This window comes from Diadema setosum, chromosome 16 (genome assembly GCF_964275005.1).
Source record: "Diadema setosum chromosome 16, eeDiaSeto1, whole genome shotgun sequence".
Classification (NCBI taxonomy): domain Eukaryota; kingdom Metazoa; phylum Echinodermata; class Echinoidea; order Diadematoida; family Diadematidae; genus Diadema; species Diadema setosum.
Genome location: NC_092700.1, coordinates 5,016,681 through 5,088,769, shown reverse-complemented (window position 1 = coordinate 5,088,769; position 72,089 = coordinate 5,016,681). Strand labels below are relative to the sequence as shown.

At 38.8% G+C, this 72,089-nt stretch overlaps 1 protein-coding gene across 1 annotated transcript; it reads right to left on the bottom strand.

Annotated features, from left to right (window-relative positions):
• Positions 1-44,496: 44,496 nt before the first annotated feature.
• Positions 44,497-69,539, bottom strand: LOC140240066 (dihydrolipoyllysine-residue acetyltransferase component of pyruvate dehydrogenase complex-like). Its single transcript, XM_072319874.1, has 13 exons — positions 69,375-69,539; positions 68,166-68,245; positions 67,556-67,638; positions 66,666-66,806; positions 65,278-65,391; positions 64,116-64,337; positions 62,450-62,587; positions 61,468-61,553; positions 59,730-59,867; positions 58,333-58,414; positions 56,206-56,277; positions 47,759-47,898; positions 44,497-46,149 (listed from the first exon to the last, which is right to left on the bottom strand). The coding sequence occupies exons 1-13, from the start codon at positions 69,497-69,499 to the stop codon at positions 46,020-46,022; spliced, it is 1,551 nt and encodes a 516-aa protein (XP_072175975.1). The 5' UTR covers positions 69,500-69,539; the 3' UTR covers positions 44,497-46,019.
• Positions 69,540-72,089: the final 2,550 nt, after the last annotated feature.

Here is a 72,089-nt window from a genome sequence, read left to right as displayed (position 1 = left end):
GAGACATTAGCTGAGATGTAGGTTCCACTGTTTATTTGACAAGAGAGGCCACTTGGTTCCACCTTTCGAGTTTGTGATACTTGCCCACCCCCCCCCCTTCACTTTTCCTCAGTATCGATTAGAAGCAAATGGGTCGTGACGATCGATTAGTGGACGAATGACAATTTATACGGAGTAGACACTGTACTGTGTGTTAACTTGAACAGGCCTATAGCGTCCAGAACCATCGTTTCACGTTGGTATGAAGGACAGTTTGGGTATGTGAAGCAATTTGTTTGTTTTAAGAGAGTATTATGCTATCATCAAACATATATAATTATCTCTTTTTTATCCTTCTCTTGCTTCACTTTCCCTCTTTCTCTCTCCCCATTCTGTGTGGAACATTTCAACTATCATACCTCCCTCTCTTGTTCGTCTTGTCTTTATCTTTCTCTCTCTCTCTCTCATTTTTCTACCTATGTGTATATTTCACTCATGTTACCACAATCTCTCACCCTCTCTCTCTCTCTCTCTCGCTCTCTCTCTCTCTTTACCTCTTACATTTTCATTTGATACCCGATCCAAGTTTCGTACGGTATACTCCAATTATAATGTTCAAACATGGAGCGTCTATTTGGTGTATATGGAGTATTTATTATGGATATCTTTAAATCTACCTCATCAGGTATTCATGAAAGCAACATTATGCTGGGTGTCGAAGACTCTCAGGATAGTGAAATGTCTGTTTTACATGAACCCCCATGTCTTGACTTTTGGTTATGACTGAAGGCCCGCCGACTATGACGTAATAATATAGCGTTGTGAGAATGGTGTAATTAGTAGTTAGCGACTCGTCTCAGTCTCCTGAAGAGTTCACATGGAGGTCAAATAACCATAACATTCCCACTGGTGGCGTGCTTCATAAATTGTTGAGGTTAGTCAACAATGGTGTACTTATAGGATCCCGGCGCCCGCGTTGCGGCAACTCTTACACGTACCTCGTCAAACTGCCATTCCCTATTCATTAATCCGATAGTTTTTACCTCGCGGCTGAATCACTCATACTGATGTAATGACAACACAGTGAGGTTGCAAAAGTCAACAGAGAACAAATCATTCCTCTCGCTCCACCGACATTAACATAAAAATCAATTAGTATGCCCTCTGTGGAACATTGCTGTGAGACATTTACAAGCGGCACGCGGTACTGTAATAGATATGAAAGGGTATGTTGATCAGTTTATGGCTCCCCATAAGACGCCGCCTAGAGTAATAAAAAGAATAACAAATAAGGCTGCGTTTATCTAACTTGAGAGAGAGAGAATCACGTTTCAAAACGCGTTTGGAACGGTGTTTGCGAACGTGGTTTGAAACGCGATTCTCGGGGTGCAACGTTTCTAACCATCATTCGATCGCGATTCGAGTGTTGTTACTGCGCAGATTTGCGCCGTTCAACCAAGGAAGTAAAGGTCAACTTCATACCACCATACATTTCTCATTGTTCACACACAAATAGTGGGTAGAAAGCACAACCGAAAACAGCTGGGAGTTGACCTTGAGATATAAACGCGTTTCAAAACGGCATTGCGTACTCGCAGAAAGGCGATCGTGGTCTCAAGCGCGTTTCAAAACGCCCTTTGAATGGCGTTTCAGAACGGCGTTTCTAAACGCATTTGAAAACATGGTTGCGAATCTAACCCCGGAAATGCATCAAACGCGTTTAGGACGGTGATTCTCCCTCAGAAAAGTTTTAGGTAAACGGTTTCGGCCACTTGCTTCAGAGACCTAGAGCCTGCATGGGCTGTGTAACGAATCGATCAATAAGTCGATCCGTAGATGGATTATCTACACGATTTTTTTTTCCAAGATTTCCTTGATGTGAACAAAAGAGTTGGAATGTTGTACTCGCCCCAGCCACATCCGACGGACTGGCTCTGAAAGAGGATATGCATGAAAGGAAACTGGAAGAAAGTAAAGTTTGTATTCTCTCTACACATCAGTACAGTCATTCTCTCTTCACACAGTCGGTTTGAAAGAGCATTCATTGTAAAATATAGTCCTTGGTTACAATTTATCATCTAGCACTTACAATTTGAAAGAGCATTCATTCTAAAATAATTTAGTCCTCAATTATAATTTATCATTCTATGATCAAATTCCACAAAATCCTTGTTCACATCTAATAGCATTTCTTTGAAATCTATCTACCAACTTCAACTTTAAAGAAACTTATTGAATAAGATTACAAAATATATACTCTAGTACTTTTCAGCAAAGCTTTGAAAAACTTCTCTTTTTACTCTTGATTATAATCATTTCATTTGCTTAAATCAACTTGAACATGAAGCGAGATTTCTTTTAAAAGTATGCTTCGTGTCTGTATCTCAAATCCTATTTAAAAGTCAAAGGAATTATTTTTACATGAAATATTCTATAATCAGCTCTTACCAACTTCATGAGGATTCGGTCGCGTCTCTTTCCAGTGTTAGGAAAAGACGGTGAGGGGGGATGAGCACAGAATAATTGCAGAGTGCATCGACCTTCCTGAACCCTACAGGGATATACTTGTTAAGACACACATTCACACACTGCGACTGATCGAACGTATGGTTTAAGAGCTAGGTGCCGGCACCAACTTTTACAGGGAAGTGTCGCCAGATCAAGCGGCGCATTATACCACGAACAAAAGGGCACCGAGACGCTTTGAGAATGATGCCAGCTTCCACAATCGATTGCGCACACAGTGAAGCCACGAGCGGCCGTCTGATCATCCGTCACATTGTGATGGGCCCGTCACGCATCGTTGGCGCGAAACAAACGGCTGCTCAGATACCAGTGCTGCTGTTGTTGTCGCCATCATCAAGGAGTTGTTGTTGTCGTCGTTATGCATGCCATGGTAGCTTCACACATTGATACATTAAAGGTTAATGGTGTACAAATTCGATGAGTGTCCTCGATTGTCTCCACAAAGTCAAATGAATGATTATACCAATGAAATAGAAAATATTGTAATCACATATGGGTGTGTGGAATTATTTGCACATACCACTGTTATATAGGGATGTTGATAACCTATACGAAGTATAATAGTATAGTACAAGGGGGGGGGGTGTTTCATCAAGTTAGTCAGCGCTGACAAGTTGTCAGTCTCTGACAATTACCATAGTAACAGTCAGTGACCAGAGCATCTCAGCCAATCAAAACCAAGGATTTTACTGAAATTGTCAAAGACTAACAACTTGTCAGCGCTGACTAAATTGATGAAACACCCAAGATGAGTTTTATGGTAGGTCCTATGCTATATTTAGTATTTGTAAATGAACTTGCCATCGAGCTTGTAATGCACGTTAATGATATTAATTAAACAAATTTCATCAATTCTTTAAATTATCTCAAGATCTTCAGGACTTCATATTTCGTGAAATTTCACATACCGTGAAATTGAAATGTGCAATTAAAAGAGTGTCAGGAAAAAAAAAAAACTGTTCTGTTTCTTTTATCTGTGTTATTCTTCGGGAAACTTTCCCTGTTCATATCATATTATACGTATAGTTTCAAAGACTAAAAACAGTTCACAAAGGCATCATGACTGAACAATTATCGAGCACAAGATCTTATTCACGTATAGTAAAAGTTAAAAACGAAAAGAAAACCCTCTGCAACTATACTCTCTCCGCAAAACCAATGACTTCATTCTAGGAAAAAAAAAAGGTTTGATTAGACAAAATGGCTGCATTTTGTCATACAAAGACGAATTTTCTATTTCACAACTAATGACAAGTAACTCCAGTTGGGGCCATCTTCCTCGTCAAGCTTAGCTTATGATGATGGTCCCCTGCATTTCATTTTTATCATTTCCTATTGCTTCCTTTCATATATGATATTCGTTCTTGAAAAAAAAAATGTATGTAAGATCCAAACGTTACGAATATTAGCTGTGTAAATGACTATGTAAGTATTTTGTTGATTTGTGGATTTGTATTGATTTTGAAATGCAGAAATAAAAACTGAACTGAACTGAACTGAACTGAACCCGAGTTCCGTCTCACCTGAACGGTAAGTGTTACCTGATATCTTTTCCATTAAAAAATGCCTTCTATTTAAAACAAATGCATGCAAGAAAAAAAATATACAAAAAGAAATGAGTTGGTAGAATGGGGTCAAACCGATGTTGTCAAACTAAACTTTAATGAACCTTGAACACAATGAGGCGAAAAACACGATAGAAGTGATCAATATCAGTCTTTTTCTTTCTTTCTTTTTTGACTGGATGTGGATGAACGGTAGGACAGACAATCAATACACATTACGGGTCAGATCTTTTGTCGCTCATGTTTGAAGCTTGTATACAAGGTAGAGACCTAGAAATGAATCGATTTGATAATTAAATTCATTCGACCATCGACTTGAAGTCAAATTTACCTACAGAACCTGCCGCCAAGCAGGGCAATATATATCAGCGCCCTTTATTCGCGAAAATGAATACAGAATTGTTAATGGAAGGGCTCATTGATAACAATGAGGGATTCAAACTAGATTGCTTACAGAATATACATCAAACACAATAACACGGCCTTCTAATGCCAGTCGGATCCCATATTGATGTTTGGTTTTGTGTGTTGTTGTTTTTTTTTTTTGTCACATTAATTTGTCTTTCTGACATCTCACCAAACATCGACTTCTGTCAATGCAAATGTCTTGTCGGGACTTCCCTTCGACGCGATGCTACGAAGAACTGTCTCCTCATTATATTCAGGGGAACAAACGATATTGACATTACAGCGTGTATAGTGATTATCAACAAAATTAAAGCCTAACTGCTTTGACACACATCCATAAGTGTATGTGTCGAAATAATATATCACGTATGTTGACAAGGAAAGTTAAGGGTGTGTTAAAAGTTATCTCTAGGAAGATTTAGGGTAGTTTTGACAATTTATTTCATAATCAGGAGTGTATGAATGGTTACAGTTCGTTATTCCGAAGGTTCGTTATTCCGAAGGTTTTTTAGTCCGAAGGTTCGTTCGTTATTCCGAAGGTTCGTTATTCCGAAGATTCGTTACTCCAAAGGTTCATCAATCCGAAAATGAAATAAGGTTCGTATTCCGAAGGTTCGTTAATCCGAAAGTGAAACAAACTCGTTATTCCGAAGGTTCGTTACGGACCCTATTTCATTGTCGGATCAACGAACCTTCGGAATAACGAACCCTATTTCAATTTTGAATTAACGAACCTTCGGAATAACGAACCCTATTTCATTTTCGGATAAACGAGCCTTCGGAATAGCGAACCCCATTTCATTTTCGGATTAACGAACCTTAGGAATAACGACACAAATGTTCTGATTAACGAACCCTTTTTCATTTTCGGATTAACGAATCTCTAGGTATAGGGAATTTGTATGTTTCAGATTATCGAACCTTCGGAATAACGAACCTTCGGAATAACGAACAGCATCCGTATGAATGGGGTGATAGCTATATGAATTGAAAGACGTTTATTTCAAGACAAATGAATCCCTTTGAAAGATTGAGCACACTGGAGAAAGGAGCTATAATCCAAGAGCCTTGAAGAGTGAGGTATAAAGAAACACTTTTTTCACGTGTCAATCTTGAAAATTACACATTCTCCACTGAAGCAAATATATGGGGCGATGAACATTATTCATTTAGAAGGATATCTGGAATATAAATGAATTCATTCGAGTACAGAAATTTAGCTTTTCGATTTTGATTGAAGCAATTAAGGCCACCACGACCTCTCAACATTATTATACCTCATCTCTCTCAATCTCTCTTTCCCCGCCCCTCCCCCCCCCCCCCCTCTTTCTTTCTCTCTCTCATTATATTCATCTATCTGTCTCTCCTAGCTTGGCCAGTTGTGTGGTATATTAATTATCATCTCTCGGATCCCGCGAGCGGCTCTCGAGTGCGTTGGCTTAGGAAGGAGGCTAGGGAAGACGGGATGTTGACGGACTAGTCCAAGTCAAATACCCCGGAGCTCCGGCAGCACTCTCACTGAGATCCCAGTTTGCGATCTACAAAAACAAATCGGAGAATGAAGTTGGAGACAGAGAGGTGAGACAGAGAAGAGAAAAAACAAAGAAGAAAGAGAGAAGAAGACAAAAACGAAATTAGAACAGATTCTGCTCGAAGCTTTACACAAGTGTGACCCCCGACCAGTTGAAAGAATCATAGATAATCCAGCGTTATAACGCCAATCTCGGAGTCAGAGAAACAAGCTAACCACCTTCTCCCCGTTAAAGGGTTGACTCTGCTACGTTAACAGTGCATGTTTGGGTTTAGCGAATGAAGAAACAGATAGAGAGAAAAAAATGCAACCAGGTATACATAATTATTCTGCATATGGAACACTTCTCTGGACCTTGCTTAAGTTTCTATCTCGAAATAATCATTTCCATATGAACTATGGATGTGAAATAAGGTCACTTGAATTGAATTATTTGATTTGATAAGCTCCGCATTACTAAGTCTACTTTTCAGGAGACAACTCTTTTCCATCGCTATACTATTTGCAACTAATAAAAAGGACGAATTGTTTTTCTTATCATAAAAAAAGAATTGAGCTTATGACTTGTATATCTTAAAATGTTAATATGAATCATCAAATCTAAGCTTTGCGTCTTGTATTACCTTTTGTTGGATGGAAATAAAGTATAATAATTGATAAGCTCATCTCATTCCCGTCTTACAAGATAGAGTATCTTATCCATAAAACAGTCATGTTCACGATGCTTTATTATGAACTCCTTGGTTTAAACTGCACTTCAGAAGATGCGTACTCATATATTCAAGTTAAACATGTTTTCTTTAAAAGAAATACATCAGTTGTAACAACTTAATATTGATGCAAAGTATAGCAGAGATTATGATATCTCGAACTCCCCACATTCCCATTGGTTTGAGCATAGAATTATTACAAAGTAATCGTTGGTTTGAGTTTATTTTATAAATGGAAACCAATGTTTATTTCAACTTTGTGTAGAACGCGAAATGTGTATGATGTCTATGTATGTAAGCATGTGTGTACATGTGTGAGTGTGTGTGTGTGTGTGTGTGGGTGTGGGTGTGTTTGTGTGTGTGTGTGTGTGTGTGTGTGTGTGAGTGTGTGTGTGTTTGACCACATAATGGAAGACGGTACATCATACTTGTATATCACGTGAGATGTGGGGCACACAATATTCTTACACTCACAAGACGTGTTGTTTTGGCCCTATCAAAACTCGCATAAAGTTTAAAGGTGAAAGTCGCTGCTTAAGGTGCAAAATATCCATTAGATGGGTCCAAGGTTATGACAAAGCACTTAATATACTCTTCTTCATCATCATCTTGCAGTAAGGCGGTAACTTGTTAATCGTATGCACCATTATATGCAAAAGGCTCTCCAGTTTCCCCTCGATCCATACTAGAATGTGTTACTGCGGGGTTGTGAGACTGTGCTCCCATTTCCAATAATTGGATAATGCATGACTTCTCCGCTATGTACCATCACGTGTCGCCAGTCTGCCTTCATACAGGCACGAACAAGCATGACGAACCCGAATTTTGTTTTCGCTCCACGGCAAGTAGGCGGTCAAAAACCACTTTCGGCGAGTGTGACACGGCATTAATCTGATTTGTAGACCGACTTCAGAGATGAAGGGTCCGTCGTGCGAGGCGAGGCAGGAATCGTCAGACGCGTACGAGGACATGTGAAGTTTATTTTAATATTTCTTGCCATAATTCAATTGGCCTTCGACGCTGCATGGTGAGTGTGTGTGTATGTGTGAGAGTGGCATCCTTGTTGCGCTCCGAGCTGCGAGTTCGTTTCTCTCCGACTGACTAAGGTTCCCTTATATACTTTCTATGTGTGTGTGTATGTCTTGTTTGTTTGTTTGTTTTTTTCTCCTACTCCTCGATTTCTTTCTTTCATGCAGTCAAGTCTGTCACCCTGGAGACCTGTCATGATCATGATGACTGTTTGACGGTTGTGAATCTGTGACTCAGAGGGACAACGAAAAAAACAACGCTTCGGACTAAGGAAGCAGACGATGCATCGATCAAGCAAGACAAACTGCGCAACAGCGTTGGCTCATGCTGTATAACTTGGGGAAAATTTGTTTGATTACAATTCGCCCCGTGCGGGCGATTTAGAAAGGCCAGGGGGAGGGCCAGAGGGAACGGTTGATGACTTACCAATCGCACAAGAATGCAGACACAACGTTTGACCGGTCACCGATCTATAATCACGTCATCAAATTGCCAGAAAATCACCGCGCCATTTCTTCTAGAGCAGTTTATAGCTCACGCACTGCCTGGAAAAGGTCTTGCTAGCTTCGGGGTCAACCTTTTCCTCATCTTCTCCAAAGAGTAAAGGATAGATCTTGATTATTATTCAACACTGCATGCTCTCTTCACTTAGAATGATTCATTCAACAAAAATCAGTCAACTAATCAGTCACGGTGAGCTTGTTATGATACAAATTGTGCTTAATGTGCAATGTACATTTATGGGGCAAAAACACACACAGACAAAAGCAGTACATGTATAAAAATGAAGATTCTCATCGCGAAATGGGCTAAACGCCATTTTTAAACATTTTAAAGTAAGTCCATTATCAGATAGAGCAAAAGAAAACTTTTCCAGTGGTGCTTCACTCGTAACATAACCAAGATAACAAGGAATATTTCCTAAAATTATGATTAAAAATATCCCGTATGTTCTTAATATTTCCTTTGTTTATTAGCAGCTTCAATCTAAAATATTTCAACTTCACCAATAATGATTTACTTCGTTTTGCAATAAAACTCTTCATATTGCAACAGTGTATGTTGACAGTTTCAGCAAACAAAGACTTTGCCTTGTGGGCAAATGCAGACAAAAAAAAAAACAAACAAACGAATGATCAAGTGGTGAATTAATATATGAATCAATGAATGAATTAGCAAATGAATAAAAAATGAAAGAATTAATAAATGAATACAAATGAATGATTGAATAAAAAAAATGCATATGCGGAAGAATAAATAAGTAGAATTCAAGACCTTGAAGGGATCAAATAGTTTTGGTTGAGATCTAATTTCAGGTTTCTAACACTTTTTTGGTGAGATAACGAGAAACCTCTTATGAAATATGAAAGAGCATGTAATTCCATGAAGAACTCGACGTTTATTTAATGAAAATTAGTTTTGAAATGGCTGAGTGTAGTGTGGGACCCACACTGTATTGCTGTCGCTTTGTTTTACTTTGGTTTTGGATGTTTCAGCCATTCCAAACCCGATTTTTATCGAATAAACTTTGAATTCCTGTTAAAATGCTCTGTACTATTTCAGGAGTGTTTTTTTTTTAATCTCGCAAAAAGTTAAAACCAATGTATTATCATCTCCATCAATACTGTACTATCGCTTTAAAGAGCCTTGTATCTAATGATATTGTAGGCTTACAATGATCTAACGCCAACCCCTAAACCGGAGAGGCAGGTCACTCAAAAAGAAAAAAAAAAGGACTAAATGTGTGGGGTTTTTTTTCACTTCCTATCAAGTGGTACATGCGAGTTTCAGAGGCTTTTAGAAAACATCTAGAATAACAGAACTTTGCATTCATCCCTTCTTGCCGTCATTTCAGATAAGAAACGGGATGTTTTCCGTCACAAACGTCCGACATCCATTCTGCTCATCATACAAACAATGATTTCTGTTTTATTTGTCGGTGTCTATAGCAATGATAGTGAACACTATCCACAAATAATATTTTCATAACGAAAATGGAAAATGCACTTCAAATGCCCAAGTGAAAGTGATCAATCGATGAATGCTTTCATTAGGCTTGTGTTTAGAGAGGATAGGATACGATAGAGTGAACGAGGAGGTTATTAAAAATGAACGGTCCGAAAATAGTAACACATCGTTTGTGACGGTTGACTGCGTTCTTGCGTCTGTTAACATTGTTTCTCCTTCTACTTCTTCTCCTCCTCTTTCTCATTCTCCTTCTTATTCTCCTCCTTCCTCTTCCTCAATATCTTTCTTTGTTGTCTATCTTTGGTGTCGGTCAATTAATCTGAAGGCACCAGACCATGTTTCCAAGCTACGAGGCTTTCAAGGAGAAATCATTCTAACAGTGATCATTATACACACACATACACAAGCACATCATCATACTATGTTATTCAAGCACACACACTAACACACACACTTGTATTATATTATGTATATCCATACATACATACATACATACATACATACATACATACATATTATTATACCGTATATAGGCTACGTGTACATAGGAATACTCAAAATTATAAATTCATTAAAAAAAAATATGTTAATACACAAGTGTCGTTGAAAATGTTCATTAAAACCAATTATTCCGTGGAAGAAAAAAAAGGTTTCCTTTCATTTTCATTCATTCTGATTGATTGATCAAAGGTTTGAAGGAATTTCAGGACACATAATCATGTTATGTTTCTATAATATGTCTGTATTTCTAGTACACAGATATCGCCTCAGTGGTTCTCCTGGATACGATTGAAAATCTAACATCACTGGGTGTGTGTGTGTGTGTGTGTGCGTGTGTGTGTGTGTGTGTGTGTGCGTGTGTGTGTGTGTGTGTGTGTGTGTGTGTGTTTTTGGGGGGGGGAGGGAAGGCTGAAACATACGATAGCAAGATCTATACCATAGCACGTTATAGAAAAACGCACATCATTATTTTCTTCTTTACTCGAACATGTCATCTTATAATAGAAAGAAAAATGTTCTAATCGTAACATTGAAAAAAAGTTCAGTAGTACATAGGGTTTATCTGAAATGATATTAATATTCTTCAGGTGTAGCTGAGCATCCCTTGGGTGTACCCACTTTAGAGAATATTTTTAATGCCTTTTATTCAATACCATATATTTCATAAAGGCCATACACAAAAACGTTTCCTGATTTTTTTTTTTTTGGCAGTATTTTGGATACAGAAACAATATGAAAATGGTGTATTTTATGTTGACGGTATCTCGTCTGGTTATTTTAGAATGCATTTATGTGGTTGCTACTAAGAACAGCTCCAAAATCCATAAATTTCAAATTGTATCATGAGACTTTTGCCGTTATTCCTGCTGGATATTGCTGTATCTTTGTGAAGAGAAACCTAAACGCGATTATCAAATTACACTTTTATCTGCTACCAAGCTACCTATCCGCCCGTCTATTTATCCGTTTTTTGTTTGCTATACCTTTCAGTCTGTCTGTCTCTCCGTCTCCCGTGTCTCTCCCAGGGATCGGCTCGCGCAACGACGCGGAAGAGGCGTCAATTGTTACGGATGTTCGTGATGGATTGGCGGTGTAGCGGGAGCGAGCGGCGCGTGAAAAGCAAAATTAATGGTAATCGCCAAGCTACAGTTTCGAGAGGGAAAGCCTGGAGTTGTATTCAGAGCAGGCGTATAACGTGTGGATGATTGATGTGTCACCATCTGAGAGAACAACAGTTCATCTCCGGAGGATCCAAGATACTCTTGATGTTTCCAACGGAGATGGAGGATGCGGATGAGGAGGAGGAGGAAGGTGGGTAAGGAATGGTGGTATGTAGGTGAACATTAATGGTATCTGAGCTCCAAGACGTTGAGTGGTTTGCTATTTTCATACCGATAGGTTTGTGACAGAAGATTCTGTCACTCTCCTTTTTTTGTTCTTTAGTCGAAAACGTGCAGAAAAGACAAGGAGAGAAAGAACCAACAATAACAACAACAACAACTAAAAAGAGACAAACAACGTAACAGAGACTATGCAACAAGGCCTGATAGGGAGGATACAACATAAATGCAGGTTGGAGGTGTCGGATAGATATTGTACAAACATATTTAAAAAAGAACGCTTCACAGAAATAGTTATGAATCTTTCCAAAATTGAAGAGATTTTTTCGGATGCACCCTAAAATCGGAAGATTACTTTGATACCATTATGTTATTTATGAAACGAGAATCATCATCACTTGACAATGAGTCCTGGTGTTCTTAAAATAGGTTGAAATAAGTAAAAGTGACAAGGAGATTAAATGAGAAGCGATTGCTTTTAACAATTATGTTTATATTACAAGCCACTAAAAATGAAAAATCGTTACAAGTGTCCAAAAGCAAAGGAGACCTCCAGATGATTTTTTCAGAGCTTTGGGTACAATAGTTGGGGAGCACCTATATACCAGGTACAGAGTTTCATAACAAATCGTGATGAACAAGGATGATGACAAACTAGCTTCACATACGAATGCATGATTGGATGATTCTATGCTCAAGGAAGCAGGTGAAAGCGTTCAGAAATAATGGTGATCTTTTTAGGCAAGTGGTATTGCACTCTAGTTACATTTTAAAGGCATAATATTTACCATTTGCAGATGAAACAAAAACCCACCAATAGTGCTTTAAAATAGTTCTAAAATGTGAGTCAGGGAAAGACACAACCACTGTAAAAAATTGAATCCGTATATAATCGATGTTAAAGTGTTGTTAGACACACAAAATGTGTACAATAGTTATAATGAAAATGTTTCCAGAATAAACCGTCTACAGTTACTGTTTATTGAGAAAAAAAACCACACTGATATCTCCTTATATTTTAGGATTTATTGCGAAAATTCCATATAGTAGGATGTTTTGTGACAGTACAGAACTACACATATGCATTAAATGTGATATTGTGAACATTTTAGAAATCACTGCTCCCAAAGATAAACAGGACCTTTAATATTACTGGAAGATGTGAGTCTCCTATGCCATCATCATTGTTTATTATGTTATGGTCTTTTCGGGATATTGGTTTATCTGTTCAAGGACCACAATAAATTCCACTGACTTATTACATGGCACTATCGATTTATGTACTGCATGATGTGAAATGATATATATTGTCTGGAATGTACATTTGATTTCATTACTCACCCACAAAAGATGTTGGGCTTCCCTCTCCTTATTTCTCTGCCTCTGTCCTTTTTTCTTTACTGGGGTATAATATTAGTTACCCCTGCTTGTTCACGAAATACGGACAAATATCTACGGTCTGGTGCCATATTCCACATAGTGAGGCCGGAAGCCGAATGGAATATGGCACCAGACCGTAGATATTTCCCGTATTTCGTAAGAACAAGCAGGGGGTAACGATTTTATCTTTTTAAGTGTAGATCTACATGAATTATGTAGTGCTAGCCTTCTTCTCGCTGATTTCCTCTCGTGAATGATGTTGAAATCGCCGGCTGTCAGCCATGTGGACTTGCGTCTCGATGTCGCGAGCTGATTATGCGCGCATACGTACACGCGCAACTAGCATGACGTCATATCACGGAACACGGAAAATATTCAGTGGCGGATTTAGCGCATGCGCACAATAGATCTTATTCACGGAATACGGGAAATATTCAGTGGTTGGTCTGAGTAACACAGGTAATACGGGATTTTATTAATTACGTGATTGACCAATGCGATTACAGAATTCACGATCACTAAATGATAAAGATCTAGATCAGATTCTTCTCCACTGTCTTTATATATCTCCTTTAGTCCATATCCCAGTGATCTTAATTTACACATTAAATCTTTAGAAAGGTATAACATCTGACTAAAGTTTTCCTGTGTCGAGCATCAGAAAAGCCCATATGAATAACATCATGAGACACGCTTAAAATTTCTTGTGCTGCATTGTAATTTGACGACTGTTTAGCATTGAGCAATAATCCCTTCACGTAAATCTTCCTTCTACCTGATTCTCTCCCTCTCTTTCTCTTTCTTTCATTTTCCTCCCTCTCTCTCTCTCTCTTTCTATCTGTCTTGCTCTAGTTTTTTTTTCTCTCACACATTCTCTCACTCTCTCACTATATCACACTTCCTTTTTAATATTCTCTCTCTCTCTCTCTCTCTCCCTTCCTCACTCCATTTTCTACAGGCTAATACCTCATGTTTTCTTTTTGTATTCTTCACTTCATCTCAAATTTTCTATCTCACAAAGTCTATCTCCCCCTCCTCTCCCTCCTCTCCCCTTCTCTCTCTCTCTCTCTCTGCTTCTCTCTCTTCCTGAATATTGATGTGCATATAAAACGGCAGGTGTTAATGTCATACTTCATTACACGCCGCCGTCGCCTTTACGGACGAAACATAGCTTCTATGTTTAAACATGCAATTCCTTTGAGCGCAACCAGGTGATACATTTGAAGAGGGAAGCGAGGAAAAAGAGAGAAAGCTACGGAGGAGGGGGGGGGGTATTGTCCCTGGATTCAACCTGTAATGGTGAAAGTGGGTCTGAGTGGGTTAGAGCCTGGAAGAGACGTAATAATGAAGGGGAGAAAGTCGTAGAAGACTGGGGTGATCTATCCATACACCATTATACTGTCTTTAACACACGGGGAGGCAAATTCGGAAAGACCGAGACCGGCTAGTGTTCTCCATCAACAGACTTTAAAGATGGATGCGAGGAAAGGGCCAGTAACCTTTTGTGTGTATATGTTTGTGTGTATGTGTGTGTGTGTGTGTTTGCACTTTCCCATGGTGTAAAATGAGGACACATTATACGAACTTTACATTTAAACCGAGGATACATAGAGAACCGAGGACACGCAGACCATTCCAAACGGTTTGCTTTTGCATGCTTTTGCATGTAGTTGTACATGTTTGTAGGTCCTCGATTAGCATTAATGTAATAAGTCCTCGGTTGGAAGGTGACATACGAATGAGTCCTCGGTTGACAAGAGTCCTACTGACACACAGATCCTCGGTTATGTTGTCACTATGGGTAAAACAGGTCCTCGGTTTCCACCATGTGTGTGTGTGTGTGTGTGTGTGTGTGTGTGTGTGTGTGTGCAAGGGGATTGGTTGAGAGGAGGACCCCTGTATCGTGCTTCTTTGAGAGATATGTGATACAAATATACAATCATGAATATTCACATACATTATAAAGCATGAAAATTGATTATATTTAGGTTTTGTTTTACGGTATGAAAACGTAAACATAAAACTCAGAGAAAAATAAACAGAGAGAGAGAGATATAGGGATCAAGATTTATGTGTCTCTGTCGTTATCTATATGTCAATGCATTCATATCGTTTCGTTTCATAATTCAGTAAATTTGTTTTGTTTTGTTTTTTTCATTTCTTTCCGTTTCTTTCACTCCTCTCTGATTGTTTACCCAGTATGCGACCAGTCTCTACAGATGCGGCTTATTATTGCATTTTTCAATATCCTGAGAGAAGCCGTAAATGTCGTGATTAAGCCACTTCAACCTACCCGTACTTTGGTACCGACATGGCAGGGCTTGAAGTGGGGCGAGTGGCGCACGCGGCGAGTCACACTCAGACAAACGGCGGGTCAGCTTTGATTGGCACAAAATGCACACCATATACAGTTTGTCCCCCCCCCCCCCCAAAAAAAAAAAAAAATACAATGGGATTTTTGCATTTCAACTTCCAATACATGATTAAATTGTCCAAATGCTATTTAAGGGTCTAAAAATATAAAATCTCACCTATATTTTGCAGAAAATCCCATTCAATTTGGTTAAGAGGTCACAGAGAAATGTGGATCGTTGTGCTGCAAGTCATGGGTCTGATTCTTCCAAGTTTAGCACTTGCATGCTCTTGAAACTGCATCATTAATGTGTGAACACAATGGACAGAACTTGGAGGGGAGGGATTCCTGACATGCATGCTCTACAAAAATCCTCATTTCTCTGTGACCACTGAAGCAAATCTAATGGGGTTTTCTGTAAGATGTGGGTAGTAAGTTATAGTTTCAAACCCTGAAATTGTATTTGGATTAATTCACTATTTCCAAAGTTATGATTGCAGAGGGTCAAGTTGTGTTGTTTTGTTTTGTTTGTTTTTTGTTTTTTTTTTGGGGGGGGGGAATACGGTCGTTGAGAAAGATGCAACCATAATAATTCTCTCAATCAGAAAGTTAGGTGCCGCAAATATTCCCTCTTCATCGCGTGAACACCAGGTCGCAGGATGCGCTTGGTCCGTATATAGTCGAATTTCTATGATTTCCCATTATATTCCTTCAAATAAGAATCTCTTGCTGTTGAAATCAGCCTAATCATTATTATGGCTTCACAAAAGTATTGCAAAGAGTGTTCAAGACAATGATTGTAGCCAAGTATTCAGTTTTTAAAAGAAAAAAAAAGTAATGTCGCTGCTGAAAACGTAGGGACAAATGCACCAGTCCTGAAGAAAACTCTTTTCAGTGCAAAATGGTCATAACTCTTAAAGTGCATTATCTAATATGTTTCAATAAGTGTTTTAATTTATTAAATCTAGATTAACTTCTCTCATCGAACTACATTGTCTTTCATAAAAACAACAATCGCATTTTTGATAGTCATTGGGAAATTCGTACATTTCCATGGTCCTTGCCCCCGTTTTTTTTAATCAAACGTACTGTTATATTCAGACTCACAACGAATATTCATTTTTTTTTCTGTGTGTGTGTTTGTGTGTGTGTGTGCGTGTGTGTGTGTGTGTGTGTGTGTCTGTGTGTGTGTGTGCGTGTGTAACGAGTAGCTCCAAATGCAAGAGTTACATATCAGCAGGGCATAATTTATGAAGATAGGCATGACTTGCTTGCTCTTCTGGAATGATGCGCTTATGACATAATGTTGTCTAAGATGTTTTAGTAGCATCAGATCAATGTGCACATTGTAATGGTGTGTATTTCCAATACTAGTGTTATTTGACAGGTATAACTGAAAGCTGGATTGGCACAGAAACAAAACTTTTACTTGGCCTGATTTTAAGGGATGATTAATACATTGACATAATACAACTGTAAATTCTATTTTAATTTCAATATCAATTATTTTTGTTTCGTATTTCTCGATGAAAAAAAAACCAAACAACATAGAATATAACAAAATGTGATAATACATAATATCCAGCTTGGATATATACAACAACAACAACAAAAACACAAACACACATCTGAACATAATACATAACGGTCGATGTATCAATTTTAATCAAAATAAAGTAGAGAAATATGATGGAACCTACCAAAAAGCAAAGCTTGTTGAGTGTATATAGGTCCTAACAAAAGCCTAGTGTGAAGAACAAGATGAGGAGCACGGGTACAACCAAAGACCAAACTAAAAATGAAAAGTAAGAAAGACCATTAATACTCGGGGTACAGACGATTCTTCACAAAAAACAATAAAAGGAGAACAAGTAACCACATGCTAGACACTAAATTACAGTTGCTCTGATAGCAGTTTTGACAGAGGAGTGATAATGTAAATGGGCGTGCGACATAGTGTATGTCTTTAACATTATACGACTTCGGTTGAAAATACACGGAAAGTGTCGGAAAATGAAAGACGTGTATCAACAATCGTATATTTATTTGTTTATTTATTTATTTTTAATCTTTTGTCAGGGTAGCCCATTCACCAATAAATGGTGGTCTTCCATGGAGCCTGAATGATATTGATGAACACAATATGTGATCTACCAATTCCTATATGTGATATAAATTGAAGAAACTAAGCTAGCTCCAAGCAGACCATACCAAAAAAAAAAAAAACACGGTAGCTTTATCATGTTTATTTGAAGGAACACATTTTTGTTGCGGAAATGCGGTTTATATCAATGTAATTTGAGTGTGTTTAAAATTGGAATGGTGTAACGTGATCATGATAATAGTATACAAATAGTGAATGGTCACGAGTGCAATGGTACGAGATTTCGCACGAGGTGAAAGATAGAGGCGCTCTATTCAACGAGGCGAAGCCGAGTTGAATAGTGCGCCTCACCTTTCACCGAGTGCGAAATCTCGTTCCATTGCACGAGTAAAGACCATACACTATTTGTTTTATACAACGTCCAAGTAGATCTTTGTTATTTGGTTGGAGGATTGTTGAGTAGGTCTAAGTAGGCCTAGAAGTCTATATATGTATGAAAAATATAGCCATACTTACATGTGGATGCACTGCGATTCTCTTTCTGGCTTGTGCAATCAGTGTAGATAAGGTCACAGCTATAGCGCTCGTACTAGCACTACGTAGGCCTACATACGCGCATGCATGTACCGCACATGTACACTGCGCTAGCTGCATGCGATCCTCAATATGCAACACACAGTACATGCAGTACCGTACAATTTCTCGAACCGTGGAATAGAGCGAAAAAATCGAACCAAGTTGCACGCAAAAATAGAACCAAAATTTCACGGCGCATTGAATGGAGTACTTATTGAATATCACGTCACCAACAATCCTCCAATCAAATTACAAGGATCTACTTGGACGTTGTATAAGAGCAGACAGTTATAAGAACTGTTGCATCACGGCGATCAGAATCAAGGTTTGGGCAAAGTGAAAGTCCACGTATACGCTGTTATTATGAACGGCTATATTATGATCAGTGGGTTATGATATGTATAATGAGAAGTTTCCTTCCATGGTCTTCATCGGGCAAGGGGGGGGGGGGGGGTAAAATAACATATCTTGCCTTGGCTCGCCAACGTACCAGCGTCTCAATCCTGTGATCCATAAGGCTCCTTATTAACTGAAATTCCCAGTTCCGTCTTGCAGCGAGCTACACAAATCCCTTCGAGTCCCGGCGATCACTTTAAATCATCTCCCCCAGAATTCGGCCGGGGCAGTGACGGGTGACCTGGAGGTGTTTGGCGCCCCTCTGATTATCAGCTACACGCCACAATACAGCAAACTAGTTGATTTCTAGCAGCAACAGTCGAGAAATGTCATCATCACTTACACTACAAGAACGAGTTCGTGTATACGTTACATAAACTACAATGTTTTCTTCTGCTAAGAAGAATAGAATGCATTTTGTTTATTAGGTACGTCTTGATATCATGTTACACTGTATTAGCATTGCAACAAAATGTAACAATCCCAACTGTCAAGGTTGATGTATAAAGATTTTTCACTGTCCTTCTGTGGTGAAATAATTTGGTCACCACAAATCATAGCGAGGATATCAATAAGAGCACTCTGTATAGCCATTGCCTGCTTTATATTATTGTATTGGTATGTCCTCTTTGTATTAAATTCTAGCGCTTTGTTTTGCAGCAAATCAATTCAGTCATTCAATATTTTCTTCAAGTTTGCATTTCTGTTTCCTTATTTGTCTACCACTTTGTATTTCTTTTTTTTTACCCCTCTGACAATCTCTTTTCAATCTAGTTATTCATTTTGCTTCTCGCTGTAGTCTTATGTCATAATCTACTTTGCTATACGTCGCTGTGTTTCTGGATTACTTTAAGAACTGTATTAGGTACTATTATTAATAATTATTGTTACAAGTAGTTTCGTCCAAGATTCTCGATACCTCTTCTCCCAAACAGGAACAGTAAAGATGATCAGAGAGAGATGATCAGAAAGAGTGAAAGCTGCTAGAAAACTTAAGATGAGGAATTCCAGAATCGATATCATAACCACCATACTGTACAGATTTATACGTCAGGGAATTAGGCTGCAGATGAATAAAAATGTTTTAAAAATTTCATTCATACAATGACGATTCTTCAAATATCGTTATCATCATGTACATTTAGCTGGTGCCGACCAGTTGAAGACCATTTGCAAACCTTTCTGCGAACAGTCGCCAATTTATCATTGAGTTGTTTTGTTTTTGTTTTGTGTTACTTTGCATTGATTTGTGTTTGTTGTTGTTGTTGTTGTTGTGGTTTTTTTTTTTGTATTTTCAAGACGTTTGCAATGCCCTTAACAATCGGTCTTCAGATGCTTTGCAAACCGTCAGAAACCGGTAAGGCAACCACTCGCCATCAAACATTTTGGAGGGCTGGTCCCCGACTGGTTGTGGCCGATGGTCGCCAGAAATATTTAGTTGCTGGAGGTCGGCAAGAGTCTCCGCCTTTGTGGGACAGGGCACTCGGTACATCAAGTTCAAGTCAAATCAGGATTGGATGAAGTTAGCTTTATCCAATCCTTAACTTTCACACAAGTTGAATGTAAAGATCCCGGTTCTACTGCTGAGGGATTCCTTATAGGTATGTGGCACACATATTATAGAAATGGGGTTGAGTTACTTGTAGGTGGAGGTGCGATTACCGCCACCAGGATGTGGACGAGTGACGTTCGTTATTTCGAGGGTCGTTTATCCGAATATAAATCAAGGTTAGTATAAATACAAAGGTTCCCTAATTCGAAATGAAATATACGGTTCGTATAAAGAAAATGAAAATGAAAGAAAGATGCGCACTAACTTAACGAGCTATCGGAATACCGAACATTTTGTTTCGTTTCGGAATAACGAACTGTAGCCACATTTAAGAGGGATGCGAATTTGTGTAGAAAAGCATCAGAAACCAAGAGTTGACTGTCATTATTTCTGTGAGTATCTATAGTTTGGCATTTTATTGTTCTGTGCATCATTCTTAATTGCAGAGCCTTACCTGCGTGTAATGTTAGACTGTGTCATATCTCAAGAAAAAAGAAAAAGAAAACAAAATGTGAAAAACATTCGACCAAAACAAGTTCACATCAGAAGAAGATAAACATTTGACTGCACGAGGACCAGGAGAGAATAGCACGGGGTGGCTGCCAAGTGTAATAAGATGAGAAAACATAGTTTTCATCTTGAGCATTTGAATAGATTCTAGAAACCTTAAAATAACGGGTCTTCCCACTGACAGCCCTTCTCCTCTTGCTACCTCTTTGTTGTTGTTCTTTTCCATTTGTATATCTCTTTGTAAAGAAAAAGAAATATTCAAGGTTTGGTTTTTTTCTGCCTCTGCTAGCATTTTTAAGATTTCTTGTCCCTGAATCTTATAAATCACGTAACTTCTAAACAGAAAAGGTCTTTGCCGTTTCTTTGTCCCCTACAAATGTTGAACATTCGAGTTCTACCCTTCTTTAATTCTATTTATTTTTGTGATGTGTAGGCCCTTAAATTTTTATTCCAGTTTTGAAACCAGTCTCTCTTCGGAAAAATATGTCATGTAAAAGAAAGAAAAATTCAGTGAAAAGAAAACACTTTCCTATATATTAAATGTTTTCTACATCTTCTTGAAAATGTTCTTATCGTCATAAACTTTTCTTGTCGATTACGTAATACCACGAGCAGTAAACCAATCCATACCAAGAGCAAGACTAGAAATTAAGTTTTATGATCTATCCGTAAATTAAGTTCATCTTTCATCATGTTCATGAAACTCTTGGATATGATCATACGTTTCTAATTTCCTCATTTCATAGTGTATGTTGTTCTCTCGTTTAGATTTAGTCAAACTATAAGCTTACAGGCATTGTGTAATACCCAGTGAAGTGGAAAACAATTTTTGCACATTAATCGTAACACATCTAATAACAATTTGTCATTAGCAAAAATATTTCCATTTCATTTTATTTCTTCATTTCCAACAACACAAAACATTAAGAACATGGTAACACAAAATCAGTACAATATGGTAACGAGAAAATACTAAACTAAACTAAATGAATACTGCGACTCTTCTGATTCTCCTGAGTGTTCTCGTGAGCAAGAAGGGAGTACTGGACCAACCAATTAAACTGAGACAGATTGCCATAAAAAAAGCAAAGATAAAAAGAAACACACGATATTATACACACACAAACAAACAAAATACGTAGTAGCTCGCTGCTAAAAAAAAAAAAAAAAAATGGATAAATGGATGAATGTTAAAAGATAAGCGTACTGGTAATGGATGTTTCAAACACTGATGAATAAAGACTGTGAGTTGCGAGTAATCTAGAGCTTCGGGGTCGGTGTTGAAGACGAATAATTTACGATAATGGCTGTTTGTTAGATTGTATTATAGAGTGGGCTTTAGAATCTCTGCAATCTGATTGGTCAATCATCATACATTGATTTTTTTTACTGATTCACACTGAGCCATGTGTCCGGTAAAATGGGAACGCGTGACTCAAGCCTGCTACCATGTTGTACGTATACCGGACGCAACATGACGCAAAAGGTTGAATTTCATGTATTTACGGGGACATTTTATAAAACAAATAATGCACAGGCCTGTTTCGTTCATCAGTGAGATTTGGATGCTCTCGTTTAACTTTGAAGACTGTCCAAAACCCATTTGATGCCTTCTTGGATTTAAACAGTTCCAAAGTTAAACTCGCCCATCCAATTCTCACCGATCAACTCTGTCCTGTGAATTATTTGTGTAAAGGTGATGGCGTTAGAGCGTTTATAAGCTGCAGACATGTATGATGATGAGGAGAATTATAGCTGGATTTCGAATGTAAATGACATCTTCCAACACAAAACACAATGCACTGTGAGCCTTATCCGATGCGTTGCTTCCCTGTTCATACTATTTGTGTTATACCTCTATACCATTAACATGTAAACGCATGTTACACTGTTATTGTGATTTTCGTTTGCATGGCTGAATAAATGAGAATGATTATAATATAATAATAATGATAATAATAATAATAACGATAATAGTGATAATGATAACAACACAATTGTGATCGGTGTGTGCTAATTTGACGCCCCACTGACCAATGAAGAGGAAAAAATACAAATCTGAACTTATATCTTCACTATTGGACAAGAGATTAGAACGAGGGAAGAGAAAAAATGTCTTACTATAAACTGACGTGATTATCTACGACGTGAATAATAGTCTATGCGGTCGGGATAGTTTACCTTGCGTGGAATTTGAGGACACAGAGTACTGCGGTATCGAAACTCGTGACCAGAAATCATCATCTTGGGTTACTGCAAAATAGATGACGCGGTGTACCGCGTCTATCTGAAGGGCTGGTCGACTTCGGGTTGAAGAGGAGGGCACGCACTACGGCTCGGCTCGGGTCATGGACGAGTCTCTTGGGAGGATATCCCGGGTGCGTTTGCTGTCATCGTCCCCTCGCGATGCCGGGCCAGGGAGTATTAGTCGCCGCCATGGAGATATGCACCGAGAGGATAGAAGAAGAGTATAGGGAGGAGGGGTGGGAAGTGAGGGGCGTTTACCCCCCCCCCCCTTTGAAAAATAGAACACACACAGACACACACTTTCCTCTTAATTTCTTTGTCATATTTTTCTACATTATTATGGATGATTATAACTTCTCCCCCCGAGGTCTCCTAGCATTTCAAATCAAATTATTGGCAAAACGCATTATCCTCGACCTCTTTTCCTCATCCTTGTCAACATGTTGAGTGTGGTTTCGAATCGGACTTCGAATCGCCTAAAAGAAACAAAGATGCATACAAAAGCATCAGTCAGCATAAGACGATAATCATCCGATCAGCGGAGGTGCGAGCAAACGGGGCTTTCCCTCCACTCCTACCCACAGTCTTCCCTATAATTCTCTCTCTCTCTCTTTTTAATAACACTTTATTCATTTTGAGAGCGATTCTAATGAAAAGACGCATTCAACAACAACAACAACAACAGCAACAAGAATCGTCATCAAATGAATAATAGATATGCAAATGAGGAAAGGGAGGCAGCATAGGGGTATATGGATAACCTTAACTTCTCACCCACACCTTTGTCACATTATGACATTGGGCGTCGTTTCTATTATCCAGCCCCCTCTCTGCTTATCACCAGGTTAGCAGGGGTGTTAAACTACACCCCTCCCCCTCCCCAAACATTGCGATATTGTTGTCGACATTTCGGGAGCAGATAGACCAGCAGAACAGCATATCAGGGTGCCATTAGCGTACTTTGTGGAATCATACCGGTACGAGATTTAAAGGAGATCTCCGGATGATTTGAGACTTTTGCATTTGAATATCTATATAGGTTGGTTATACTGCATGGGTACATTGAACTGACGGAATTTAATAGTGATTGGGATAAGGATTAAAAATGTTTTCGTAATTCATAACAAATCAAAGTGAAACGGGATAATGACGTAGCAGCTTCACAGAAGAATACATGATTGGCTGCTCATGGAAGCAGAACAAGAGAGGAAAATGTGATTACATTCTAGACAGGTGAGGTTGTTAAGCATGATGTACTGTAATGGAATTACATTGCTACATTACTGGATTATGTTAGCCTCCTACGTCATCATCCTTGTTCAGTGTAATTATGTTCGGGTTTTTCAGAATATTGGTTTGTCTGCTCCACAATATAATGGCAGTTTCAATTTATGTAAGCCTACTGCGCATAAATGTGAAGTTGTAAATCATCTGGAATGTCCCTTTAAAGCCGTGAGATAACGAAGCTTTTTGATTTATTTTCATTATTTCATCATATTTGATGGGTACAGTCGGCCTGTAATACAGTTTCATGCGCTATGGCTAATTTCTCTCTTGTTTTATTTCCTCAATTTGTCTATAAGACGCAAGATGAGAGATCTTGCCAGTGTTGAAAGAAACACGCGGTAGTACCACGAATTGATTTACCTCGCTATACGATGCTCATCGCGCGTTTTCTACATCCGATGAAGTATACGATGGCTATCTTGGACACATCCATTTCCGACCATGGAGATGGATCGCCCGCCATATCGATGACAATGCCGATCTCGAGACACACCCCTTCTCCCTACTCTGAAATATTTGTCGTTTCAGTAAATTTCTCTAAAGTATTGCCTTATCCATATGAGTGAGCAGCTATTCCGTAAACAACTTTGCAGCAAACTCTGTTTCCCGCCAAAACCAGCCATGGCGCGATAATCGCTGTCCGCTGCCGGAAACAAGTACAAAAATACGCCCTTGTATTATGTTACTGTCGAGCTAACGCTCATTGAATATTTTGAGTAATCTGATCTTGTTTACGAAGAATTCCCTTCAGCTCCATTTATCGTGACAGTGGGAAAAAGAAGTGGAATGACAGGGAGAGGTGTAGAAGTAAGGGATAGGGAGAGGAAAGCAAAAATGAGTGATAGAGATAGGCAGAAAGTAAGAGAAGACATATAGGTAAAGACAGACAATAATCCGAAGAGAAAAATCGACGTAGTTTATAACAGAGAGACTTACATAAAATATATTATATATGCACTGCGCAGAAGTTATTCGTAACTATAAGTCATGTCGTTCACCTCATAATGATCTATGTCTTGGAAACGAACTATAATGCATGCGTCTGGGTTTTGTTTCTGTTTGTTACCTCTTTTTCTCTCTCCATCTCTCATTACAGTGGATTTCACAGATTTTCTGATTGACCGACTAAAAGAGAAAAGGGCATGCGAGACAAACAGAACGGAAAGGATATATACCGACAACGCAAAGCTGAAATTGACTTTCATCAGACAGACACACAAACTATCCTGCAAGGGTGCATTGGGATCTTCCCCGATTAAAAGCTCACCCATTGCTATTTCTGTTTATTTTCGTGCTGTTTACACCAAAGAAAGGTCGAGAAAAGTCTGAGTACAATACGTCATCTGTTTATCAACCCTTGACAAATTGCTATTTTGTTCAAGGTCTGTTGAAGTGAGATCTTAATCGGTACAGATGTGGTTAATCTATATCCCGGAATGCTGTACGGATAATACTATCTTTGATGGCGAGGAAAATTGGAAAGGTATATAGTATTAGTTATTATGACTTTCACAATATCATTATCATATTCTTAATATGAGTATTATTACTATCAGACTATTGACCCTATTGTCATTATTATCACAATTCTTGTAATAAGTATATAAGCTGTTAAAGTGAGTGAATCAATGCATCCTATCAAGTCTCAAGCAAGACAAGACGAATAAATAGAATTAATGTCATTAATCTTTATAATGAGTAGGTTAATGTTACATGGTGGCGCTTTTTTCTGGAACACTTAAACAACTGAAATAGTTTAGCTTTTACATAGCCCCGTTGATTTGTTGCAATCAGTTTATGGTATAAGTGAGTAATATCTTTGGAAATCGAGTTTGCTTTCTTCCAGTATTTTGGCTACCTTCTAGAAGCCTTGTAAAAAGACACAGTTTAAAGGGTGTGTACAGTTCTGATCGAGGTGAGGATTTAGCTTTTAACGTTTTGCGAGATATTCAGAAACCACTCTATGAGATGTCAAAGAGCATGCAATTCTAAGGGGTATCAAAAGTTTATTTGATGAAAATCGGTTTTGAAATGGCTGAGATATCCAAAAACAAGATGAAACAAAGAGATCCTAATGAAAGGCTTGGCTTGTCGCCTGTTATTATTATCAGTTTTTTGGATATCTCAACCATTTGAAAACCAATTTTCATCAAATAAACGGTGAATCCTTTTTAGAATTACACGCTCTTTCATATTTCATAAGAGGTTTCTCATTATCTCACTTAGGAATGTTCAAAACATGAATCCCCACCTCAACCAGTACTGTACAGTCCCTTTAATACATAATAAAGATCTACAGGACCACGCAATGAATTTTGAAAACATAATTCTCAAATTGAGACAAATATATTTCGTTTCAATGTCCTCGAAGCCATTTTTTTTGTATGCGCTCTTCCCGATATATGAAAGCCTATATAAGTATACAAAAAGTGGGAATAATATTATGCATGCATGAATACATACAAACATGTCCTACGCATGCTTTCATAATCGCAGTACGACTGTTGTAATTATTTTGCCTTTGATTTACATGAAGGCGACAACGTACAAAGATAAGACAGCGATACGTAAAAATCTTTCGATGTGAAGATTGCTCAGCAAAAGCATTGACCTGGTAAAAGGCTGCAAGAACAGGGGAGGCTGATTTCAAATGAGCGCTTCCCCCGTGATTCTCAATTTGTTGCCAGCCCCCCTTTGCCTTGATACGCCCCTACGAACCCACAAGACTCCCGCTGCGGCCTAACGAGGCGCGCGTCGGAGATCCACTTGACGTCAATGTCGCCATGGCAATGGTTGCCAGAAGGGTTGCTAGGCGCGGACATCTCAATTTCTCTTCCCATTCCAAGTTTTACACACTCCTTGTTTTCTCGTTTTCGGTGATTTTTTTTTCTCCTGCTTCTCTCTCTGTCTCTCTAAATCTCTCTTCCTCTTTTCTCTTTTTCCCCACACTCAATAACCCCGTGGATGTCATTCATGAATGAGTGCATAACTGCACGGGCGAATGAACAAATGAAAGTCGGCAATATCGGCAGGGGCGTATTGCGTTGCGGCGAGAAGCACTTTTTAACTTTCCACTGGGTGTGGGGACCTGCGATATTGCCCGGTCTTCCAGGGGTGACTGCTGGTTGACGCTCTACTCGTTAAACCAACAATTAGTAAATGTCAAACTATAGGCCTAACTCCCATTAGTTATCGCTTGACATTTCGTCTTGTCAATTTGCACGCGCCATCACTTTCTTTATCCCCGCCCTTTAAACTTGCACCGCCGGTAAATCGTCTGCATAAATATTATGTTCCTTTTGATGGTAGCTACAACAGCTAGCGAGCAAGATGATGCGGTGGCAATTTTAATGCTATCACATGAGGTAGTGTATACCATGAGGAAGAGGTAATTGTGTTAATGTTGAATAACTCTTTCAGAAAATAATGATGAAAAACGCAAAATTGACTTGGTTGACCTGTTTCACCTTTTTTGAGTCCTGACGTGAAATCGGGGCGTGGGACTTTCTGTTGGTTTTGTGATGCACGGTCACAAATTTTGATTCATTACAGAAACGAACTATTCAAGAAGTAAGCACTATCCCTGACATTCCATGCATTCCGTCAGTTCGCACAATGTACTTTCTCCTCTCACAGGTGATAAGATTTCAAGCATTCTTCCAAACAAGTATACTATGACGTAACTCAAGGTCCATTAACGAACATAAAGCAATTGATTGTGTACATCTTCAGTGGTGACCCAGGTCTCTTATGAAAGAAAATCAAATCCTCATTTGTTAGCCGAGATTTTGAGGAAAAGCGCAGTTTGTTTTTCATCACGTCACATTTGCTCTTTTCTCTCAACATTTTATCTTGGTTCCACGACGGCGGCCTTGTAAAACTTGCAATCATAACGTGAATCTGTAAGCATTGTAGACATGATTTCCTCATGTTTACTGGTTATAACGTCAATACACAGGGCTGTTATTGCGAACTACTTTCAACCACATAAAGCTGAAATTGAAGAAAGATAAATGGATAAGATTGAACGTGACAAGCCGTACCAAAGACTTTTTTTACTTTCTACAGATCTTGGAAAATAGGACACAGTAACAGGAAATGAATGCCCAACAACACAGACAGACATACATGCACGCACGCACACATACACACTCTAGCCAAATTTAACAGCCGGTATCTGTTTTGCTCTTCTTTTTGTTTTCTTTTATATAAGGCTTTCGCTGCGTGACAGTACGTTATAAATCTCTTTCTCAATCTCTTTTTTTTTTATGTTGTAAACATACACATACGGTCTCTATTAATGCGTATTTATCACACACAAACCTTAACGATAGGGAGAAAGTTTGTCGACTATAGGCACTATGATAGGCAGGAGTCAACAAAATAACAAGAGAAACAAAAGAAAAAAAAGTGATTCTTTAATTGCGTCGATTTACACGATTTGTTGAACTTAAGCTCTTTACCGCAAAAAAAAAAAAAATCCCTTTCATGCTCCTTTAATACGGATACCAGTAGGACCTAATAATTATGAACATTGAATTATTAATCCAAATCTGAGTAATTCGTCCATGCAAAACAAGTCAGATGATATTTAGTAAAAACACACCAATCTCTCCCCATTTCCCTTCCTTCTGCTCTCTTTCTCTCTTATCTCTCTCTCTCTCTCTCTCTTTAATTTTATCTCTCCTTATTTTTCTCTCTCTTTACCTTTGCCTTCTGTTCCCCCAATGTGTGATATCAAATATTAGTTCTTCTGCGTCTCTGAAACTGAGAAACCTCCATATTCTCTCAGTCTCTCTCTGTTTCTCTCTCTCTCTCTCTCTCCATCTCTATCTATCTATCTATATTCTCTCTGTTTCTCTCTTTCTATCAAGTCTCTTTCTATTCCTCTCTCTCCATCTATCTATCTACTCTCTCTCTCAATTGCTCTCTTTCTACCTATCTATCTCAATATCTCTTATATATTTTATCTATCTACTCTCTCTCTCTGTTTCTCTCTCTGTCTGTCTCTCTATCTATCTCTCTATCTATCTGTCTATCTTTTTTTCTATCTATATATCTATCTATCTATCTATCTATCTATCTATCTATCTATTTATCTATTGATCTCTCTTCACCTTCATCTCCACCCTTCCGACCTCTCTTTCCCCTCATTGATCTCATCTTCCATCCATCTTTTGATCACTTTCCAGTTTAGCTCTGTTTCGCCCTGGTCTCATTTCTTTGCTCTAATATCGCTGTGCAAATACTGGTGACATAGTTCGGGAGACCATCTGCCCAGCGACGAGCTTGCTTTTCTGGTCAACCAGGGGTTATCGCTGTCCCCGTAGGGCCTGCGACATGTCCTGTAAGACGCATGCTACTGGGTGTGATTATACCGCTGTGTTCATATCTCAGTGAGATTGTCCGCGATGAAGGCCCTAGCAAAAGGAAAGTCCGAAAAGATCACGATCTGCTGACATCTTCTTCCCAGACAGACAGACAGACAGATAAACAGACACACACACACACACACACACACATACACACAACACACACAAACACAGAGAGTATATGTGAAAGAGAAAGAGAGAGCAGTGGTGGATGGGGGGGGGGCAGCCATCCCCCCCCTTTATTTTTTCTTAATAAAAAAATAAAAGGAGAGAAATGATTAAACCTTCAAGTGGCACAAGATATATATTTTTTTTGCGCCCCCCCCCCTCTTTACAGAATTCCTGGATCCACCCCTGGAGTGTGTGTGTGTGTGTGTGTGTGTGTGCATGTGTGTTTGTCTGTGTCTGTGTCTGTTTGCCTGTGTGTATAAAGAAAGAATGGGAGTGAGGGGGAAAAAAAGACGCGAGTGGAGATTATGGTTAAATGCCATAGTACAGCAATGTCCAACATCGGGGTCAAAGCGAAATCTATGACATAACATTCATGTCATGACCGGTTGCAGAGCTATTATCTTGACAAATATTGTGAGAATCATCTCGAATCCGTATTGCAATTTTACCAGGCTGACAAAGCAGTCAAGACATGTGTCAGAAAACGAAAAAAACGCCAGGGCTCTGAGAAAAACAAAAATAACACGACAACAAAAGCAAACCCCAGACGCATACAAAAACCGTCAGTACCAACATCGGCACAGTTTTCATAACACTGCAGTACAACCTTGTTATGTTTATGAGGTCTGGCGTTTTACTGTTTTAGGCGATAGCTCGTGACTGGCATGTTATCTTCCATGGAAATGCTATGGCAACCCAATATGGGACAACACCGATAATGAAAAAAAAAGTATCGTCATTTGTGATACTGTGCTTTCGCAGTGTCAGAAATGACGATTTTTTTTTTCACTATCGATATTGCCCGATAATATCGACATCCGTGATCACCTGCGAGAATGTGGACTGCTGACTGTAAGCGATGTATGGATATACCAAATTTTAAGCGTGAATGTAGTAGTATGTAGTGCATGTATCAAAACAGGTTGGTTGACAAACAATCCTTGCCATTACTGTTCTTTTCATTTTGTAGGCCTATGACTTCTTCCTTTCCTAAATGTCTCAAGTTGGTACGTTGTATCAACAACTGATTAGGAAGAGCGCAATGCGTGGAACAGACATGCCATGTTGGCAATGTACAAAGCTTTCGGGAGCATTTTAGACAATTATTGAGGTCTAGAGCAAGAGTAACAACAACAACAACGAAACTGCAATACTTGTATAATATCATATGAACGTAGGAGGGCGCTGTTTGTGCACGTCACTTCGGCAGGGACCCGATATCTTGGCAGCGTAAGCCGCCTGCGGAGTTTGAACCACCTCTATGACGTAATCGTCAATTTCCCCGTCGTGTTGCGGCTAGGCGGCAAGTGGGTATCGCGACGGGGAAAACGGAGGGAGGTTGAGGGGCTTGAACAGCTGGAAGCTGGCCCAGTTGAGGAGGAGAAATTCCCCGAAGACAGATGCGGGGTGTCGGCACCGCATCTAGATAGATGAGATGGAGAATGGTGGGCGACAGGGAGAGGGATCCGGGATGTCGTCCCACGATGGACCCTTTGGCACATCGTAGCTCTTTACATGAGGCTTTTATTAACCCATAATGCACCTGGTGATTTGTATAAGCCTATCGCTAACATTACCCTCCCTCGGTGTCTTGTGAAGCTAAATGGTAATAAAGAGTAAATTGGTGCACCTCCAGCGTTCTAGAGGATTCGTCAAAATTGTGAACGGTAGTTGGCGAGAGCACAAGCAGTGTAATTAAAGTGATGACGTCATTCATAAGTACAATGTCAGCTCAGTGCTATGGGAGTATAAGTCGTGGCAGTCGAATTTCGGGAAACATGATTCTAAACTGGCGTCCATAATGTGGCATGTTAAGGGTTAACACCAGCAAAAATCCTCACGGAGTGGTGTCCATAAAATGTATACTCACGTCCCCTGCACCTCTCCATTCTCTGCTCTGATGAAAGGGTAATAGCGGGGGGAATAATTATGTTCACGTATACAATACATTCTGACCTGCCACATTATACGAGAGTCAAATCGTATAAACTCATTTCCGATTCCACTTCTCTATCGAAGAATATCGGTTGAGTGGTTGACATGCTGTGCCATAGTGTCTCATGCCCATTGCGTTCAGCGACCCTACAGGTTCAAGGTAGACCATTTTCCCCAAAGATCCGAGGAGCGGAAATCTCTCGATGTTGTTGACTGAGGCATAGCATTGAAACAGGAAGCCAAGCTGTTTAAGCGATTATATTTAGGTGTTTGCCTGGTTTTTGTCAGGTTTCATGCTAGCACGACCGTCTTTGTGAGGTTTAGAAAGAAAACTTGCATTTCCATGCTGTCAAACTGAAGAGCATCAGGGAATAAAAAGTTCATTTCTCTTGGCAATACCGGTAATGAGGCGATATTCCGGTTTGGGCCACTGATCAGAAGATGATATAACATTCTGCTTTTCGTTTGTTTGTTTGTTTGTTTGTTTGTTCGCTTTTTTTCTGGCTGGCGACTGCAGCGTTACACATAATTTTTAAAAATTCATTATCTTTCGCCTTGATATTATAGTGTATTCATTTTCTTTTACTTTCCCGTACTAACGTCTTTTTGACTCTCCATCACCCTTTATAAACACCACAGGCGAAGTTATAAGCATTAATTAAGAATGATTCTTATTTAGATGATTTAATTATTCACTTGAACTTCACCAAAGTCAAATTTAAAGGGACGAGAGAAGACGATTCGACTCGCGCAATATCGACTTACACGATAGACTATAACTTGATATCCATTCCAGATGGAATAACTTTTCTTCCATTTAGCCGATTTTTTGACGTATGCGAAATCGACTTAGACAAGGCGGACTGTGCATGACACGAACGCGTTTATGGGTCAGAGAACACATTGTGTATATACACCATATATATAAACTAACCGTCATGTAAGTAATCATCAATGACCTGTGAATAGCCCGTATGCACGAAATCAATGACGCACTTGTTTTTCTGTATTGTTGCTCATGTGCAATGTGCTGATTCCCTTGTAAACCGTGATCTTGTATAACCCTCGTCATAATAATATTGCATTATGTCTTCTTCTACGCCAATCCGGCAGCCGATGAAGAAGTATTGGATAGAGCTTATTATTGTTTTCATCTCTCCTTCTCTCTCCCTTTCACTCCGACACTCCTTCTCTATTTCTCTTTCTGTGTATATGTTTCTTTCTTTCTTCCTTTCTCTCTTATAGTCTCTCTCTCCCTCCCTCCACTGCCCCCTCCCTCTCTCTCTCTCTCTTCCTCACCCCCCCCCCTTTCTCTATCGTGTGCATGTGGTCATATCATTACCCATACGTCAGTATGTTTGTGTGATGTGTAACTGTGCCATGTCGAACATCTTGATCACCTGGAATAGCTGCATTGTCTCCGCTGCTTATCCAAGTAAAGCGTTTCATCGCAAAACGCGTTAAGAGCCATTTTAAACATTTTACAGTATAATACATCCATCATCAGATGGAACAGAATGAAACCTCTCCACTAATACCTCACAAGTTTCATATCAAAGAATATTTTTGAAGTAATGGTATATAATACATGTAACCAGTATTTTTATCATTTCCTTTATTTTTTTTTCAGGAGATTTGATTTTAAATATCGTAAATTGACAAGTATGGAGTTGACTCGTTTTGCAATGAAACTCTTCCAGTACCACCCCTTGGAGCCCATCTCATTGGCTCCTATATACACAATCTCTGCCCTTGGCATGGTATCATAAGGCAGGTGAGTTTTCTCCCACACGCCGTGTGCACCATCTGTAGAGTATTACATGCATAAGTGGAGAGGATTTGATATCATACTTCAATATGTAACGTTGACCTAGTTACATCTCGGTATTGTACGTTATACAATATTCCATGAACCTTTCTCCTTTGTTATTACCAAAGAGCCCTTGTTTCTGTTGGTATATATTCAAGCTCTCTTTGTAATTCTATTCTGACCATCCCAACCCCGCAAATATTTCTATTTCTCCGTTCAATCTCTTCATTTTTATTTTCATTTCATTTCCAATAACAAGGCAAGTACAACAAAGTATTTACATAATTATGCATATTGTTATACACACACACAAAAAAAAAATCAAAACAACATCGTAGTAAGGGAACATGTTGTGAACTGGCGTATATAATAATGCTGTGACTACTATGACTATACGGAAAACAAAATTGTTGGAAATGGAGGAGACTGCTGAAAAACAGCGCTTATAATATTTGATTTGATTTCATTTCATTTCTTTATTGTCCAAATTATGTATAAAAACATGGCATGGAAATTTGATTTTGTCACACATCAATAAACACATAATTGACAGCAGAAAAATATCAATTACATGACATATAAAACATCAAAGAATACTCAAAAAAATACAGGGAACTAAACATATACATCACAACACAGACTAGCATCATGTGTTGAACGTGATGCAAAGAGGGGAAAAATAAATATAGTTGTGTACATACCCAGAAAACTATGGAGGAGTTAATTGCTGCAAAAGGTATATAATAACCACAAATTGTGAAACACCTTACTTTTTACAGACAACCCCAACATCATAATCCCTAAATTATAACACATATTGCACATATTCCTTACACCCCTCCCCCATACACACAGCTACAATCTGCTTCCATTCACTGATGCCCTGACACGCTTGCGAATGTGCACAATCAAACAACTTTTGCACATTTATATAAAAAAAAAAATGTTTCTTGTCCACATTTTTATGTGACATTCGTGCGTATTGGAATCATTAGCCCAGGAAGGGTTAATTCTCTCCCCCTCATCTCATTTTCCAGTCTAGACAATGATGTAAGAAGTCATCAGGAGGATAAGATGAGTGGGATGCAGGGAGGATGTTGACTTTGACCGCTGGCTGGCCAGTGGATGCGCCTGGAGGGATGCGGTGTCAGTTAAATGGTGACCCTATTATCATCTAGGTCAATTGGACATTCCATTAAAATTGCCGAGGTCAGAGGCCGGAACGCATCAACGTTGGCAAGAAAAAAAAAAAAAACTTTGACGGTAATAAATCTGGTTGTATTACAGGGAAAGTCGCCTTTGAAATTTGATCTGATACGACTTGAATTGATTTAAATTGATTTTATACCAGTAATCACTTTCTCTTCACTTCGGACTGCTTTTGTTTAAAACTCTATCAAAAGATATTAATCTCTATATAACACGACACGGAAAAGAGAAACTCGACCTATAATCGTGCCTATGAGCATTAATGAAGAGGCGACGCATGAGTATAAAAAGTAAAGCTCTCTAACACTACCATAATCATGCTTGTAGCTTGGAGTTGTTTTGCACCACACTGAGTAACAATGTAGTAATAAGAGATAGAATCACAATCATAAGACAAGATGAGTTTAAAAAGAGAAGTTCGGACAACAGGGATATAGCCTGCCGATTTCTCAGTAAAGAGATTTTAATGCTACGTGGTGACGTCACAATGGACTTACCCATGATGTTCAATTGCTATTTGAGGATACCCATCGGACACCATGGTTGTCATGTTTATTTATATTCAAACAATATATTTAGAACCGAACAAAAAATAATGGTAGGTTATTTTCCGCCTGGTTTTGCTCGAAAGTTACCCCAAAATATGTTTTTATTTCACGAGAAGAGTCACGTTTGCGTCACTTTCCCCACTAATAAATTGGTCACCCGTCTATATTTTGAACAACACCATGGCAGCGTGATTCATGCAATATTTCAAACTGCAACATTAAGCGATTCTTGGAAAGATTTGCATCATTCATTGCAATTAAGCTCAGTTTTCTGAAAAGCCTGATAAGAATAAAACATGAATGCCCAGATCTCCTCAGTAATAGACTCCTTTTGGCGTCTCTTGGTTGCATGTATGAAATCAATCTGTGTTTGAGAATAAAACACGCATAATATGCGTGATATAAGTGGTATTATCGTTACAAGTGATATTATCACTATGTTGTAACGAGGTTGATGTAGACATGAAGAGATCATCCAAAGAACCGTCATGGAGAAAAGAAATCCTCACGAGCCTAATTAGAATAAAGCATGAATGCCCAACTTATTTTCCTTGGTATAATACCCTCTCGGCGTCTAGTGGTTGCATGTATAAGTAAATCAATCTGTATTTGAGAATAAAGCATGCATCCCTTGTAACGAAGTTGATATACACATGAAAATAATATCCGAAGAAGCGTCAAAAAAAAAAATCTCCCAAGCCTAATAAGAATAAAACATGAATACTCACCTTTCCTCGGTCATACGATAGACTTTTCACGGCGTCTATTGGTCGCATGCACGAAATAAATCTGTACTTTGAGCAGTGTTGTATGTTGAGGATGGAACATGTATATTCCTTATTGTCACAAGGTTGATGTACAAACGAGAAGATCATCCGAAGAAGCGTCTAATAGAAATAAAACAAACAAATCTCCAAACCTTAATAACAATAAAACATGAATGTCTAGTTTTAATTGGTGATAAACTTCTCTCGGTTTTCCCATGTCACGAGGTTGACGGTCGTAGGGTGTGAAACTTCTATCACATTTCACAGCTGCTTATTATTGAAAGAGAAAAAATAATGGAATAAATATGAAGTGATGGCCTACAGGAGCAAAAGTAATCAAAGTCTAAGTCTGAACACTTATTCTATGCACCCAAGCATAAAAGACGTATCAACCTGTCAAAAAATAGACACTTTGGCAGGAATTCACAAAGATTTCATGATTTCAGTTTCCCTTCATGGACTGTAAGCATGGAGTGTAAGGGGAAAATAGGGGCACTTTGCACATTACATTATGTACGCCTGTCAGCACGTGTTTCTTATTGAATGTCAGAACATTCTCGTTGTATAATGAAGTGATCTGTGACATACATTGACGCAGAAAAAAAACCCTGCATTATCCATAAACTAAATCTAAAGGACTTCTGTAAATTCTGGTCGTTTTCACATGGCTTCAAAGACTTGAACGCTTGTTCGTATAGTGAAAAAGAATGTTTATTATGATAAAAATGGACGAAAAATAAGAAAGTACGTGACGAACATCTGCATGATTGGATGCATCACATTTTTAGACTGTTTTAGCTGAAACCCTAACAGCAATACTACCTTTAACTTCCGTTAGACTTTTCTATGTCCTACGGAAATCAAACTCACTTCATCGACCCACGCCTTGTCAAAAGGCTAATCCATACAGGCAATTCTTTGATGCCGCCATGTCGATCTCAAGTTTTATGATGCACCTGCCACCGTCGTTTTGGGCGCCTTAGTACTCTCCTTCCGAGACCATCCCTGGCTATAACAGTAGTTCTAGCGATGTTTTGCAAACCAAAAACTGTCACCTCTGGGGAAGATATACACGCCACTTCGCCTATATAGATTTCACCATTTTAAACTTTTAAATGAAGACGCTGATACGGAGTAACACACCACTCGTGGAAGACACCAATACAGCCATTTATGTATCAGTATCAATAGCTAGCATAAGGCTCGTGTGTCGTTTTCTTCTCAATGCGCTCGTTGATGTGGACAACAAATCAATAATGTAGTCCAAGTGTTGATAATCATACGTCTAAACGAGCAACAGAATCCTTGCCAATATATTCGATTATTAAGTTATTCCGCGTCTTTTCTTAATATGCACATAATCATTTGAAAGTTATACCCTTGTGCATTATTTTCCCTACATACATAATACACGACTCTTCATTATTATTCTTCTATACTACATCACACCTTTGTGGTTTCCTATACGGGTTTAATATCAGGTTGACGCAGTTTGTCAATAACAGCATCATGTGACGAGTTCAGTCGCAAATAGGTTAGGTGCTTTTTTAACACATCTTATAAAGTCCATCATCCACATGTCATCAGATAGATCAAAGTAAAAACCTTTCTAATGATACCTCACGCATAACATAACAAGGAATATTCCCGACATTGTGATTAAGAATGTCCCTTATTTTCTTGTTTTTTTTTCTTTCGAAGCTTTAGTCACAAATATGTCAAGTAAACGAGCATGGAGCTTACTCGTTTTTCCGATCAGATTATCATGTGTTTCTATAGTTTAAAGTTTTCTGTTTCCCCTCTACACCACTTTTCAAAAAGTAATCTATTTGCCTTGGTATAAGTCCCTCTTTTTGCCAGTCTTTTTTTTTTTTTATCTCTTCTTCGAATTCGATACGTCATATTTTTCTCTTCAAACATCAAACAGACATAATCATGTCAAAAGTTCAACTAAACTTGTCCACAACTTTAGCTACAAAGAATAAATTGGATTTCCTCTCATTTCTACTGGATTCTAAATACGTCCTCCAGATGTTGATAGTATAGAAGGGCCTAACTAATTGGAAATAATGTTTCGATACCGCGGACTGACTGATAAGTTATATATTTGCAATATGTCTTTTTCATCCGACGGTAAAATAAAACCCTTTATTGGGATATTTCCATGGCATCCAACTGGTAATGAGTTGCAAAAGAGGGCTAATGATGTAATGTCTTGAAGGACGCAAGCGTCCAATTTCTCGTGTAAATGCAACGTCATTACCATAGATCAAAGAACTAATAACGTGCATGTAATAAGATCACTCCTTTATTACAGGTTCGTTTTGGTAGCCGTTATCTAAATCTGCCCGCGAGCCGGTCGTCCATACGAAACTAATGAGCCGTAAACATCGGGGCACTGGTCATGTAATTTATGACGTAGATTATTCAACGGAAGCGTCCATACCACAGAAGAGAAAAGCGTAACTTAGAATTCATCTCCGCATCCAAATACGTCATCGATCCATCCCTCCTTTCATGCACGCGAACAGAAATACGCATACTAAACAATAATGTTAAACAAAACATAAGAAAAACTCAGGGCACTAAACAAATTCTAAACAAACAAAACACACAAAAAATATTAGTATCAGACAAACTCAATCAACCCCCCCCCCCCAAGGAAAAAAAAAAACCACGAGACAAAGATATTATACACATTAACATCCTCAATGTATAGAGACAAGGGTATTCATAATGGGAATGATGAATATTAGGCCTACTTTACATGGAATTACTTTTTGAATGAAAGGCGAATTAGATTTTGAATGATAAAAAAAAAAGTTTCTTTATACATATACTACAAAATGTGACTTAAGGATGAAAAATTAGCTGTCTAAACTTAGAAATGACGTAACTTTCATATGAACTGCAGCTGGGTCCATTGTGGGATCTTCCGTAAGCTTTGAACATCTCCAGTGCGCGTTGCGATACTTTGCAAAACTCGCAAAAACTTTCGACACTTGTCTTTTAATCCAACCTCGTATCACTTCTCGAAACCCCAAACACACACACGCACACAAACACAAACACAAGCGCGCAAACACATACTAGTACACAGTCATACAATAAAACATCAATATAACACCCCCGTCGTACACATAATATATCACTCTTTACAAATTTCGGGGTTTTTTTCCCAGGTCACATCCATGTAGGACTTTCTAATATCGATCTCTTTATTTTTCCTTTGTCATGCATTTTGATTCAATGCGACAATGAAAACTCGAGTCTAATAACCAATTCCTTTTGAACGATCCTCGCAATACGAGTCAACTCACTAAGAAAACTGCTACCCGTGAATTAACACTTTTTTTTTCAATAAAAGAAAACATAATGCAATGTATACTACTGTGTATTAGAACTCGTTCAGTGAGGGCGCCACCTATCGGGCATACTTATTGAATACCAATGATAACCGTAATCGTTGTCAATATTGATCACTTTGTTTCATTCAAACTCAGTAAATTTGCGTCTCCGTCTAATATAAACCACAAAACCCTGCCTAAATCATTCCAATCCGACAAACTCTTCGCGCAGCATACAAAGCAGTCGATTTTGTCTGCTATATTATGTAAAAAGAAAAGAGAAAGAATCTCGGTTGGACCAACGTTGGAAACTCGATATAAAGAGGTTCTTGGTAGATCTATACGTATACCGGATAATAGCGAATACATGTATATGAATTTTTATATTACAAACAATAACATACAAACACATTCTCTGGGGACAAAAGAAACGGTTTGTTACTATGCTATGCATCACGTGATTTGACCTCCTGGCTTAAAATTGATCCATTAAGCGCCAGGGGCGGATCCAGGAATTCCGTAAGGGGGGGGGGGGGCGCCTTTACAAATTATGGGGCCCCATTATTTATTTCTTTTGTTTTAACAAAAAAAGGGGGGCGCACCCATGCAGAGCGCCCCCCCCCCCCCCCCCGACCCGCCACTGAACCGCTATAAACGGGGTCTTTATACTGTAGCGTGTTCTATACTGTTTTACTGAACACACACGGTCCTGTAAATACAAAACACATACCAAAAAGAACTATTTACATCATAAGTTGCTATCTATAAATTTTTGAGGTGTTATATTGATGTTTTATTGTATGATTGTGTACAAGTATGTTTGAAACATTTCATTGTTGACGTCATTACGATTGTACATTACCAGAAGATCATTAATGAATTCATTGCTTCATGGATTTCGCTGTCACGCAAACTGGACGAAAACGCATAAGAGTGAACTTTTACAGTCACTGGTTATTTTTTTTTTACAAATTTAACATGTTACGTCTTCAGTACGTAGCTCGGCAACGTCTTTGGTGGTTTCGCTCCCCCCCCCCCCCCCCCCGGCCCCGAAACTATGCGTATGTAAATCATGATGCGAAAACACAACCAAAGACACGTGCGTTATACACGGTCATGATATACAGGTCTACAGTAAGCCGAACAATGACGAATGCATTGTCGCTATGCTCGTACATTAACAATAATGTCCAAACTTTCTCTTCGTACATTATCTCTAACGCATGCGCAGTGTAAGAGAACTGGGCAATCATGAAACCCACAAACATTTATTCCTGCACAATGCAGACCTATAAAGTATGCATTGCGTCATAGCTTCCTGGGAGATCTCCTTGATTCAGCCGTATCTTCGCGCAATGACATCGACTGAGCAATGTTATGTGTAAGCATACCGTCCCCTCTAGCAAGAGGCAAAACACTCTGTCCCTCGGATAGGACATAAAAATAAATGGAGGTCCCGTGTATGAGAGTAACAACTCATGCACGTAAAAGATCCCGCTTCACTGGGGGTCACTCATCGCAAAGAGCAGGGTGTTTAACCCGGTGAAGTGGTCCCACCTCACATCCAACTGGATCCCATGGAAGACCACACTCTAATAAAATCCGAGTCAGAACTGACCCGGAACTGGGTCCGTTGGGGTCACACACCGTTCCGGGTCACAAATGACAAGGAATGGGGTCAGATATGACCCCATCCAGAGTCATGAATTGGGTCACGGTGACACCATTCCGGGTCTTCATGACCAAATTCCAAGTCATTTTTACCCGGAACGGTGTGTGACCGCAACGGACCCAGTTCCGGGTCAGTTCTGACCCGGAGAAGCAGCCGAAATATGGTGGTGTTTGCTTGTTTGTTTGTTTGTTCATTTCCATCTGAGAAGATGGCTGGATAGCCCATATTCAGTTACAGCTTAACGTAGCTGAATATGGGCTATCCAGCCATCTTCTCAGATGGAAATGAACAAACAAATAAACAAACACCACCATATTTCGGCTGCTTCCAAATCAACCATTATTTATCATAGCCGACGACAGTTGGGTTTGATAGTGTTTATACGCCGTAAACTAATTTTCTGTATAAATTAGATTCGTTGATAAGCATTCTATTCACCCTCAAGAACACATTTCTTGTAAAACAACAACCAACAAAATGACAGGAAAAGGATGTCCATTAAAAAGGCAGCGAATACAATCCAAAGAATACAGAAATAACGGCAAAAGGATCAAATAGAAATTGATGTCAGTTTTACATCCAATTAAAGATTCACTTAACACTGCAAATACAAAACATGAGTTCCATTAAATGAACTACCCGTCCACCGATTTACTATCATAATATCAATTTTGTCACTTTTACAGATTTCGCGTATCAGGAAACTTTTTTTTTTTTTAAATCTTATAGAAACACGAGTTTTGCCTCCGTTATTAATTTTTCATGATTCTTCACAACCTTTCTACTTACTTTTCAATTTATGTTTGTCATCTCGGATAAGAGCGCGATATTATTCCATTTGTCGAGAAATGTCAATAATACCATAACGTTTACTGGAGTTGTTCTTGTGGGAGAAGGGTTAAGACAAGACAGAATTCATCTTTATGGTTAGATAATACCAAAACTAAACACGGAAATGGATGAAATAATCACTATCTAGAATTCTTGTCTTACTGAATATCATCATAATAATACACTACGATATTGCGACCATCGCGATGTCGTTATCTACTGCAGACGTAAGGGTCTACTGTCTGGCTAAGTCAGGCACCAGCAAAATCCTGTTAGCCGCCAGAAACCGGATTTAGGTTTTATTAACTAAAGATGTGTACAGCCCATAAGAACTATCGCAAATATTATTATTTTGTGCCTGGACACAGTAATTTTGGTTTGTGTATCAGGCCCCGTGTCCATTGTATTTCACAAGGTGAACAATAAACGTTACAATAATTATACCGAACAGAAATGTACACACATGATGCTAAAACATGACAATGCCAAAAGGAAACGGCATTCATCATTACACACTGCAAAAAGTCCGGTGTTAAATATGAAACACCGAGCGGGTATTAAATTTCCGGTGCTCATTCATGGTGTTAGATTAACACCTCCGGGTGTCATTTCAAAATATAAAATTGTTTTTTGAATAGTTTCTTAGTTACTGCACTTCTTGTTAATTTGAAACTTCAACAAGGCGATAAAGAATTTTCCGATAAAGTACTTGATTTTTGAAAAAATGTGTAAACACAGTTACACCACAGTAACACCAGTTGGTGTGGTCTCCTACTGAAGCTGGACGGGTGTTATACCATTGAAATTAACACCACCAATATCAAATCAACACCATGCGGTGTCATTATTGAATAAACTCTAGCGCAGTGTCAAAAATATCACCAGCCACAGTGTCAAATTAACACCACGAAGTGCCAGGTGACCACTTTTTAACACCATCACATTTTCTACACCTGTGGGTGTGGTCCTCTATTGAAACTTGATCGGTGTCAGATTTAACACCCATGGTGTTAAATTTAACACCGATGTTTTTACAGTACAGGAAAGCAGCACATAGTTCTCTCTATATGTTTGGGTATAGATCAGTCACAAACCAGCATGAATTTTATTTAAACAAGCACGAACACCTATACAGCGTATGTGTATTTCTATAATACTCATCTAGCCTGTTATTGCTAATATCGTATATTAATCTTTCTAACTTCGCTAAAAAACTAAAAAAAAAATCGATTTCCTTGTTGAAATTGTTGGAAGGACAGTGTCCTATTTTTAGAATATATTTTGAACACCAACAAAACTTTTCTTTATCACTTGTCTGTACGTTTGTCAGTAATCTTGATTACGTTTGGGAGCGGCACGTTTAGTTCAAGCAAAACAGAAACTTGCCGCACTGACGTTCATACAAATTAGTGGTATGTTTATTAAACGTCACCTCGCGGTCAATCTTGACCTACGGCAGATTCACGTATACGAGAAAGACGAAATGTTGAGCCGTGCTGATGATTAATGTAAACTGGACAGCGTGAGTGATTGCTCTACACCACTTAGCGCCTGGGTGGTGTTTACACGGCGGCTCGGGATGCGGAACGGTTCCAAAACACAAGTGACGGACGACTGCGCGCGACCTGCGCGCACGTAAACATTCCCGTCCTGCCTGTAATACGTCACGGCATCCAACGTCACAAGTCCGATATGGACGAAAAAACACCGAGTGACGAGTGTTTACCGTGTTTCCATGACAACACAATGTTGCTCCACTTGAGAATGAACTCGCCCCGATGTACTTTTCAGCGCGGGTCGTGGCATCGCACACATACCCAGTCATGCGCGCAGAGGAGCGTTTCGGGAAACCTCTTGCCTGTAAATCGATCCAGTGGTTGTATGTCGCGCGAGGTATTCGATAATGGAATTAAAAGAACTTGCCCTCTGCTCCATTTTGATGGAGGGTAAACGCCCGCCTATACAGCGGGCAGCAGCACCATCGCAATATTTTCGCTCATACGAACAAGAAAAAAAAAAAAAAAAAAAAGACAGAGGAAATCGGAGAGATGAAAATGAAATTTACGATAATTTCTTATGCCAATCTCCCAATGACCTCGTTTGCATCACCCCCCCCCCCCGTCCCACCGTCATCAATTCATGGAACTATTTATCTACAACCTAAAACAATGCTATTCTTATGGCCCACTTTTACACATCATGGTAAAAATAGAATGTCAGAAAGTGAGCGGGATACATTATAGGGAGAAATATTAGTTGTACGGAATGGATAAAATTCCCTTGAGGGTAGAAAAACGTGCAAACCTTCCTCCATATCGTATTTGGTGTCAGTGGACAGATAAGTTAGAACAGTATCTCGCTAAGCTATCTATTGATTGATTGATGTACTGATTTATTGTATTATTCATTTACTGATTTACATGTATTCATATTTTTTATCTTTTCATTTCTTCCTTTATTTATTTGTGTATCTATTTAAGAATTTCATTTTTGTTCATTAATAATCATACTTAACTACATTTTGGGGGTCACGCTTGTCCTCGATCTACCCCTCACTTTGTGTGAAAAAAAAAAATTACATATATATACATGTACTGTATATTATAGTCCTATATATTACCTACTTATTGGTTTGCAAATCTTAAATCTTTAAAGTATTGCCGCAGCGATACCTTTCCAAACAGTTTCTCCAACATCAATAAAAGGAAGCCACTATACTTTATGCTGAAAGAAACATGTGCATTAACAGTATCGATGCCGCACACACTTCAAACTTCATTTTTGCAATCCCCCCAAGTCTGAGGAGTGTGATGAGGAATAGTGAATTATGAAATGATAAACAGAAGAAAAAATAAGATTTCAACTAGATTCATCCATTCCACTTGGTAGAACAACTTTATTCTACACGCACACATTCACAGCGTTAAATCATTACAATATTTGCCATATATAATATGATGCATTAAAAGGAGAACAAAAAGCTAACAAAACCCAAACATTTTGAGTCTTTTCATAAGGAGGGTGAATTTACAAGGTTTCACTGGTACAAGATAAGTCACCCTCTTAATCTGTTTATTTACTGAGGCGGAGTTTCATTGATAGAAACAGCTTAGCCATGACGACAAGTTGTGTTCACTGAACAGCTCTGCTGTCTAAAACTTTTCTCTCTGAGTTTATGGTCAAACTGGGTATTCAGTCACTCGTGTCATTCTGTATAATTGTCTCTTTATATTAACTGTCAATGATATGATAATATATTGACTTCCACTGCAGTTGCCTTCACCATAATCCATCAAACACACTAACAAGAATGCTAATTCACACTTGAACACAACTCATCGTTCATGCTTCAAAATATTTTGACCCGACAACAACCCTCCGCTCTGTTGGGGCCCTTTAGGCATTAGTACAGTACTTCGCAAACAATGTTGCATTCCTCCGGGCAATATAAATCAATACGTTGCATTCCTCCAGGCAATATAAATCTATATGATGCAAGCAACAGGTTTGGAACCCACATGGTCCAACAGTTCCTGCACAAGCATCCAAAATGTTTCAAATCCTGATGTCTGCTAAATTTCAACTTTGAATGTAAACAAAGAAACAGAGAGATAGCTTACACTAGCACCAAAGGATGAACAAGTAAGTCAGCAACAGTTGTTCAGGATCAGTTGTGAAATGAATACATGTATTTGACAATTCATATGTAAATAAGAATGGACAGATTTCTTCCTGTGGTATGACCACTTTGTGTGTGTGGGGGGGGGGGGGGGGACATGTGTATCTGGTACACCATCACACGGTGTAGTTTTTAGTCCCCCATTATTGGTTGTGCAACACAGCAGGTGCCTGACTTATCAAAAGACAGAAATAACTGAGGAACTGAATTCACTGCACACAGTGTTTCACGGATAGTTTTTCACTTGTGACGATCACAACTTGAATTTGCATAGATTTTGGCATCAGTTTCAGAGACCATTACTATGATTAGAGACAATTTGGTGCTCAGTCAAATGAGAACAAGAGAGAAAGAGACAGAAGAAATATGGGGAATCAGTTTAAACATGACAGAAAAGTCTCTTGCATGCATGTGATCCCTGCACCACGCAAACTTTGTCAAAACTTTCAAAACTTGTCTCCTCCTTCAATAAAAAAACAAGACTCAAACATTATAAAAATTTCAAGAACCATTATCCAGTACATTAATCCTTGTTAAGTCATTTGGACTATTCTCCCTCACCACAATTTCATCATATTGATTTATTTTCTTTTTATCTACTGATTTCATCTCCTCTTTTGGCAACAAAGATTAAATTCTTTATTTTACATGGTTATAATTCTAGAACAAAGAAAATAAAATTGAAGTAAGATAGGAAGTATGAAGGTCCTTGGAGACTAAAGCAGCATGGATTCAGGCTGTTCCAGATATCTCTTGAATTGCTGCAGCCACTGGGCCCCGACCGCTCCGTCCACTACTCGGTGGTCACACACCAGAGTGACCGTCACCAGGGAAGCTGCCCGATACCTGCAGGACATCAGGACAGAGATAAATGGTCAGTTGCATCATCACTATCTCATCATCATAATCATCATCATCATTTTTTTTGACAAAAGTGTGAACAAATAATAATTATAATACTTATAACACTGAGAAAATTGTATCATAAATGCCAACTCTGTGTCAGAAAGGAAGACATATTAACAAAGTCAGAAATAAGAGAGCAGAACAAAAGAGTGAGGAAAGAAAAAAATACACATCTTACACCCTTTAAATGATATTGCAAAACATTACCAAATGATATTGCAAAACATTACCTAATGAATATGACACTTAAGGTACAACCGTCAGGTATTATGATGGCAATTTTTGTAAGTGGTGGAAGTCATTTGTACTTCAGTAACATCATGAATATTTTATACATCCATGCTAGAAACATCCACTTAGATGTCACATGACGTAAGGATCACGTTTGGTTCTTGGTCCGGTACTCTGAAATGATACAATGTACCTCCTCTCTTTAACAGCCCCCCCCCCCCCCCCCTCGAACTCCCAATCCCCCCCACGCCATACACATGTATACATTTACTATGAACTGTTCATTAATCATCACAACAGATCAAAACTGTTCCATAAAAATAAGCTACAAAATGCGATTCATCAATACTGCATTGTAAAAGGCTGTCATATATTGTCATGGCTGAATGGATCCATTCACGTTTGACACATAGTCATATACATGTGCATTTCAAATAATTTGAGAAGTCATGGCTAGGCCCATTTACAAGGGGGGGGGGGGACTGTTTGATTGCGCTTGAGGTATGACAGGTTGCAAATGACAATTTTCATTTTTCAAACCTTCAGCTTACCAGAAATGAGTCATAATCATTCCTCAAATTTCTCTCATATCTCTCTCCTTTTTTTTTATAATGCTGTCAGTAAATTTATCATGATTTTAGATATGATTGTACTGTATGTCAATACACGAAAACCTTGTTTGATAAGCTGCTTGGGACCTCAAAAATTTAATCTTACATTGGGTATATAGTCTAATAGTCAAATCAAATATGGACTGCTGGATAATCACATATTTATAATTGATATGACAGCTAACTAATGAGCTGGATAAAAATAAATAAATATTGATTTTGATATTTATCAAGCCTTGTGCGATATAGTTGACAGTGTATTAAATACGAAGATGGATAAAATTTTGTATTTCAACACAGGGGAACGTTGTTATATTGAGCTGCTCGGGGATGGCTGAAATGTCCCTGTTATACCAACATCTTTTTATATTTGGGACAAAAACAACAGAACATAAACAAAAGGAACGCAACTTGCAAAATTACCTCAATATATCAGGTACCTTGTGATATCAGAGGCAAAAACAGAAGATGATACAAGGAATAGGGTTTGCATAATTGCCTCTTAACCTGTTCCCTACTGAATTCTGAAACCCCCATAGACATAATACATAGGCCACCAGGTTCCCGCAAGGAACGAGTTAATATCAGCTATCTCGCTTTATAATATGCAGCCTGGTCATTAGGAGGTTCTACTCTTCCATAATTTTTATTCCTGAGAAAGCAGTTATCAATGCAAAACATCAATCATTCCAGAAATCGAGCCTCACCCTTCCTCGGCATCATCGTCTGGCACAAATCTCTCCTGCACCGCCCCTACCCCCAGGTGGCAGGCCTGTGGGGAGGGGATGATACCAGCCATGCCCCTCACACCAAACTCGCTGAAGTTTGAAATGCTGAATGTGCCACCCTGCAGTGAGAAAAGAAAAACAAAACAAAACAAAACAAAAGTTAGAGAAAAATTTCTTCAGTTGGTGAAAGACGTAACACTAAGAAACTTCAAAAGAAGTGATTGATATGTGAAACATTAATCTTATGAAGCATAAAGACATCATTATTTTTGTCATTTTGAGTCTAATTTCAATGAAATTTTATTCTTTGTTGAATTCTGCTCTGCAAGTCATGGTCAAATTTTAATTTTACTTTTAAGTTTGATCTTCTGTTCACTGTTAAGTGTGTGCCATCACACACACCTACCCTTTAGTTCATCAACATCTACATGTATCCCCAAATTACTGAACCATCTGTAGCTGGATTTGCATTTGGTGTGTGTACTTGTGTGTTGTGTTTGGGTGCATATGTACATGCATGTGCATGATGGGGATGTGGTGTGTGACAATAGTGTTTGTTTCTCTGCATGGTACAATTGTACATACATCATCCTTTCAACACCCTTCTTTGCTCTTTCATCTCCATGAATACAGTCATTTTGTTTTAACCCATATATATTATTATGCCAAGAAGTGTAGTATTTAATTTCATCACTGCCTTCAATGGATAGTGACTGACATTGCAAAAGAAAAAAAAAAACAAAAACAAAAAATCCCTACAGCCTGAAAGTAGAATTCCCACCCATTATCAAAGAAAGGGTAAGTCATTTTCTCCCTCCCTCAATCTAATTCTCCCTCTTCCCAACTCTCTCCCTGTATTTCTTCTTTGTCTCTGTCTTCTGTTTATCTCTGTGTCTGTATATATTTCTCTCTCTCCAATCTCTCTTTCTCTCTATGGCCCAAATTCACAAAGGTGGTATAAACTTAAACTATGGTTTATGTAAAATTTCTTCTGCATAAGTATGATTAACAGATTGCGTATGCCGCCCACAGACATCCAGTAATATACAAATAGTGAATGGTCACGAGTGCGATGGTACAAGATTTTGCATGAGGTAAAAGATAGAGAGGCGCTCTATTCAACGAGGCGAAGCCCAGTTGAATAGTGCGCCTCCTCTTTCGAGTGCGGAATCTTGTTCCATTGCACGAGTAAAGACCATTGTCTCATACAACACCTTGAATGTCAACAGATGTGGTCCACACAGATTCTTGAATTTAGTACAGAAATGGCAACCATTTTCCGTGAAAGACGAATGAGTAGCCGCACAGTCACAGTGATCACGTAAGTGTATGCGAAGCGATCGGTTGAAGTTGTTTACAAAAATGAGTGACAAAAGCACGTGCTTGTAAGCGCGCTTGTAATTGTTGAGTGCACGCGGCAAATGTTTGTTTATTGCGACGTCAGAGCCGTGCAATGGAACAAAAACTTCGAGTCAATCATGAGTTTAACACAGGAGTCAATGGAAATGGGTGACGTCAGCCATGCGCTATCCATTTTGGCTCAAACAAAATTGCACGGCTGACAGCCACAGCGTGCGATGGAACTTTGAACTAAATGTCACGTGATGGGCAATCGGCCAAACGGATAGCTACATTCCAACTAGGTGTTGTATATTACATATGTGTTGACATGTGATTGTCAAAGGTACAGCCATACACCTAGTGTATTTCATGCCTATTTAGAACATGGTCTAAATCTGTACCATGGTGCTAGTTTAAAGGACCTTCGTGAATTTTGGTCTATAATATTATATTTATTTCTCTTTCTTTCTCTCTCCTCTTTGTATCTACGAGCTCTGTTGTTATCAGTGTCTGTTTATTTCTCCTCCCTCATTCTTTCTCTCTATCTGTCTCATTCCATCTCCTCTTTGACTCAACGGCCTGAATTCACAAAGGTGGTACAAATGGAAACCATAGTTTAAACCATGGACAAAAATCATGGAGCGCCAAGTGTTGCAGGGAATATTTCGTTACGAAATTGGTCATTTCGTCGACAAATGACCGTTTCGCTGATGAAATTATCATTTCGGGGACAAAATGTTCATTTAGTTACAAAATGTTGTCATTTCGTTACGAAATAATCACTTCATCGACGAAATGACCAATTTCTTAACGAAATATTCCATGTGACACTTGGCGCTCCATGGTTTTTGTCCATGGTTTAAACCATGGTTTCATCTGTACCACCTTCGTGAATTCGGGCCTATGTGTTCCTTCTGTTTTTACCTGTGTCTGTATATTTCCCTAGCTCTCTCTGCACTGCATCACTCCCCACTCTCTCTTGCTTGTTCTCTTGGTGATCTATCACTTGGTCTACTCCCACTTCATCTAATAGCCATTGACATAGTCTCAACCCACATGGTCTAATCTCGTTTAGTTTACAAACAGTTTGTCTATTGACCATTTAGTCCAATTGCCACTTACCCTCATTACCAGCTGCTCTACTTCCAGATGGGCTATATGCCCATTTCGTCTAATACCCACATTCTATTAGACAAAGTGGGAAAAATCCAAGGAGACAAAATTGCAATTAGACCATCTGGTCATTAGACGAAATGATAATTAGCCAAACTGGGCATTACACCATGTAAGGATTAGACCAAACGGGCATTAGACGAAATTGATAGAAGACTAAATGAGTTTAGCCGTAGTGGTGTGAGATGAAATAGGAGGTAGACTATCTGATAGTAGACCAATAGATAGTAGGCAATAAACCAATCTCTCATCTGCTCCAACCCTGCAACTCTGGAAGGCAGTCAAGTCTCTCCCTCCCCCTTCTCTCCACTCTTCCCCCCCTCCCCCCCCCCCCCCCCCCCCCCCCCCCCCCCCCCTCATCCCCTTCTCTGTTTCTCTCACTTCTCTCCTCCTCCTCCTCCTCCCTCTTACCTCTGGAAGACAGTCAAGCACCTCACCTTGTCTCTGTCTCTCTTTCTTTCTCTCTTATCTCTTCCTCTCAATCATATCCCCCCTTTCTCTCCCCTTCTCACATCCTCCTCTCTCTCTCTTTTCAGTCTTTCTCTCTCTCCTCCTCCCTCTCACCTCTAGAAGACAGTCAAGTGTCTCTCCTCGTCTCTCACAAGCACATCACATCACTTATTCATGTTTAGCAGTTTTCTGGTTCATCAGTGATTCAATACCGGTCCTACAAGTAGCAGCAGCGGCAGCATCCCAGGGGAGATGGGGTGCAGGGGGAGGTGGGGTGCGGGGGAGGGGAATTACACATGTACACAACAACGAAAGCTAATCACCCATGGCCCCATTATCTTCTTGCAGCCCTGCTAATTCGCTCACACCTTGATCTTGTAAATATTGAGTGAGAGTGGAGGTCACGCCGTGGCACGGAGCTCGCGGAAGAACGAGGATTCGCAAATGACAGAGGACTTGTTGGGTGCTTGTAATGAGCGGTGAGCATTTTTTACGATGTGCTCAGTCCCAGTAATTGAAACAGGGTCAAAGTACCGTAGAAGATGGAGTTTAAATGAAACAGAATATCTAAATGTATAATGCATGTCTTTGATTCCCTTCGCTCTTAACATCATGCATAGTACAACATAATATCGGTATATGGCCTTTCTCTTTTACCTCATTTTCAATTCATTCTCTTGTTCCGTAGCATCCTTTAGCAACACTCCACATGCATTTATGATAGTTTTGATAAAATTGCCAATCATTGAACCCTTACATTTTGCATCAAGAGTAATGGAAACAATCTTGAGTGATGAAAATAATCTTGAGCATATTGTGAGCTGATGAAATTTTAGTTTTATTTCAAAATTTTTGCTTCAACTTTTTCTTGTATGTTTTCTGGGGTGTAACAAATTTAGAATAATATCATTTTCCCCCAGCATCATCAAACAGTTTCTAAACAAAATGAAAGAGTTTTCTTTTTTGAAATTTTCATCATCAAAGAACACACAAACTAAACTACTCACATGCCTCTCTGAAATGCTCTTACAAAATGTTTGAGTATTACATGTACCCCCTCCCATCCCCCCAACTCATTGCAAATATTGCGATGGTAAGACGAGCCTACTCCATATGAGGAAAGTCAATGATGTGTGTTATGACATCTACTCAAAACCAAAATGAATGAAAGTTACGGAGGCCGCGGGATAAAAATACACACAGTTTTATATCAAATATGATTAGATTAAGCTTCGGTGTGTTTAATGCGCGGAATTTATGAATCGTGCCAAAACGAATGATATTGATGTGTCAACGCCAGCACTCGCCAGTCTGGTGCCTCGCTGCCTATGATCCTGACCAACCAGAAAATTAAACGGTCATCAGATATTGCCAAAACTCCGCAGCGCTACCACACGAGTGCTCTCATTCCACTTCATAAATTGGAAACGGAAAGAAGAGCACAATTACAATAACAGCTGCTTCAAAACTGTCCCCCCCCCCCCCCCCCCCCCCCCTCCCCCCTCCCCGCCCTTCCAAAAAGGAAAAAGAATGAAATGGCATAACTTTATTTTGAAATAAGCCCAACTGCTCCATGGACTTCTGCATATGAAATAACTAATGGATGTCGGTTCCAACTGCAATTCGCATCAATTACTCAAACAGGTCTTGCAGGATGCTGCATTGAGTGTTGAAGGAACTTGTATCCGTGTTACTTGCAGGAATGTAAAGTGTGCATATGATATCCTATCGCCACCCCTCCCCTTCTCCTTCAATCCTGTTAGTGTTATGTTCTTAGTCATAGTGATGTTTACAATGATTATAATTGTTAGTGTAAGTAACAATTCTGGTCATTACAATTTTTACATTTATTGGCGTTACTATCATTCTATTATCATCATCATCACCACGATTATCTTTTAATGCCTCTACCTTATGGAATAATTTACCTCAGAAATTAAGACAAATCACTGATATAAATAGATTCAAGTCTGCTTTGAAAATGCATTTCTTTACAGTGTAAGCAAACATGAAGCTCGGTACCATCACTGTAATTGGAATTGTATGTTTTTGTATAATCTTTTCATTTTTTGAGCGCATAGGGACATTATCACTTTGTGTTATGCGCTATATAAGCACTGTCAATTATTATTATTATTATTATTATTATTATTATTATTATTATTATTATTATTATTATTATTATCATCATCATCATCATCATCATCATCATCATCATCATACACTTTTTTCATTATTCATTTTTTAACCATAGGCATCATCACTACCACTATTAGCATCACCATTAAGACAAACAATACAAGGATTTTCCTTAAATTAAAAATCACAATCCTCATGGTATTCATAGGTTCTGCATTAAAAACAATCCATGTATTTTTTTCTTTCAAATTATCTTTACTGATTTCAAAACATAAGTAAATCATATTCGCACAAATATGTAACCTTATTTAAAGTGAAACAAAAATTATCATGGGGTATTGAATAATCAAATAAATTACTGGCAAAAAAAAAGAAACAGACACTTCGTGATACTTTGAAAGACACTTAAAACATTCATTTGTATTACTAAAACAATCATTCAAAGTGAAATCTGTCATGAAAATATACATGTATATGAGTAATTCCTGTATGTTCACGTACTCACATACACACACACACACACACACGCCACCCACATATGCTTACACACGCACTTACATACACACACACAAATAGAAATACAATCATGCGGGAAGGGACAGAATATCTCATCCTCTGCACATGGCTGAAAATTAATTCTAACAAGAGACCCGGGGGGTCACGCGCTCACCTGAGTATCGCAAGTTCACCTTCCATGCATTCTTGCAGACTCTTACCTGAGAACATAGGAAACTTTTGGTGGGGGTAGCTTTGAGATTGGGGGCATGGTGTCCATTTACATATTCCATCACACTGGTAAAAATACCTGCCAAGTACACTGTACTTTATAGAATGTTGGATTATGCAGCTTGGGAAAAAAGACTTAAAGGGATCGTATAGTTTTGGTTGAGACCTAATTTCAGGTTTCTAACATTTTTTGGTGAGATGAGAAACCTCTTATGAAATATAAAAGAGCATGTAATTCTATGAGGAATTCAACATTTATTTGATGAAAATTGGTTTTGAAATGGCTGAGATATCAAAAAAACGAGCGATTTTATAAAGTGTGGGACCCACACTTTAGTACGATCGCTTTGTTTTACTTTGTTTTTGGATGTTTCAGTCATTCCAAACCCGATTTTCATCAAATAAACTTTGAATTGCTCTTAAAATGGTATGCTCTGTACTATATCATTAGTGTTTTCTTGGTATCTCGCAAAAAGTTAAAAGCCCAATTCTCATCTCCACCAATACTGTACCATCCCTTTAAAGCAATATCACTTCTGATTAGAACTATAGAAAAATATTATTGAATATTCATTAATTTAGGAGGTGTGGACCCCCTGGGGCCCTCAAGGAAAGCATGGTGCCCATTCAAACACTTTGAGATCTTATCCCTATGGGAATGCTACTTGACAAGTTTGGTGAAAATCCATTATGTTGTTTTCAACAAGAAGATGAAAATTCAGGCCCGCATTTGGACCCCCCCCCCCCCATCCCATCTCGCTTCCTTGGGTCCCAAGGGGGTGGGGGAGGGCACCCCTGATTCTCCCATGAACAAACTTGAAACAACAGTCATCAATATGTGGTGCCCATTGATGGAATTGAGATTCTATCCCCCTAGGGATGCTACCTGCCAAGTTTGGTGAAAATTTGTAATAAGGTTTTCAAGAAAAAGATGAAAATTTACACTTTTGGTCCAAATTTAAGCCCCCTGGGGCCCCCCAGGTGGGGCATGGTGCCCATTTGATGGGAATGAGATTATTTCCCCCTAGGGATGGTACCTGCCAACTTTGGTGAAAATTCATAATGGCATTTTCAAGAAAAAGATGAAAATGTACAATCTGGGCCCCATTAGGACCCCTCCCCACCCCCCTCCCCTGGATCCCAAGGGGGGCACCCCTGATTCCGCCATGAACAAACTTGAAACTACAGTCATCAATGTACTAATTCATAGTATTAACTTAGCTCTATCACTTCTGGTTCTAGAGAAGAAGATTTTTTAAGATTCCATAATTTTTTTTTTGGGGGGGGGGGGGGAAGGGTTGGGCCCCTCTGGGGGCCCCCAGGAGGGGTATGGTGCCCACTTGAACAAATTGAGATTCTATTCCCCTAGGGATGCTACCTGCCAAGTTTGGTGAAAATCGGTCAAGGGGTTCTCAAGAAGAAGATGAAAATGTAAAAGTTTACGCACGACAGACGACGGACGCCGGACAAAGAGCGATCGCAATAGCTCACTTGAGCCTTCGCCTCAGGTGAGTTAAAAACAGAGATTACTTTGCAGTGTCATTTTTTTTTTTTTAGTGCTCTATGATACCAACATGACAATAAAGACATGCAACCAACTACCTTGATCAAGATGGTCTTTATATCATGAACATGCATCACGCTCAGTGTTTATCATCACCAAAATTGAAAATTATGTGAATTCTATCATACTTGCTCAACTGTGAAAAAATCTGGGGAAGGTTTTCATTTTCACTGTAGCCACAACATGGGTATAATATGACAGAGAGATTAAAAAAAAAAAATCAAACAAACATAAACAACCAAAATGCGGGTGGAATTCCTTGACTGATATAAGGAGGTATCTGAAGTATTGGAAACTAGAGAAGCACTCCGAGAGCGCAGACCTCCGCCAAGCATGCAGCTCATTTCCACCACTGATTTTGTTCTTCCATAGAGATATCAGTGATTTCCACCCATATGTACTAATGGCATTGTGTGTTGAAAGTCATCCGATTTCCCAATAGAAGCCTTTGTTACGTCATAAACCCTCAGCTGCATGGCGCGCCTCGCCCTAGCAGAAACTAGAGCACGCACTTTAGTGCACGCATGCAAACCTCAAATACGCGCAGCCTGAACTCCCAAGTTCATTGACCCTACCTGCCAAAATGTCAAAAATCCTTCATAAATTCCCCCAGAATTCTCGGATCACTACCAAAATTTAATCGTTTGTTCCTTGTGTCATTCTCAACCTTTCCTGCAAGTTTCATTAAAATCCGTGCACAACTTTTTGAGTTATTTTGCATACGGACAAACAAACAAACTAACAAACTCACTAACAAACAAACCAACAGTAACAAAAACATAACCTCGCCCTTGGCGGAGGTAATGATGCTTCATACAGTTTGTGCAATGGGAAAAACTCTTCTATAGGGAGTGGAAAAGGTAAACCTTATGCATTTACTTTGTTGTTTATTTGTTTGTGTTGACGTTTCATTCCGTCTACTTTGCCTTGTTTCCTTTTATATTGCTGCGCAAGTTCTAAAAACTTGGATAATGAAATGAGGATGCATCAAGGATGTCTCAAAGAGAAAATGACATCTATTTTAAAGCCTTACCTGAGGTTGAATTTTGCCGTCTTGGACCATGGCAGTCAGGTAATTCACTTCTTGTCGTATAGCCTCAAGACCCTGCAAGTGGAAAAAGACATCAGAGAGTAACACATGCCCAATAATCTTCCACAATCTAAGCTACCAAGATTTGGATGAAGCAATCAGGGACGTCTTCCAACAACAGAGAAAATCAACTCCTAGTCCTACATTGACTACCATACCATACTTTCTTTTGTAAAGGGATGGTATAGTATTGGTGGAGATGAGGATTGGGCTTCGAGGCGTCGAGGGGGGGGGGGGGTCAATTTGACCCCCCCTCCCCCCCAAGTTAGAATAGGGTTAACCCTAACTTTGCTTTCTTTGTCAACTGGCAAGGACACTGAAGTGCTTTCTGCCCCAACAGGTATGGATATCTGGAAACTATGGGTAACTGTCACTCAACAGAAATTATATAACATCACAAGGGTGACAAAACACTGTTCTTGAATTTGGGCAAAAAATAACTTTTTTCGATTAATTGCCAGATAATCAGTTTAAGGGATATCCTGTCCAAATCCTCCTTGTCTCACCCTAAAATGAAGCCACCACGGCATGTCAAGGGAAAGGCAATCCCATATGTTAAAGTGCTTCGGCTGTTATGTTTTTTCACTCTACTGGACATTTGATATTGTATTATATTTGAGATATGAGGTTTTGTCGCCCTCAGAGTGATGATTTCCCTGATCCCAATGGAGTCACCATGGCTTTTCTGTTGGACTCAGGCACATTGTTACATCAAAGTGTGATGCTACGTGCATTCAACACTACAACTCTCTCGTAATCTCAGATCGGCTCAGAAAAATCTTTTCCAATGTCCTGTCATCACAACTAAGTTTTATGGTGAGTGACCTTTTGCTCATGCTGCTCCCACACTGTGGAACACTGCTCCATGTCATATAAAGGAAGCTTCCACAGTGTTAAAGTTAAAAACTGTTCTTAAAGACATTTTTTCTGTTAAAGTTTTATGAATGAGTTTTGGGTTTGCACACTGCAACATCCACAGTACATGCAGTACATTTCCTATTTCCATTTTCAACCCTCTCCCGTAATGCACACAGAGGGAGTGGTCAGACTGGCAAAAGATGGAGACGTTTAAAATTGCGAAGTCTTAGTGACCTTTTGTCGTGGGGTCACACTGGCAGCCAAACTTCTCGATATTTGGATCGAGAGGTTTGGGACATTGGTGTGCACGTGCAAGAAAGAAGAAAGAGTGCGCCATCCGATGATTAGTGATTGTGATATCACAATGCACACAATGGCCTCGCGCTTCGGAGACAACACCTGCATAGAGGTGGTGGATTGGTCACATGAAAAATATCACGAAGTTTCTGTTGCTAGCGGTCACACTGCCAGAAGATTGAGAAGTTTGGCGGGGGTGAAGGAAATATCCCTAGGTGGAGTGGGAAGTTTCGCGAGAAGTTTTGTGGGAGATTTCGCGGGAAGTTTGCGGACACACTGGCAAAAACTGCGAGATCTTAAAGATCACGAACTTAATCTTCTCATCCTTTTGCCAGTCCGACCACGCCTTGAGACACTCTGGTAGTGATATGCACTATATAAGCACTGTATGGGTTAAGTTTGGATGGATTACATGCTGATTAAAAAGCTTGGTAAGTTAAAGGGATTGTATAGTTCAGGTTTCAGGTTTCTAACATTTTTGGTGAGATAATGAGAAACCTTTAATGAAATATGAAAGAGAATGTAATTCTATGAGGAATTCAACGTTAATTTGATGAAAATTGGTTTAGAAATGGCTGAGATATCCAAAAAAGAGCAATTCTAATAAAGTGTGGGACCCACACTTTATTACGATCGCTTTGTTTTACTTTGTTTTGGATGTTTCAGTCATTCCAAACCCGATTTTCGTCAAATAAACTTTAAATTCCTCTTATGCTCTGTACTATATCATTAGTGTTTTCTTGGTATCTTGCAAAAAGTTAAAAGCCCAATTCTCATCTCTACCAATACTGTACCATCCCTTTAAGCTATTTAAAGTGTCTCTAAACATGAAACATCAAGTGCACAGCATGTAGCAGCTGTGGTGCAGGGGTCTCCCTCTAGACCCCATGGGGTGTGAGTAAATAGTTTCCTCACCTTTGTGTTTGCTGCATGAACTACTGGAGTCACTGTACCAAAGTCTGAGGTGACTGCAATATTGATGTCGACATTATGGTACCTGTCAATACACAAGAAAGCATTGAGGAAAGAGGAAGACGGGTTACATTATATGTAGTAAGGACAGAACTGACACAATAAATCAAATGTAATAATACTATACCTGTCTGTGTCTAAACAATGCAAGTCAGACCAGCTACAGAATGTGTGTTGATGCTCACATTTACAGACTTTGATTTGTCAACACGTACTTTCTACACACATGCTTTTTCATCTCTAATTTCAATGATACATGAATTTTAGGGTTAACTTATTTTTTTTTTCTTTTATCACAAGACATAACTTCACAATTCTTCATTGAAATCTGAAGTAATTTACACAACTATCATTATTCTTATTACTGCTTTTACTATTGTTATTAATATTCTTAGCATTATTATCATTATTTTCAGAATATGTGTCTTTATTATCAGTTCACCTCATTAACCTGCCTGGGCTAAAACAAAATTATTTAGCAAATATTTGTTGTTTAAAAAAAAGTAATCAAATCTAATTGCTTAAATTGACAAATATATCATGGCACATTTTTAATTTCACATGGATTTTTTTATTTTTTATTATATATTGACAACATCAAAACATCAAAAATTTTGAGGGAAAAGTTGTAGTTCTGTAGCAGTTTTGTAGCAGAATTCTCTCAAGCCGTTCTTTAACTCTTTATATGCCACGTTCACATGCCCGACTCAGTCAACGCTGTGCCAAGTTTGCACATTCTGCTCAAATGCACAAACCCACCCAAACTGATCTACAAATCGCCAAATGCCACAGTATAATGAAAGCGTTATTTGTGATTCCATTCCTGTCCCATGTAGTTTGCATTTTATGTGGTGATTTGACTATCAAGCGGTATTCCCTACTGGATTTGCTGGTAATTAAAAGGCACATGGTCCCAGTGGTTTAGTCAAATATGTACGCGGGCGCACGGCGCAAGTTTCCTATAGAGACCTACGCTATCGAGTCCTCTTTAGCGCTTACGCTGTGGCCACCTTTCCCGAGTCCGAAGAAGTCTGATTCACTGTAGTCAGTGGTCCGATCACAGTTCGGCTAATGATTCAGCTGAGGGGGATGACAGCTTTAGCAAACTTCTTTTGTGATGTCATAATAACAAGCACATATGCACACACCCTGGCATTACTACAGACTGCATGATGCGCAGAGAAGACAACGAAGGCAACGTTACCTAGCAACACCTACACACTTTACTCTTCACGACAGCTCAACTTCGGCAATCTTCGTATCAATGCTAACAGTGATCGGCAGTATCATCAAGAGCGCCCTCTACACTACTGGAGCTATGCGCCTTTAATGGTACTTACTGTCTGATCTTGTCACCAAACCACGCTGAGTTTGCGTCCGGTATCTTCATGCAGGCGAGGGAGGCAGCTTTGATGATGAATTCATTGAGTGTGATTTGATTATCCTCACCCACCATTTCATTTAGATTTCCTTGTAACCTAATACAGAAAGGAGACAATGACAAGAGTCAATACTGTCAAATCAAATCAATTCAAAAGAACACTAACTGGAACTTTCAAATACTATAGCATTTTTTTTTTTTTTTATGGACAAAGTAGTGGCTTTAGAATACTATAAAAAGAAAGTAACAAGCATTATTCTCCTCAAAAGAATGAGGTTGAAAAAAGTATAAACAGAGAAAAAGAATAGATATTTTTCTTTTTCCATTGCTACATCACAACATGACAATTACATGAATCATAAGAGGAAGTCTCTTAAGAAGTCAGAACAATTTTAATGAATTGATCATTCACTAAAAAAAAAAGACAATAATTTCATACCAAATTTTAAGTGTAATTCCACACCTCTCTATTAAAGTAGACATAGATAAAGAGAGGAAAGTTATAAACCGAGAGAATCTCATGAGTTTCAGCAAAATCAGACACTAAACTAGAAAGTTAGGGAATTTTGACATTCCACCTATTTTCACCAAAATAGTTCCATCACTACAAATTGGTTTAGACAATGAAGTCACCTCCTTACATTTCTCTAACTGGTCTGCGCACCAAAATATCGTAAAAGTAATATTTTGGATCAGTGATACAGCACTACAACATTTTCCCCCATCAAGACATCATTTGCTCATTTATTGCAACAAAATAAGAATTGATGCAAATGATATGTTTGTGCAGGTTTTCATTTCATGTAAAAAAAAAACAAAACAACAACAACAAAACCTATTTTGGTGAAAATGTCTTGTGTCAGTCAATGGGAGACTTGTGGGCCCATGACATCATCGACTGCTCTAATTTATATTCATGGTTGTTCCTGCAGTGTCTTGACTGACAAGCTCAACGAGGCCAAAGGAGGTTGGTGGCCAAACCATTAATCAAAACATTAAAAGAAACATATAACACTAAGAATAAACATATCCTAGTCAGGAAGTAATATGACCACCTTGTTGTACTTGTCAACCCATGAGCCGAGGTCTTTGTTATGACCTATATGTCAATCATTCTACTGTATTTGGGGGCTGATCAAATGCATATTATGGGCTGAAGGAGGAGTTGGATACAGAGGCCTCGAGGAAATACAAAGTACACACTATGAGATTGCTCTACAGTAGTTACTCTTGTGATTTAAGTGTGACGCTTGATTATAAAATGAAGAATGCTACAGTTACTAAAATCAATGATTCATGGAAATGTGTGGAACTCTAAAATTCAATTACTTTTTCATCTTTGATCTGATTTTGCTGAAACCTCTTTTACTCCCTTCTATTAAGTTAACTTAACATAAAAAGTTAAATTTAATATTGAGTAGAGTTGTACTTTCACCCAACATTTTTTTTTTTTGGTAATTATAGGCATTATAGCTTTCTATCATGCTATACTTCATGTCACAACAACAAATTCTCGCAACATGATACTTTATTTATTTTTTTATTTTCTATTTTTTACAGATCTTTAAACTCTTGATGAGTGAAATACATCTGACATGATCTGCATACACTCGACATAAAAATGTGCTTTCAAAATATTTTTCCATTCCTAATGGCATACAATGGACCATTCAGCAGAATCTTTGAGGATTTCTTACCTAAGCACGGCGGCGACATCAATGTCAGCCATGAGATAGTAGTGTGGGATGGTCTGCTTGGAGTAGATGGCAGCGTTGGCTTGCTCCTGGAGACATAACGTGAAAAAGTTTACTATCTGATGATGATAGAGGGCGCTGTTTATCAATGTTTCCAGAGAGTGAAAAATTGAAACTGCACAGTCCTACATGTTACTTGAACCTTTGATTTGTGTGAATACAAAGGTATGAACAAGTTTTGGTCAAAAAATTAGTAAATGCTGCATGCTTGAAAACAGTAAGAATCTGTGAGAAACAGAACTTAACCACATTACTAGCCAGTACTGTGAGAACAAACCATTCAGTATTAAAAGCAAATCAATAGCATGGTGATTTTGTCTATAAAGTTCTCAGCAGCAACAGCACAATTCTCAAAACAGTGGTAGGCTGGAGAGTTTATTACTATGGAACTAAAAATTTTTGTGTGCATGAAACTTTCACAAAATTAATTTTACAAGGAGCCATAATTCACATAAGTAAAATGCACATGAAAGTTTTTGTCTACACAAACCAGTCTGTGTTGAATACTCATAAATTTTTCGTGGGAGGCAATTTGTGAAAGATTCTCGCAAAAGAGGCTGTTGGGTCCATAAAACACTACTGCAAACCTACCATACCTGCACTTAATATGTAGGGGCAGCAGAGCATTTTTCAAAGCGGTTGGGTTGCAGGCACAGGGATGGGCAAGGACCAATAGTAACCCCCAGATGTGGAGAACTAAGAACTTTCAGAGAAAATGGGTCTTGAGTTTGTTTGTTTGTTTGTTTGTTTGTTGTTGTTGTTGATGGGTTGGGGTTTGTTTGTTTTTTTTTTTTTTTGGGGGGGGGGGGGGGGCTGGTTTCTGGACTACAAAAAGGGGGGCTGCAGCACCTAACCATGGTTTCCATCACTGGGTCAGTATATAATCTGGAAAAGGAGAAAAGGCATGCACATAACAGCTTCTTACCATTCTAAGTGCATCAACGGGTATGTCGGTGAAAGCAGCAGCCACTGGTGCGCCAGGCATCGCCACGGCAACACCTGGTACGAAAGCCTCGATGTCAGCCTTGACGATACGACCACCCGGGCCTGTTCCTTGGACTAGCTGCTCAAGACAGGGAGGACATTTCTTTGGTGAAGTCTATGCTATAAACCTCTCTCTCTCTCTCTCTTATTTGCACTATTTTTTTTTCACATTTGAACACTGTATCAATTAATTAAGTGCTTAGAAACACAGTACGAGGCGTTCATCAATGTACGATAACTTCATCATAAGCTAAAAATCTTTTTCTTTTCTTTTTTCTTTTTATTGGGGGGGGGGGTCTACTTGTATTTTCTCTGCACATCTGAATACTGTTAAACCCATTGAGGACGAGGCCCAAGTATACTCGGGCAAGGGTCTAAGGGAAATGCATGTTGCAGCAAAATTAGCCCATCCTCAACGGGTTAATGAACAAACTGCTTAGAAACAAAGTGTGAGGCAGTTTATCAATGTACATTAACTTTACCATTATCATGAGAACATTTTGTTTGTTTTGAGCTTTGCAGCAAATTCAGCATTTTGCTTGCATTCTACCAAATTCTGATGCATAGAGAAATGGATTGATGAGTATCATCCTTCTGGTGAATTTGCCTTGATGTCAATCAAAGAGGCAGTATCATATCTATCACATTTATTGTAACTGACAGAACATGCTTTACATGATCTTTATGAGTTAAATCAGCACAAAATGTATCAAATTTCTACAAAGTAGCTCTAACAAATGTGCTCATGGTTAAATTGTGATTCAAGAAACACATCCATCTCCAGGCAGCTAAGGTTAACAATTTTCAAGTTACTGACGAAATAAGGATCACCTTGGTGTGCCTACAACTATTGTAGTCTTTTATATACTATTTATGAGTTAGGCAAATGCCTATCAGTGATTGGATTATTATGATCATGTGATTTCTATAGCGGTTTACTTGTCATGTTCTCCCATATTTGCATAACCCTTCAGAAGCAATACTATGTGCTATACACAATGAAATGATAATATTTTAAGCAAAATCATAACAATAACTTTTTCATATTCCATTCTATGGGTGTGCACGACTTAAAGGTGCATGGTCCCGGTGTTTTAGTCAAATGTGTACGTGGGCACACGGCGCAAGTTTCCTATAGAGACCTACGCTATTGACTCATCTTTAGTGCTTACGCTTTGGCCCACTTTCCCCGAGTCCGAAGAAGTCTGATTCACAGTAGTCAGTGGTCGGATCACAGTTCAGCTCATGATTCGGCTGAGGGGGATGACAGCTTTAGCAAACTTCTTTTGTGATGTCATAATAACAAGCACATATGCACGCACCCTGGCATTACTACAGACTGCGCAATGCACAGAGAAGACAACAAAGGCAACATTACTTAGCAACACCTACGCACTTTACTCTTGATGACAGCTAAACTTTGGTAATCTTCGTATCAATGCTAACGGTGATTGACAGTATCATCAACAGCGCCCTCTACACTACCAGGACCTATCTACCTTTAAAGCATCATACTTGCTACAAGCATCACAGTGATTGCACAAAAATGGCTAGATGGCATGCTCATTGTCATTGATAAACATAGCACAATGAGGGTCAATACTTACACCTAGCTCAATGCCCCTCTCAGCTGCCATCTTCCTTGCCAGAGGGCTTGCAAAGACTCTCCCCTGGGGTCCCGACGCTGGGGGGACCGCTCCTACCCTAGGGGGCTGTGGTGGCGGAGGGGGCGAAGGTGGAGCTGGGGCCGCTGGGGGTGGGGTGGGAGCAGCGGGGGCTGGGGGTGGGGTGGGCCTTGGTGGAGGTGGTGCTGGGGCTGCTTGAGAGGCCTGTGAGAGAATGTATTAAAGGTTGTAAGGTCATAGGGCAGGACATGGCATACATTTCAATACTGTCAACAAGATAAAAAGAGATGAAATAAACTGAGTGTATCTTCATTTGGTTCCTTGTCTAAGACAAGTATGAATGAATTGCTGTATTTGTAACAGTTACTGGAACTGGTTGAAAATGAAGGTTTGTTTTAATCAGATCACTTTCATTGTTTCTCTTTTAAGTGTAATTTTTATCAAATTATTCTATTTTACAATCTTGTACATCATTGGAAGAATTGAGAGGATAAAACATAAATTATTTTGGGGGTGACATTGTTGCTTGGAGTTGGAACTGCATCAGTTTGAAATAAAGGATACTTATTGAAACTTGACAAAAACTGAATTTAAAACAGTAACTCTTCACCTGGAAGTGGTCTTTCAATGATTTTAGGTTGTTTCTGAAGTTCAGAAACAACCTAAAATCATTTATAGACCACTTCCAGGTGTATTGCTGAAAGTTTGAGTAAAATATGGCACACCAAACATCAAGTTATCATCTGGGTGGCAAAGAACTGTCCGCCATGTGACATCAACAAACACCTAAAATGAGTACACCTGTACTCCCAAGCATGACATTGCTAGAATTCTCATTACTTTGCAAACAATAGAATTCAGTAAGTAGTTTCTTTGCCATTGTGAGAAAACAGTCTCTAAAGCTCTTCATGCGAATGTGAGAGGCAATAATGTCAATAAATAAATAGCTTGATTATTTGTGTCACAAGGATCATATTATTCAATTCTACATTAGGTGAAATCTCTCTCATACCAGCACACACCACACTGAAATATCACACAAGACCAGTCTGGGTCACATGTCCATAGGTTGCTGTCCACAGTTGTCCCGTGGAAAGAAGCTATGTGTGGTAAAGTAGTTCTCTAAAATGGTGGATGAACTTACCGTCTCTTGGTGCACCGGGCTGGGTGGAGACGGAGGGTCCTCTATCACTCCAAGATCCTCGAAATCTTTGAACGCCGCGACGTCCGATTCTTCCTCGGCTATGATACAAAGCAGCTAAAAAGAAGAAACATACACACATATTACAATAGTTAGTAATTGCCATCACATTAATCAATCTATTGTCTCTTGGGTCACAAGATCCTAGACCTGTAGTATCTTGAAAATCATTAATTTTCAGGAGAGCAAAAAAAAACTTGTATATTTTTGCAACATAATTTCATTGTCGATGTCAGATAATGTAGAAACAGTGTTTTGGATGATATTACAGATTGTAATGTTTTGATACTCAAATTAGTATTTTTCATATCAAAAACTATTAAGATATAGGAAGTTTTTAAATAAATGCCTATTGAGATATGAGGTCTTGTCAACCAAGAGATGATATCTAGTGTTGTTGGGGTTTGTTTTTTTTTGGGGGGGGGGGGGGGTTGGATGACGAGCAAAAACAAAACATGAGAATTAAACTGGTCAGTTTGCATACAACAGAGTGCTTTGTCAGTCTCTGAAGATTTCAGTAAAATTCTTGGTTTTGATAGCCTGAGAAGCTCTGGGGGGCATTTCATGAAGGAAATTGTCGGATAAAATATCTGACAAGTCAATTATATCCGACAACTTCAGAGAAATCAGCCAATCAGACTAAAGAATTTCTCAAAACTTGTCGGATATAATTGACTTGTCAGATATTTTATCCGACAAGTTCCTTCATGAAATGCCCCCCTGATGATTGTTTGTTAAATCTGATATACAGACTCAGCTCAGTAATATGATTGAGCTTGAGAAACTATAAACCTTTACATGACTGTACAAGAGAAATGGGAAAACACAACTATTAAGTACCAAACACTCAGTTTACAAATTATTATTACAGTAAAAGAAACACAGACTTATAGGAAGCATCTGCCTTCTGGTTGGAAGAAAATAGTCTCATTGCAACTGATTGACAAATTGCCCTACATCGACGTAATCTGATATACAGATGTAAGGCAATTTGTCAATCAGTTGCAATGAAAACATCTCGACGGAAGAAAATCATGAATTTGAATAACAAAGCAGTACCCGCTGCATGCTATAAGGATTAGAACCAACACTTGCTTTCGGGCGAAAGCTCGGTGGTCTAGTGGAGATGACGCCTGTCCGGTGATCAGGAGGTCGTAGGTTCGAATCCTGCTCGAGTATTGTACGCCCATGATTTTTTATCATGGCTACTACTAAAACGCTGATCAATTCAGTGCTTATTTACGTCGATGTAGGGCAATTTGTCAATCAGTTGCAATGAAAACATCTCGACGGAAGAAAATCATGAATTTGAAGAAAATAGTCTTGATTACCCTTCCGACGGGGACATCCTTGGCACCCTCATCCACAAAGATCTTGGCCAGATACCCCTCTTCCGATGCCTCAAATCCCATCGTCGCTTTGTCCGTCTCAATCTCACATAGCAAGTCACCATCCTGTATCTTGTCTCCAACCTTTGAATTGTATCAAGGAAAGTCAGGAAAGATTGGGTTCACCTTTGGTGCTGTCTATGGCATTCTCTATCTGAATGAAATGCCAATTCATGTCGAGATTGATGCTCTTACTTTCTTTTTCTTGAAGGCACAATACGGTCAGTTGATACCAATTGCTGACTATTGCTAGTCACCAGGGGTGGACCATGGATCTTTGACCAAGTCGGGCATGTCAGTGTGGTGCATAAAGAGTTACATGATATTTGATTTGTACACTTACAATATTGCTATGATTTATTGTTTGCATATCCTGATACTTGAAATGCAGTAAAAATTGCAGTCACATGAAAATTGAGGGTACAGAGTGATTTTTTTTTTTTTTTTTAAATTCCACCCACTGGCTCTGCAAACTTTTGTCCAATTACTTCTCTCAATGGAAGAACATCTTACAATGTACATGATTAGTGCATACCTTAACCCGTTGAGAACGGACTGATTTTGCTACAACACGCATTTCCCATAGACACCTGCCCGAGTACACTCGGGACTCGTCCTCAACGGGTTAAGAGAACATACATGATGTATTATTATCTCAATGTGTTTCATAACATTATGTTGATGGTACATGGAGTTGGTTCACTTTGTGACAGATAGAAAAAAAAAAACACAGAGTATGGAATTTCCATGGCACAGACTTTATGAAGAGAGTGCAGATGGTATCTCCCCAGCAAAGTAAAGAATTCTTGGAGGAAGGTAGATCAAGAATTTACCTGTTTTTCCCATCTGACGACACTTCCCACTTCCATGGTTGGTGAGAGAGCTGGGAGAGTGATTTTGAAATGGGCTGGCAGATCTGTAAAGCATGAAAATACCACAAGTTTTCATACACTGTAAGCGGACACTTTTCATGGTGTGAACATTTTCAGCACTGTTTGTGCTCTAAGTACTGGTGAATAATAATTAAAAAAGAATAATACTAAAATATTTGGAGAGATCTGAATGACCTACAAAAATGCTGTCATTTGTGACATTTACAAGCACACAAGGTTTAAAAAATAATTGGCTACATTTTAACTCTGACTCAAGATTGCACTGCAGTTTCCATTTTCAATATTATTTGTCAGTTGAAATGCAGATCTCATACTTACACATTTGTACTTTCTATAGAATTTAAATTAAAACAAAATGTACCTCAACTTTATGCAAAATTATATAAGTAAATTACAAATGGTGTTGCATTATGTTCCGCTACAATCATGATCATTCTTAACATAAAACATGTGCAGAATAAATCATTCCCAGAGTTGTGAAAACAGCAATAATCACTTAAAATTTAATCTGCTAACACCTGTTCACCTAAAATAACACAATACAATGTACCTTCTGACGAGAAGAATCTGCAAGGGTTTCTCAGCTGGTACAGGAGCCGAGGCTTGCTCAGAGTTGAGCTGTGGAGACATCTGAAAGATGGTCAAAATAACAATGAATAAATCATAAGGTAAATGTGCAAGTGTTGAGCTTTATGTACAGCCAAGGATAGCTATACAAAAACTGCTAACATTCATACATCAAAGTTTATAGGGAGGTTCTACATGTGTAGTATAAGATTGTCACAGAATTACACATCACATTCATCCCAATGGACCATAATATAATGCCTAAACCAAATAGTTTATAAATCTTCTCAACGGGACATTTGAGTTTTCAAAAAATCAACTTCAGAATTACAATGTAGGGTGGGTAGTAAAAAATTTGAAAATTAGAAAAATTAAAAAAAGTCTACAATGGGTGGAGGTTCATCATTATAGTCCATATAGACATTGTCATTGAAGTCAAATATGTCACAAGTTATTACTGGCAGGAAGAGCTCAGTGAAAATTTGATTTGCAAAAACAAATTCTCCCATGGAACTGACCTTAATATCGTGCATGCATCCCTTTTAAATTAACAATGCAAATGTAGAATGTAGATAATGATTCAAATGACTGTTTTGCATTCAATATACACGTAGACTCTATCATTAGGCCTACTCCGATAACTGAAAAATGTCAATGTTCTTGCTTGACTAGAACTATAACAGGATGTATTTTTTAATTCTCTCGAAATTCTCTGTAGGCCTAACACAATCACAACAGTTAAAGGACTTGCTAGGTCTTTCTTAGGAGTTAGGTAATTAAGGGCGGGGCCTCGGGGTGGGAGGTGGAGCGAGCATTAACATTAACGTTAGTCATTAACAATCCCACTGTAAAAAAAAAAAAAATAAATAAATTTGGTGTAAATTTTATATTTTTAGGTGTAAATTTACATGAGAACTACAGACTACACGCATATGGTGACAATTCATGAGAAGTAAGTTCGAAGAATAATTCCTCTTATGCTTACGTAATACGTAAGGTCTTGTCTCTGGTCATATCATATTTCTCAACGCCTAACGGTGCATTGATCACGTCCAGTAAACGTGACAGACCAACATGAACAAGTCTTACAATACACACTACATTATTTGCTATGTATGGGACAATGATAACTTGCACCGACTGTGGTTTAGTGTCGTTTATCCACAGACAATTTCAAGACGACATGACAAACCTTTCAGCTTGATTTATGAGCCTCAAAGTCCTGTATGAACATGTTCCAACATTCCAGGCTTTCGTCGAGCTCGAGAAAGATCGAGCTCGAAGAAGACATCGAAATATGGAAGAACTTCTCTGCATTCTCACTGGTATTACCCTGCCCGGGTTAACCTGGATGAAAAGTTCCTCGATATCATCGGATCGTGCCGGCCGGATGACCTTTGCCCTCTATCGTGGGATGCTCGATCGTTCGTGCTGGTAGACCAAGGAGGTACTATCCTCGTAGACTGTGGTAGCTCCCCCTCTCTTCCGTCTCAAAGCATTCTATAAGATGACTATGAGGCAAGTAGGGTAGATTGTGATTTCTTTCTTTCTATGTCTCTTTTTTTTTTTTGGGGGGGGGGTTTCTTGATAAGTGTTGGTTTGGAGTGAAAAACAATCATCACAACGAGTTTATAGTCAGAAGGATTTTGATTGGCTTGAATTGAACGTCGATCGGGATATACAGTCAACCTTGAGTAACATGATCACCGCCCTCCCCACCCCACCCCCTCCCTCTCCCTCTTCTTCTTCTGAGCTTTTGTAGATCGAAGTGCATCCCTCATTCAGCGCACTGCAGGCACAAACCCTTTTGGGTCGTAAAGGAGTGTGCGCCAAGATACTATGCACCACCAACTGGTACTATTATTATAAATTATTTTTTAAACAAAACATTATTTAAGATTCTTTAAATGTTGGACCATGGTTGTGTTAGTCTGTGTAGCTACAGTTTTTTGTTGGTTTGTTTGTTTGTTTTTCTATCTCGTCGGTTTCCCTAAAGGAAATAATTCACTATCAAGACATGCAAGGCCATCACTAACATAAGTTAGTGAATTTGAAAGGTTCCATGAAAAATCCCCCAAAATACGCGTAGTTTTGATCCAGCTGAAATAAAAAAGAAGACAACATAAAAGTAGAGATCTAACCAAACGCCAATCCTCAAGTTGGTAACCTAGCTGTGTTAAGTGAACAAGATATCTTTTGACAGAGATGATTTGGTTTGAAAGGAAGCCAAGAGAAGCGCAGGCCTTCTGCAAATCGAAATGATATTTGATCATTTCAGAACTCAATTGCTAAGTCCCAAGAACCCCCCCCCCCCCCACAAAAGGGCCTGAGGGATATACAGTCGAGCAGCCATGAACCCTGAGGCTGATATTATAATAAGATCCTGAACCTTACAAGAAAAAAAAAATCATCAGAAAATACGGTGTTGTATAGTTATGATGCTCGACCAATGTTGTCGCTAATTTCCAATTAATACTGATGGAATTACTGTCACGCTGTGATGATCGAATGAGAGTATGAATTAAAAAAAAAAGTGTAAATAGATGAATGAATAAATGAACAACATTGTTTGGTGCACCATCAGGTTATCCGTGTAAAAGCGGAGATTATAAAAGACTAGTGCACGTAAAGACGACTTCGGTAATAATAAACTTTACAGTAATATCAGTAATATTTTTGTCTAATATTCAATACATCAATGTTTCCTTTAGAAGCAGGATGAATTAATAATGATAAGCTTAGCTTCTGATGAGCGATATATTATATATCTGTCAATTGATAACCGAAAACTTGTTTTCCCAATTTATTATCTATTGATACGTGGCTTTCGTGACGACGCATCAAAAATGAATATTCAATCTTCCATGATCATCAAATCCAGGACATCAGTTAATGAATCAACTGAAAATCAAACATCAAATAAGCAGGTGGTAAGTGTCCTTGGGGATTCTATACAGAACCATCTATCGTACGAGAAACTTGTTATACCCAAAACACTCTTTTGGTTGCTTGCTTACTATTGCCTCATCCTCTAATTTGAAACATTTTTTGAGCGGCCTTCACTAATCAATTAATTCATCCATTCATCCATTTATTCATTCATTTATTCGTTAATCAATTAATTAATTAATTCATTTATTTATTTATTTATTTATTTATTTATTTATTTATTTATTTATTTATTTATTCATCCATTCATCCATTCATCCATTCATCCATTCATCCATTCATCCATTTATCCATTTATTCATTCGTTCGTTTATATATTTATTTGTTTATTTATTTATTTATTTATTCATCCATTCATCCATTTATTTATTCATTCATTCATTCATTCATTCATTCATTCTGTATGTGTACTCATTTATTGTTTATTGGTTTATTTCTTTCTTTATCAATCCATTGATCAATTTTGTATTAATTCTCTCTTTCTATCACTCTCTCTCTCCCCCTCCCTCCCTCTCTCTCCCTCTCCCTCTCTCTCTCTCTCTGCATTTTTTGTAATCAGGCCTATCGGGCTATACTGAAAAATATAAGAACTTGCGTAGTTCAAGTGCCTTCTCAGAAATCATTTGCGCTTTTATGATCATCGATTTTTTTTTTCAAGATTATGACTGCAGGGGTCGCAGAACCATATAGTGTGCGTCTGTCTGTGCGTGTGTGTGCACGCGTGTCCGTGTGAGCTGGGGGTCAAGGGTTAATGACCACTCCTGCCCCGAAACGCCTCGTGATGCAGTGCATGGTTTATTTGGAAAGTGGATAATCCCCACTGACCATGCGCTCTCCATAATACCATGCAGGGAGGTGAGGTCCACTGCATGGCCAAACACTTGATCACCACATTTCATCGTGTTGATCGATGGTATACAGAGGGTCATTCATAAAATCCCAAGGACATAGTCGTAAA

Excerpts from the sequence above, each read along its gene's own strand:
- LOC140240066 (XM_072319874.1), bottom strand. The coding sequence starts at position 69,499 with ATGCAGAGAAGTTCTTCCATATTTCGATGTCTTCTTCGAGCTCGATCT. Across the intron at positions 68,246-69,374 it reads CTCATAAATCAAGCTGAAAG|ATGTCTCCACAGCTCAACTC; the intron begins GTTTGTCATGTC and ends ACCATCTTTCAG. Across the intron at positions 64,338-65,277 it reads GCCCGGTGCACCAAGAGACG|GCCTCTCAAGCAGCCCCAGC; the intron begins GTAAGTTCATCC and ends ATTCTCTCACAG.